Genomic DNA, 60,948 nt, shown 5'->3' with positions numbered 1-60,948 from the left:
GGTTACTTGATGAATCACATTTGTTTTTTGTTGCTTTATTATTATAAAATTCGCTTCTTCAGTAAGCTGGTGCTTTCACGTGTCCCTTTCCATAGCACGCTGATGAAGTGGGACGAAATAAATAACATATGTTGTGAATAGAAACGGGGGGGGAGGGGTTTGACAGATGGCAGGGGGAGGGGCAGAGCCCCCTAGTACTGTATATAAAATAACATGTCATGCCTGATTCATCATCACCGAGCCAAAACCGCTGAAGCTGTAAATATATCAAATTTTGTGAATAGTTTTTTTCACGACGTAAAGACTCACTAAGAAATGGTTTTTCCATATTCGACAACACCTAAGGGCGTCATAAGAGTGGGGATCAACGTTGAAATCATGCCGAGCCGAAACAGCTGAAGCTATAAATATGACATTAGATCAATATTGCAATATAGACTCACTGAGAAGGGATATGTTTTCGGAACAATCGGATTTTTTAATCATTTGTGACACTACTACGTTAAAAAAATTAACTAACTAACCAATTCACTCACTCCCTTCCTCACTCACTAATCAATTTACTCGCTCGCTCAATCACTGACTCGATCACTCGCTCAATCACTCACTCGGTCACTACTGGGTCACTCACTCACCCGCTGAATCACTTACTCATTCGGTCACTCAGTCACTACTGGGTCATTCACTCACCCGCTCAATCACTTACTCACTGGGTCACTCACTCAATTACTTACTCACTTGGTCACTCAATCACTTACTCAGTCGGTCACTCGCTCAATTACTTACTCAGTCGGTCACTCGCTCAATTACTTACTCACTTGGTCACTCAATCACTGACTCGGTCACTCGCTCAATCACTTACTCACTCGATCACTCGCTCAATCACTTACTCACTCGGTCACTCACTTAATCACTCTGTCACTCGCTCAATCACTTACTCACTCGGTCACTCAATCACTGACTCGGTCACTCGCTCAATCACTGACTCAGTCACTACTGGGTCACTCACTCACCCGCTCAATCACTTACTCACTGGGTCACTCAATCACTGACTCAGTCACTCACTCAATCACTGACTCAGTCACTCAATCACTGACTCAGTCACTCAATCACTGACTCAGTCACTCAATCACTGACTCGGTCCTTCGCTCAATCACTTACTCGGTCACTCGCTCAATCACTTACTCACTCGGTCACTCAATCACTGACTCGATCACTCGCTCAATTACTTACTCACTTGGTCACTCAATCACTGACTCGGTCACTCGCTCAATCACTTACTCACTCGATCACTCGCTCAATCACTTACTCACTCGATCACTCGCTCAATCACTTACTCACTCGATCACTTACTCACTCAATCACTTACTCACTCGGTCACTCAGTCACTCACTGGGTCACTCACTCACTCAGTAACTCAATCGCTCACTCCCTCGCTAACTGACTTGCACTAAAACTGTTGTCGGTGAATTGTGGGTCGGTGAATTTTCCTAGTGGTGAATTGCATGGCGGTGAATTGTGGGTCGGTGAATTTTCCTAGAGGTGAACTGTTGGTCGGTGAATTTTCCGGCGGTGAACTGTTGGTCGGTGAATTTTCCGGCGGTGAATTGTTGTCGGTGAATTGCTGGCGGTGAATTTTCCGGACACGCTAAATTAGTAGAGTCCTATGATTATTTATTATCCGTGCCCGTTGCACTTTGACTTTAACTTGATTAATTTCATTCTTCGACTTACATAATTTTTGATTTCCTTGCAGTATATGTAATCTTTGACATATCAATAAATTTTGGTTTTGCCGGAGATGCCCTACCCCCTTGGGGGGGGGGGGGACGAAGTGCTTATGTTGCTTCTTGCGACAGAGCTTGGGTGTCTCGCGGTTTGTCCAGTTTCTCCAATGGAGCCCAGGCAGAAATGAGATCTAGCATGAACAGTCCCCAACGTTCCAAAAACCTTAGTCGGCAAATGAACTTCCCCAGAGTAACTTTCGTTACTTAAACTGTTACGTTTGGGGACATAAGATTTTATGGTGACTTTTAAGTATATGGCAATGCTTTTTTTTTTTAATGAGAGCCATAAAAATAGTCTGTTCCATTTCCTCAAACTTTTTCATAGTGACGACTTAACCGAAATTAGCGACAGGTAAACGAGGGTTTAATAACATTGTGGTCTATTAGAGCTGGAAGGGTCTGAAGAAAAATGACGACTTAACCGGAGTGACGACTTAACGAGGTTTTACTGTATTTTCAAAAAATATTTTCATTCACTTAAATGAACGATATTTTGGTAAAATTAATGAACAGCTCCGTGGTAGCAGTGTGATTGTGACATCAGCTTCCAGTTTGAATCTCTTAGATGTCGAAAAGAAACAAAAGCCATTCGAAACCGATACTAAATTATAATCCTGATCTAATTAGTACTCTTGTACATAAAATGAATGTGGTACAAAAAGAAAAAATTTAAAATATATTAATGACTTTTGAAGTTTTATTGAGAATAGTCACGTCAAAGTTCGTGTCCATTGGTTCATAACTTTTTAAAGCTATAAATGCTAAAAAACGTCTTCGAACTTAAGATATATTTTGCTGGTCTTAGTGTTGAAGTTATGAATTTCTGAATGTACCGTCACAAAACGTCCGCAACACCTGTTTTTGAGTGGACGCATCCAATCTAAAAACGGACAAACGTATCTGTTTGCTATAAAACATGGTATGGTCGTTGCGAAACTGAAATACCTGGTTGCTGTATATTTTGGTTATATTCTACATCCATATTTTTTGGGCATCTTTTTTCAGCCACCTCGTGTAGCCTTTGTGTCTGTATTTGTATAAATACCTATAAAGTCTAATGTTAAACTGCACCTCCCGATATAACGATAATCCCTCCACAACGAAATTTGTTTTTGGTCCGCAGAGTAATTGTTATATCGAGATTTCACAGTATCTGTATCCTATTTACAATCAATCAAGAACTTTCAGCTTTCTCAAGTTTTTGGTCTAGTCTTGACCTAGTGTTAAATTTAAATTTTTTTGGTGCACCTGGTATATTTCCCCACTATTTCTACCTTCCGGGAAACGATTTGGAATTGCGGTTAGAGGAAAGTAGAAAAATAACGAATAAAGAGAGAAAATGTAATATGATGTATTTTTTTTTACTTTCCATTTCCGACAGGGTATCAGTCATCGATCTGGAGACTGACCGTGATCTATTTCTTAGTTCGACGTAGTTCAAGGAGTTTAATAATGCTCTTCCAATAGAAGGGCGGGTTAAAACGAGTTACAAGGTGTGAGGTATATACGGGACATAGTGAGAGACACGCGTCCAAGCTACATTTTCATGTCTAAAAACACGACTGCCGGGTGAGAAAAAAAAATTGAACTTGAGTGTGTGTGTGTGAGAGAGAGAGAGAGAGGGTTCATTCTCTATTTGGATAGAGGCCCGCCCTTAAACACGAGACAACTAGTTTCTTAAAATCAGGCCAATATAAATAGTGGTCAAAGGGTTGCACTGCATATCAACTGAGCCAGACAGAGGACCTGATATGAAAACTGTAAGTATTTGCTGTTGGCTATCCTGACGTAGTTATGAGGGGGGGGGGGGGATTATATTTATATGCCTTATATTGCGTAATAATGTTTTATACCATTCGCTACAGGTGATTAACTGTTCCAAACTTAATTATAGGTCACACATTAATTTAATTTTAGGGTTCGAATTTTTAATGCTCTCTCTCATAAAACATACAGCATCACCTACTAATTATGTGAAAGTAAAAGGTAAGTTTAATGCCTCCGTTTTTTTATCAGCAATTCATGTGGATTAAGTCCGAATATAGTAGGTAAGATTCTTTTGGCCTGTCTTGAGTGTTTAAGATGCCACTAAAGCACGTGCTCAACAAAATGGAAGACTAAGGCTTAAATAGTATGTAGATCTGAAATCCAAAATTTATGAGGCATTAAGGTTATAAAGCCCAATTAAAAAGGTAAGACGTCATTGAAAGACACGATTTGCTACAGTACTTTGGTAATAAAATATTTAGTTATTTTGGTACAACTGTGTGAATAAATTTAAGGAAAAGGTGAGAGTAATATCTTGTGGTAAGCATTTAATATACGAGTGTTGAAAACTTGAAGATGAAGCACTTTTTCGCACATGGGAAGAATAAATAGCGGCAAACATGTGCGTGACTTCCGTATGTCACGTACATGTTTGCATGCTTGTCGCTATTTATATATAGTGAATATCGGTTAAAAACGTAATTCGTCCTTTGTATTTTCGGAATGCATGATATACATCATGCTCCTGTAGGGACTCCCATGTAGGGAAGATCAGTTCACCACGCCCCCCCCATAAAATCCAAAATGCATGCATATATTTTGTTTCTATAATTTACATACCATAAAAATAAATAAATTATTTATTATAATTAAGTTTAGTAATTATAATAAATAATCATTTATCATTAGTAATATATTAATAATAAATAATCATTTATCATTAGTAATATATTAATAATAAATAATCATTTATCATTAGTAATATATTAATAATAAATAAAATTTCACTGTACTAAATGTGTCATTCATGCAATGGAAATGAATGAAAAAGACCATGTGGAGACCTCCCCCCCCTCCCCCGCTGCAAAGTTTAACGGAACCCGGGGTCCGCGGACCACACAAGTTGAAAAACACTGATATACATGATAATAACTAATTGCCTGAATTATCGAATCGAATTCACCGAGTGAATCCACAATTCTCAAAGTGTGATTTTTTTTTCTTTTCTGCAATCTAGGCTTTATTTCTCTTGAGCAGTACAGTGGCTTTATGCTACTGTGCGCACCCAGCTCAGTACGGAGGTTACCAAGGAGGAGACCCAAGGAACGATTACCGATCTCCGGACGGTTACGCCTACGGAGGAGAAGGAAGGGGACACGGAGGCCCTGTGCACTATGGAGCCCCTTCCCATCAGTACAAGGCTCCGGTCAATTACGAACCAGCTCCGCAATCTTCTCCAGACAATAAAGTTGAAGAGAAAAACTTCAGCAAAGGACGAGCTTACGGGAGGCAAATGGAGTACACTATGAACGGACCAAATCAGACTGGAAAAATGAAGGTTAGTTAAGTGTATGATTTTTGAATAATATATTTTGCGGTGCGATCTGGAAAGCCATATTCAATCATCACAAGATCACGAATCATTTGTCAATTACTTCAGAAGTCATAAAATTTCTAAACTAAATTTGTGACGTGATTTCTGTTTAAAAATTCGAAAAAAAAATTATACATAGGAAGTTCGGATAATATGGAGTACCACTTCTTTATTATATACCACTTCGATTATTTCAATTTAAAACATGATAGAAACTTGAAACTTGCATTTCTATAAAATTTGAATTTTTGTCTTTGCATTGATAAGTGTATCGTATTTAAAAATAAATATTATGTAGGCCTATAGGAGAGAAAAAACATTTCAAAAAATCATTTTCGTTGGGTAATATGGAATAGTCGGAATAGAGAATAAGTGGTTCAAAATGAAGAAAACTAATTCGAATTGATCAACAAGATTTAATCAGTCGATGGCAATGAAAAATGAAAATTTCATCGTTTGTTTTTGTAGTTGATGATCGGTGGTGTGATAGTCAATTTACAAGAGTCACAAATGCAATCTTACTATTTTGCCCCAAAACAGTCAAGGTGGGTCCACGCAGAACAGGACACACATTATTTCTAGACCTTTTCTCTTCTATCTTACTAAACTTCTCATCTTGAAGAGATATTCTAGCCCAACTCAAATCATACTTATAATATTCCATATTACCCGACACACCACCTGTATAAAAATAACGTTCCATCTAACGGGAGAGAATCGCTAGCTAAAAATGAGCACGGAGCACAATGAAAAACACACTTGTGATATACGTACATTGTGCTTAGTTTCAAATTATTGGGTTCATTTCCAATATTTAGAAAAGACTTTTGAAAACTTATCTGAGTAAATTTGGAGTTCCTCAAGGAAGTGTTCTTGGATCCATACTTTTCTCACTTTTTATCGATAAACTCGATCAGGGCAAAGCGTCTTGATAAGGACCTTATTCTAGTGGGATCAGGGTATCGATGGGATTGTTAGCTAATTCGCAGATGGTGAAGCGATGACGTGAAGCTAATGGGGGTAGTCGGGAATCAAAGCGATAGGGAATCTTTGCTCCAGACCAACTTAAAGAGATAGGAGCATGGCGTTTAGTGTTGACAAGTGCATGGTCGCTAATTTTGATTCAAACAATCCACATTTCTCTGACGAGTTGAATGGTATCACTATCCCGGATGCAACTAAGGTCAACGATTTGGGAATTCTCATTGACGAGCGGCTTAGGTTTTCTGAACATTGAGACACCAGTATCGATTCGTAAGGGACAGTTCTAGGTTATGATGACACAGGGAACTTTTTTCTAATAGGGTTGTTAATAAATGGAATAGCTGAATAGCTTACCCCCCCGGGGGTAGTAAATTCTAACACAATTGACACGTTTAAAAAGAAATATGATAAACATGTTGGGATAAATCGAGGAGCTATCTACACAGTTGTATTTGTACTTGTATTTGTACTTAGAATAAGACACCGATAAATTTCTTTATAGGCATTGTATAATATCTTATCATGTATATAGATTGTTTCTAGTTTTTGTAATTGCATTTTTAATTGGGTTGATCTATTTTAGAAATATTTGTTATATGGGAATCTTTTTCTCAACCAACTTGTCGGATATTTGGCCTGTTGTTGCTTTGTATTAGTATTTGTATAAATTTATTTAAGTGGGGAAAAACAAATTTTCTCCTATAGCAGCCACGGTGATGATGACAACCGAGTGACACTCACTCTATAGCACCAAGTTTTCATCACTGTTTCATTTCGGGGCCATGCCTGAAGGTGGAGAAAACCTGGTATTCCATATTACCAGACTATTACATAATCATAGGCGAAGATAGACCTGAAAGTCTGGGGGGAGGGGGCACGATCATTATTGCTGGGGGAGCACGATGATGTCAATTTATAAATATGTTGCTGTCAAAATCACGAAGTTGGCCACTTCGCGAACTGGCCAGCCCAGTTGACCCGGCCAACGTCAGAAATTCGGGTTTCGGTCAAAAATTTCAGACATTGGCCGAATCAACTGGGCCGGCCAGTTCACGAAGGGGCCAACTTCGGGCTTTGGCAGTAGAAAAGCCAGAGACGTCCCACTTTAATATTCACAACGAACCTCTAACATATAGAGAACGTGTTGAGGACTTTGGCAGTAGCATATACACATATACATTAGATCAGTCGACTCCACCTATGACGCTGCCCCCCCCCCGTATCACCGCCCATGTCCATAATAACCGCACTTCCTGTAGGTCTTGTTCTTTATTGTTTTTATACCTAGAATAAAGAAATAGGGAACTAAAAATTGGTTGAGAGACGATATTTTAATCAGGAAAATCTAGTTAAAGGATAGTACAGGGCTGGACAAATCCCAGATGCCAAATCACCATGGCAACTAAAAAATTGGTACTCGTGCCCAATATTTTCTTTGTGTAGTTAATAAATTTCAGGCCTAGAGCAGCACAAACGTTTGAAATTTATAGCAGCATATCTACAAACATAAAAGGGGGGTCACTATGTAATGAAAAATTCAAAAGGAGCATTATTTTCGACCTTTTTCTTCGGGTAAAAAAAAAATTTTGGCACCTAAAATTTGTTCTGGCACCTAGATCTTTTTGTGATTTGTCCAGTTTTTGTGTAGATGTAATATTTATGTTATTCCTTCAACAATATCTTCCCGAAAGCACTCTTCGGCTGGTCGTGGAAACTACTACAGTACGAGCGATAAAAAGCCGCGCGTATTTCGCGAAACTACTATACCAGTCTTACGCATAGACGCAACTTGTTATCGCTTTTGATTGCTTCCAATCGACGACTACCCTTCCACTTGGTACTCATAGCCACCATATTGCCTTTCTTTGTCTTAACGACGTTCTTAATGGTGCTCGGTTTCATACTTATAAATATTTCTTTGCTTTCTTCTAAAGTCCTTTTTCCGCAGATTAGTTCGTCCTGGCCTTGAGTATGCCGTATGGTTTTGGAAGCCTACCTACTGAAAAGATAAGGATTTGTGGTCGAGGAGGTGCAGGAAAGAGCTACACACACAAGCTCTTGTTGGTACATATAGGGCGTGCAAATAGGGAGCCAGAAAAGAGTTGTCTGTTACATTTTCAAACTATGAATGTGCTGAAAGGAATAATTTGCAGCCGAAACTGAAATTTTTTATGCATACGTAGGGCGCAAATAAATGCGAATTGTCTAGATCATTTTGCTGGTGCGGTTTATACGCCGGAGACGTACTGAAAATGTCCCGAGGCGTCTCTGGGTATATACACGGGGCTTTAGTCATGAACAGATACTTAATTTTCACATGTATATGTTTTCATTAGAAGAACGTATGTGTCGGGGGGATATAACTGAGGTGTTCAAATTTTTCAAAGGAGACCATGAGTTATAATCACGCTATTATTATAGTGCTTCGACATGGGAACACAAGTTTTGATTGGTTAAGGACAATTCCATATTGGTTCCATGGAGTTTTTTTTTTCCTATCTGGGTTTGAATACTTAGAACAGTTTACCATCTGTTGTCGTGAACTGGACCCCAACTGCAACGTCCGAAAGAAATACAATACTCGTGTTGGGGAAAATCGAGAAGATTTATTCGTTATCTCTTTTTTTTTTTCATCTTCTTGTACTTCGAACTAACAGGCAGCCATAGCACCTCGTTTCGCAAGATGGGGGCCATTCAAGTATTACGTAAGCAGATTTTCAGCCATTTTTGACCCCCCCCCCCCTCCTCCTTGTCAGCAAAATTTCGTCAGCAGCTTAGAATATTTAATATCTTCAAAAAGGGTGGTTGATGACGTAAGCAACCTTCAAACCCCCCCCCCCTGTCATCAAAAGTCAGCAAATCCGAAACCCCCCCCCCCTCGATGCTGACGTAATACTTGAATTAACCCCTTGGGGTTGGGGCCTCTTTATTTGTATATCTTGGTGATATTCGTGGTTTTGAAATTACATTTCTTTTCGGAAATATTAGACCAAAACATCAAGCTACAATTTTTATCCACTATCTTCTATCTAGAAAACATAATTCAATTGCGCGTTTGAGCTATTAAAAATAAATATTCTATTGAGAGAGAAATGAATTACCCAATATTCATAGAAAATATACAATGTTTTATATACGTATATACAAGTTGTAAAATCAAGTACTTATTCACCTTTTGTCTTTTCAACCGATTGGTATAGAACCATATTTTCAATTAAAAAAGTAGTGAAATTATGTGACCATTTTAAACACGTCATTTATTTAACCCTTAGATATCCCGTCAAACTTGATCTGCTTATGTATATTGGTCATACCGAAACTATTTCGGGTTCTTAACACGCTTTTATTTCCAATGTGGCAGTTATGATGCGGATCAGGAAAATTTTAAAACCTCTTAACTAATGGCAGTATATTTACCGAGCTACAAGATTAAATTTTGATTCGGTCCCCTATCCAATTAAAAAATCCAACTTTTGCTAATCCAACTTCCAGTTAAAAAGTTGTTGCCCTATCATTCCTGAGCCAATAAAAATACGTACATGTTTTCAAGTGTAGTATTTGCCGAGAAGTTGCTCTTCAAAAATTACGGGGTCATCTCAGACTTTCGAAAAGTTTCAATAGACTGCAACTTTAAAGAATCTTTCCACTCCCCCCACTTTTCGTTTTTCTCAAGTTTTCCCACAGACGTACAATACTTGTTTGTTATCTTTGGTTCGTATATGTGTCCTTTAATACTGTCGAATCCCGATTTAACACCATTTTTTATTTCGCAGAATTCTGGCGCTATGAGTTTGGAATTATATCGAATCACAGTTAACCCCGTGCAATCCATATTTGTGGAAGATTTGTTCACAGAAAATTTCTGGCAATAAGCCAGTTTGGCACGACATCCGCGGCTAAATATGCTGTGCTTTCCCTCATTTCAGCGATTTTTTTTTTGAATTAATATGTGAAGTGCAGAAAGCCAATCAGCGCAGAACAATTTACCGAAAATTACTTTTGTATTGCAAGTGCCTCTTCATTGTTAACACTTTTAGTTGTCAAAACATTCAAGTGGCTATTTTTATATTGCAACAGCAAATAGCACCACTTATACTGACCACGAAAAGATTTTTTGAAAGATTCTGTTAACCCCTTTTTTTTTATGTTTATTGACTAACAACAGAGATCTTCAACCTTTTTCTAGTCGCGATCACTGGCTGTACCCATCATCAAAAGAAGAGCACACTTACGGCAAGTTTGATATACGTATGAGAATGCATGAAATCAGGATGATTTCAATCCTTGAATGCAATTTGCGCATGGTGTTTAATTCGAAAGTTGATCAAGTACTTACGCGCACTAAATCGGACACGATTATCGAGCACTCAACGTGCTTCGGGGAACACAATACTCGCGAGCAACGGGTTGAACATGCGTGACTTACAACGGTTAGCATTCTGAGAGCCTTCCATAAATCTCATCTTATATTGCACGTAGAAACATGTCTGGCTCAGTGGAGACTAGTGGGACATTACCCCAGAGCTTCTGAAATTTGGTATGAATAGTAACAATAGATTTTCATGTATGATTTTTTGCAACATAAAAGCATTTTTCAATATTTTGTTCAGGTGACTGAAACTCATGTGCAAATGGACCGTAAAATGGATGGACCTGAAGCAGAACAAGCGATGAAGAAGATCATGGGCTCCATGCAGGGCGATGCTAAATCTGATTTCTCTGATTTTGTCAAAAATATTGGATTTCCTGAATTTGGCAGATTCTAAGGATTCACAGAAAATACAAATTTCTAACTGAATTATTTATTTCTTTATTTATTTGTAAAGTACGAAGAGCAGAAAATGTGTGTAAATTCACAGTAAAAGAGCTTCTAATATATCTATTTTATGAAAAGTGTTTTTGAGAAATGACTCATTAATGCATTTTAACCTATAGTTTCTCTGCTAAAAAACATTTTCACTCATAACATCGATCTTGAAATATACGCAGATTGCTTTCAACTAGTATCAATATCATTTCAATGCGAATCCAATATATTCGGCGGTCCCAGGTAATTCGGACACATATATTCAACACGGGTCAAAATGTTTACTTACTACGACGCACACAAAAAATCCGAATACATATAAGACAGCCGCAGACCCAAGTACAGCTGCATGAAAATCCTTCCGTGTAATGGTTAGTGGACCTGTGGACTTAACACTCCAGGTGGAACATCAAGGAAAGAAAAACGTTCCAAAATTAATTTTACTATTTCAATAGCGAATGTTCATTATTTTATATCCTAGTCATATCAAGGTGTTCATGTGCGGCGAAGGGGTAGAGCTCTAACTTACTATGCGAAAAATACCAAGATCTGGGGTGTCCAAAAATGGATTTTGTTATTCTGTAATGTCGTTCACAGATGGGTTTTTATGTTCCCTCCTTTGGGTTTTTATGTTCACGTGTTAATATCGGTTTCCTCCGACTTAGCATATAAAATGACGGACGCAGAAGTGGGGGCGTTGCTCAGATGGTAGATCGCTCGCAGGATCGATACCTGGCGTCTCCAAAGAAATCTGTTTTACCGTTATTCACGTTATTATCGGTTTCGTCCGACTTAGCATATAAAATGACCGACATAGATGTTGGGGCGTTGCTGAAATGGTAGAGCGCTCGCTTAACATGCGAGAGGTGCCAGGATCGAAACCAGGCGTCTCTAAAGAAATCTGTTTTACCGTTATTCACGTGTCATTATCGGTTTCCTCCGACATAGCATATAAAATCACGGGCACAGAAGTGGGGGCGTAGCTCAGATGGTAGATCGCTCGCAGGATCGATACCTGGCGTCTCCAAAGAAATCTGTTTCACCGTTATTCACGTGTTATTATTTGTTCCGTTCGGCTTAGTATACAATATGATGGATACAGACATGGGGGCGTAGCATGCGAGAGGTACCAGGATTGATACCTGGCGTCTCCAAAAATTGCTTTTTAACGTGATTCACATGTTATTATTTGTTTCGTCCGGCTTAGCATATAAAATGACCGATGAAAATGTGTGGGCGTAACTCAGATGGTAGAGCACTCGCAGGATCGGTACCTGGCGTCTCCAAAAAATTCTTTTACCGTTATTCACGTGTTATTATCGATTTCGTCCGGCTTAGCATATAAAATGACGGGTACGGAAGTGGGGGCGTTGCTCAGATGGTAAATCGCTCGCTTAGCATGCGAGAGGTACCAGGATCGATACCTGGCGTCTCCAAAAAAATCCTTTACCGTTATTCACGTGTTATTATCGATTTCGTCCGGCTTACCATATAAAATCACGGGCACAGAAGTGGGGGCGTAGCTCAGATGGTAGATCGCTCGCAGGATCGATACCTGGCGTCTCCAAAGAAATCTGTTTCACCGTTATTCACGTGTTATTATTTGTTCCGTTCGGCTTAGTATACAATATGATGGATACAGACGTGGGGGCGTAGCATGCGAGAGGTACCATGATTGATACCTGGCGTCTCCAAAAATTGCTTTATAACGTCATTCACATGTTATTATTTGTTTCGTCCGGCTTAGCATATAAAATGACCGATGAAGATGTGGGGGCGTAGCCCAGATGGTACAGCGCTCGCAGGATCGATACCTGGCGTCTCCAAAGAAATCTGTTTTACCGTTATTCACGTGTTATTATCGGTTTCGTCCGACTTAGCATATAAAATGACGGGCACAGAAGTGGGGGCGTAGCTCAAATGGTAGAGCGCTCGCATAGCGTGCGAGAGGTACCAGGATTGATACCTGGCGTCTCCAAAAATTGCTTTTTAACGTCATTCACATGTTATTATTTGTTTCGTCCGGCTTAGCATATAAAATGACCGATGAAGATGTGGGGGCGTAGCTCAGATAGTACAGCGCTCGCAGGATCGATACCTGGCGTCTCCAAAGAAATCTGTTTTACCGTTATTCACGTGTTATTATCGGTTTCCTCCGACTTAGCATATAAAATCACGGACACTGAAGTGGGGGCGTTGCTCAGATGGTAGATCGCTCGCTTAGCGTGCGAGAGGTACCAGGATCGATACCTGGCGTCTCCAAAAAAATCTTTTACTGTTATTCACTTGTTATTATCGATTTCGTCCGGCTTAGCATATAAAATGACGGGCACAGAAGTGGGGGCGTAGCTCAAATGGTAGAGCGTTCGCTTAGCATGCGAGAGGTACCAGGATCGATACCTGGCGTCTCCAAAGAAATCTTTTACTGTTATTCACGTGTTAATATCGGTTTCCTCCGACTTAGCATATAAAATGACGGGCACGGACGTGGGGGCGTAGCTCAGATGGTAGAGCGCTCGCTGAGCATGCGAGAGGTACCAGGATCAATACCTGGCGTCTCCAAAAATATTTTTTATCGTTATTCACGTGTTATTATCGGTTTCGTCCGGCTTAGCATATAAAATGACGGGCACAGAAGTGGGGGCGTAGCTCAAATGGTAGAGCGCTCGCTTAGCATGCGAGAGGTGCCAGGATCGATACCTGGCGTCTCCAAAGAAATCTTTTACCGTTATTCACGTGTTAATATCGGTTTCCTCCGACTCAGCATATAAAATGACGGACACAGTAGTGGGGTCGTAGCTCAGATGGTAGAGCGCTCGCTTAGCATGCGAGAGGTACCAGGATCGATACTTGGCGTCTCCAAAAGTATTTTTTATCGTTATTCACGTGTTATTATCGGTTTCGTCCGGCTTAGCGTATAAAATGACAGGCACGGATGTGTGGGCGTAGCTCAGATGGTAGATCGCTCGCTCAGCATGCGAGAGGTACCAGGATCGATACCTGGCGTCTCCAAAGAATCCTTTTACCGTTATTCACGTGTTATTATCGGTTTCGTCCGGCTTAGCATATAAAATAACGGGCACAGAAGTGGGGGCGTAGCTCAGATGGTAGAGCGCTCGCTTAGCATGCGAGATGTACCAGGATCGATACCTGGCGTCTCCAACGGAACCTTTTACCGTTATTCACGTGTTATTATCGGTTTCCTCCGACTTAGCATATAAAATGACGGAGCAGATGTGGGGGGGCGTAGCTCAGATGGTAGAGCGCTCGCTTAGCATGCGAGAGGTATCAGGATCGATACCTGGCGTCTCAAAAAATTTTTTTTATCGTTATTCACGTGTTATTATCGGTTTCGTCCGGCTTAGCGTATAAAATGACCGGCACAGAAGTGGGGGCGTAGCTCAGATGGTAGTACGCTCGCTTAGCATACGAGAGGTACCTGGATCGATACCTGGCGTCTCCAAAAAAAGTTGTTTCAACGTTATTCACGTGTTATTATTTGTTCCGTTCGGCTTAGTATACAATATGACGGATACAGACGTGGGGGCGTAGCATGCGAGAGGTACCAGGATTGATACCTGGCGTCTCCAAAAATTGCTTGTTAACGTCATTCACATGTTATTATTTGTTTCGTCCGGCTTAGCATATAAAATGACCGATGAAGATGTGGGGGCGTAGCTCAGATGGTAGAGCGCTCGCAGGATCGATACCTGGCGTCTCCAAAGAAATCTGTTTTACCCTTATTCACGTGTTATTATCGGTTTCGTCCGACTTAGCATATAAAATGACGGACACAGATGTGGGGGCGTAGCTCAGATGGTAGAGCGCTCGCTTAGCATGCGAGAGGTGCCAGGATCGATACCTGGCGTCTTCAAAAATAGTTTTTGTTGTTTTATAGCAGTTCCCAAACTTTTTGTTCCATTACCCCCTTCTGCAAATTTTATTTTCTCTTATTCCCCCCCCCCCCCACAACTCATTTGAACCTATAGGATCCTATGTTATACCCGTAGCTTCTATCACCCTCCTGCACCATTCCATCGCCCACCAGAGGGGCTATATTGCTCACTTTGGGAAACACTGTTTTATAATGTCATTCGTGAATGGGTTTTTTTGTGTTCCATCCCCTTTATAATATATACATGACAGTTTACCCTCTTACAATATGATAATTTAACCTTGATAATTTAACAAAAGCATTTTATATATATTCCCGGGCCCCACTTTATATTATGAAAGTGACTAAGTGGGGCCCGGGAATATATATAAAATGCTTTCGTGTTGAATTATCAAAGTTTTTTGGATGACGCATAGATAAAAAAAAAAGTAATAGTAACTCAAGTAGTCAGTAGTAGTAAAAAAAAACAGGTTATTTTGTCCCAAAAAACAGTGGGGGAAGTAGTGGAAAATGCTGGCACCAGCACCGGCACTGGTAGTGGTCAAACTGACAAGAACTCTGTTGTGGGAAATGAGCCGTTGGAATCAACTCCGTCAAAAAATGTAAAACCCAATCCCTTAATGACATTTTGGAGAAAGTATCAATATTGTAGCAGATTCTTGGTAGAGAGTAAAAATATTTTTCAAAACTGGTTATATGAGTACAGCAGAAAATGGCAGTACTATATTGTGGATTGCATGGAGCCTACAAAAATGCTTGGAAGTGGCCAACAGGAAGGAGACACCTTTTTCTTCAAATGGTCCAATATCGCACAAGTGATCGAGCCTCCGAAATTATTGAAAAGAGTACTTTTTCCGTGAGAAGAATCGGAAATGGTTTTTGAACATATAAGACTGATACAAAGATTTCATTTCGATACTGCACTTATGTAAGACTTTTATTAACACTGATGTTTTTTAGTCTTTTTTCTTTACTGTTTTGTAAACATTTCTTTTTTTGACAAAGAAGTACCACTGTAAACTAAGAATAAAATATATTTTTGTAGATATGTACTTTTTCTTCAAAACCAGTGGGTTTCATTACTTCAAACATATTTCGCAGTGTTTTAAAATAGGAATATTTGAGTGGGACAAAGTTATCCTAACCCATGGGCTACTTTGGCCCAAAATAAAGAAGAATAAATTTCATAAAAATGTTATAGAAAGGAGATACTTGTTAGGGGTTATACTTGTTACAATTTCTTAGAGAAAGATTTGAACTATCTAAAAACTACGTTATAAATCTCAGTATTTACTACTTCTTAGCAAAAAACTAAGTATTGGAAGTATCTGAAAAACACATTTAAAAATTTTGAACTAAATTAATAGTTAAATAATATTTTTAATGATATCTCTACTAGAGTAGTGGTTCACAAAGTTTGGGGACGAGATTCCCAAACATGAAAACGTCCGAATAAGAAATTTATTTTTATTTTTCGCAACGTAAGTAAAAATATATCAAAACTAAAAAATGCCTCAACTCTCTCTCTCATCTGAACAACTACCTAATATACATGTATCATGAAATGAAGACCAGAAATGGTGATACGCAGTAAGTACCAAAAAAATAAAAATTTCAGCGTAAAAACGTAGTAAATACCAAGGTTGGAAACGATGTGAGGGTCCAACTATAAAACTCCAAGTAGTTGAAAAACGCGTCAGTAGAGATGTCATTTAACACGTTGGTCTAGGGCACCTGAAACTTGTTTTTCGCTTTCCTGTAAAATTTGCAATTTTACACTTACTGCGTTCACCATTTCTGGTCTTCAAATGTAATTTTGTCAAATTCTACCTGCACAATAACAAACAGATCAAGTTCATATTTATATAGGAGCATTCAGAAAGAGTCATCCGATTTCAGAATACAGTATTTTTATATACTTTTAAAAATTAGAAACACAGAAAGATGAGATAGGAGAATGTATAGGACAAATGTCTGCATTTTAGATTGTGAAAAATTATAATTAAATTAATAACGTTAATATGTCGTTTATAAAGCTCTTTTGATAAAGAAGTACAGTTATAGAAAAAATATTGGGAGGCTCAAGAATATCGGGAACAAAGAAGTTAAGGGGAGTTGAAAATATTTGTGGGGAGAGTACATCAGCAACTCGCTATAATAAGAAATACTACTGTAATTGAATAATAGTTTTGTATAAATGAAGCAAGTATATGGCTGTGCCACAACGATGAAAATATTATGAATATCCACAATAATATAACCACACAAACAAATCAAAAAAAGTATATATATATATATTCTTCCTACGAAGGAACCCAAGAATATTTTTGTACCGTGCTCTGCATTTGGTAATGATGACAGTGAGTTTGGTTATCAAGTTACGTAAGGCACACACAGCTTCAGCGGTGAATGGAGCGAAGGTAGATATCTTCAGCCGGGGTAGTGGGAAGTGTTTCGAAGTTGTGGGTGCTCGTCTTGATCTCTATGTAGAAAATTTTGATTTCTGAATCAATTCTGGGATTCTCAGACCCGTGCCACAAACTACCGTGTGTGCTGAGCTACCAGAGCACCTCCCAGCTCCGACGCCGCTGTCTTCAGCTGTAAATGGAGTGAAGGCAAGCATCTCCAGCTGCAAATGGACTGGAGGCAGGCGATCCAGGGTGGTGAGTCGGAAAAGCGACTTATTGTGTAGGTACATCGGATCATTCCGTATTTTACGAGACAGACAAATTTGTCTTATAATATTCGGCTCTTGCCAGGGGTGATCGCCACCCTTTCTGGATCCACGCTTGAGCATATTGATAATAACTGAAAATTCCGATAAAATGCTTCGTTCGTTTTAGCAGAGAAAAATGTCTTCTCAAATTGTTTTAATACAAAATACACACGGAAAACTGGTTATATGCTTTTATTTAGAGATGCTCTGATTACTTTTTTGAAAAGAAAAATTCATCTCCGCCTCATTGGGGACTGAACCCCGTGCTCTCGTATGCTTTACGAGTGCTCTACTACTAAGCTATAAAGGCAGAAAGAATATTTCTTCCTTGGAACATACATATGCTGAACGGCACTGAACAATGCATAGTGACAACAATCAGTTAAATGACATCGGGGCCACCAGATGGCAACATACATGTAGAGGAAAGACTTCTTCTCCACTTGTTGATACAAGATATACGGAAAACTGGCTACATGTAGAGATGCTGTTTGTTTGTGTTTTTCTTCTTTTTTTTTTTGGAAATGTAGCTGATATTTTGAGTCCATCGCAAGGTGTGTTGTTCAGCATATGTACGCTCCAAGGAAGGAACGTTGCATCTGTCTTCACAGCTTAGTGGTAGAGCATCCTCTTGGCATACGGGAGACTGAGATTCGACTCCCCGTAAAAGCACAGATGGATTTTCTTTCCTAATCAAACATCTCTACACATAGTCAGTTTACCGTATATCTCGTATTACACGTCGTTTCGTTATCACCCATAACTCTGGTTTATCGCCGTTGGGGCAATAATCTAATCATTGTTTTTGCCACTGAAGAGGTGACTTGCATAATATTTGGTTAGGGTATTCTAACACTTTAGCGTGCTAGTTCAGGATTGTGTTCAGTTGGTGTTGCCATCTATCGTATGCATTGATAGTGAATGAATTTGAAATTTCTTTCTTTTTTGTGGTGGATTCCATAGGATTGAATTTTGGGGGTTTTTTTGTGCAAGGACCAATTAAATCAAATGCGATAAAACAAATGACCAATTAAAAATAAGATAAAATTTGTTCTTTTTGTCATGTCAAGAAAGTAAAATTACGTATGATGAAAAAAATTTTGTGGTGGAGGAAAGTCTGTCGAGACTATGGTTAAACATCCTTGAAAGTGAACTCCACACAAATTTATGCGTCGAATTCGGAAAACCGCAGAAAACCAATTTTATCGACTACCGCTATGTGGTTGCGGAGATCTAACCTTGTTTTTCCCGATGGGAATTCATCATGAAACTCACATGACCGCACAGTACCAAAAGAATAAATAGACAGTGCAAGGTGGTAGCAAGCTTAAATCTTAGCTGTGTGAATAGTTGAAATTTTAGAAAAAGAGTATGACTGAACGATGCACACCAATCTGGAGATGTTCTGAACAATCAAGGGTCTTTGTCCTAAGTGGAAAATCGGGGACTGACATGTACTGTATGTACGGTGCAACATGCAGACGATCTGAAGACGCAGCACAGCGGAACAAAGGTGGCATGTGTAGGAAAATAACGTTGTCAAAGTTGCTCCGTCTTCGATGAAAAAAAATTTAAACATTATTGTATTTCACATTATATGAGTCATATCATTTTTGAGTCAGTTCCTCATCCAAACACAGTGGTTAATTTTTTTAAAATCTTGTTGAAATATCTCATTCTCTCGTTCTAATATATTAATATAGATTACAATGGTTATGTTGAACGGGGACTTCCTGATTTAACGAACGTGAGAAATGGAGACCTCAGTTGTGTCTCAGGTCCCATATTATTTTTTCACTCTTTATCAATAAATGCGATCAAGGTATTACTCTAATGTTATTTCCACCTTGTTGGGAAATTTACCTGCAGTGGCTTTTAAATTAGTGAAAATTGAAAATGAAAAATTAAAGTGGATAACAGTACAAACTTTATTCGAAGGTTTTTAAGAGCTGGCTGATGCGAAGATGAATTAAGAAAGAGAGAAAATTCAAATGTCCTTGCGGGGAATCGAATCCAGGTTCTCTCACTTGCCGGATGAGCGAACTAAATCATTAGACTACAAAGGCAACGAACATCTCAATCCTTTCTTAGAGCTCGTGTGCACTGAACGGGACCGTACATGGACGGTCGAACCTAATTCAGGCGAACGTTCACAATTGCTGACACTGCCACCAGATGGCAACTTATTCGAGAATGATGTCACTCTCCGCTATCCATACGAAGGTTATTAACAGCTGGCTGATGCAAAGATGAATTATAGTCTATTGCCTAGGGTGCTCACTGGTAAAAAAGAGGACGTGAGTTCGATTCCCCGGAAGGGCAGTTGAATTTTCTCTCGTTCTTAATTCGTCTTCGCATCAGCCTAGCAGTTGAAAACCTTTGTATGGATAGCGGGGAGTGACATCATCCTCGGATAAATCATCATCTGATAGCAGTGTCAGCTACACAATCAGACTGTTAGGTGCACTCACTTTGTCCCAGACTCTGCCACGAAGCTGGGCTGGAAGAGATCTCGGCAACGGGATAAGTCCGGTGGCAGAGCCCCTGGCGTTCATTCATTCAGTGTCAGCAATTGTGAGCTCTGGCCTGAATTAGGTCCGATCGTCCATGTACGGTTCCGTTCAGTGCACACGAGCTCTAAGGGAAGATTGAGATATTTGTTACTTTTGTGGTATAAGGCGCTCACCCCGCAAGTGAGAAGACGTGAGTTCGATTCCCCGCAAGGACAGTTGAAAATGTTTCGACTCTTTCCTAAATTCATCTCCGCATCAGCCAGCTGTTAACAACCTTCGTGCGAAGAAAGACGTCATCCTTGGACAAACTTTATTGCACAAAAATTGCAGGGACAGATCTCTGCTGCTTTTCTGTATAACTTTCATTTCGATTAATGCATTTGTCATAATTTCGCTTGAGTTTGACTATGCTCTTTATGCTCTTCTCAGAAAAAGTTGCCGTCAATATCAGTGCAGGACAAAAGAAGAGGAATGTTGTATTTTTTCACAACAACGCTTGTCCTCACACTGCAGCAAGGACAGTCGGGAGATTGGTGGTATCAGAATGACGAAGAGCTGAAAACAAAATTGAGCGATTGGCTTACTGATTAACTACATATTCGTATTTTTCCGTAGTCACTCTAATCAGTAGGTGCTAAGCTTGGACTTTGTGGTGGATATTTCAGCTGCTCCCATTTGAACTTAGGGCTGTTCAAGTATTACGTCAGCAGATTTTTAGCCATTTTTGACCCCCCTTCCCCCCTTGTCAGCAAAATTTCGTCAGCTCTGCCCCCTACCTCCTAACGCATATTAGAATAAGAGACGTACGCGAGGGGAGGAAGACACGAGACTCCCTATGCCCCCCCCTAAAAATATTTTTTAATTAAAATTTCGCAAGAAAATACCTTCATATGTGTCAATATAATCAATTTCTGTTAATTTCAATGCTATTGGAAGGTTAAAAACTCAAAATTTCTCTCTAGGATATTCATCGCGACCCACTCTCTAAGTCATACATGGTAAACCCGAGACCCACGGTCCAAATGTGGCCCTCGGGGTTATCTGATGTGGTCCGCCACCTCAAACCTCATTTTATAAAAATGAATTAAGCGGAACATTTATAGATCGCTGAAGTCACCGGCTCTCAACCTTTTTTGACTCGCGGAGACCTTTTTAATAAAATATTTCTATGGCGGAGCCCCGTGGCCATATTTTTTATTTATTCGTCAAAGATACTGATTTATTTTTATGATTTAAAATATTTATAATTTTTTCTCTCCAAATTTACTGTTTGTTTTATTTTCCTCGAGCGGACGCGGAGCCCCTAGAGAGGGCATGCGGAGCCACGAGGGCTCCGCGGAGCACCGGTTGAGAACCGCTGGCTTAAGTGACCCGTGGCACAATTCCAGAGTATTTAAGCGGCCAGTGTCACATTTTCAATCACTCAAGTAGGCCCGTGTCACATTGACAGATCACTCAAATAGGCCCGTGTCACATTGACAGATCACTCAAGTAGGCCCGTATCACATTGACAGATCACTTGAATGACCCCCGGCACTGTTCCAGAACACTTAAGCGGTCCGTGACACATTTATAGACCCCCTAATGTGACGTACAGTTCAATGTGGCACAGTTTTAGAGCACTTAAGCGGCTCGCAGTGCAGCTCTACATCACTGAAGTTACCCGCGGCACATTCCCAGATTACTTTAGCGATACGTTACCCGCGGCACATTCCAGATCTGCGGCATAATTACGGATCACTTGAGTGACGTGCAATACAGTTTTAGAGCACTTAAGCGGCCCGCGACACATTTCTAGACCACTTGAAGGATCTGAGAGATAACATTTAGAGAGATCACTAAAAAAAGCTCTGTGGAGGACTTATCAATAGAGAGAATGTTAGTCCAGGTACCCACAAACAAGCGAAAAGTTAGTCTAGTTTTTGGTACACCCAGTAAGGTGAAATTAAGAATATTTCATATTTCTATAAAGGGTGGTTGATGACGTAAGCATCATTCAAACCCCTACCCCCTCGTCATCAAAAGTCAGCAAATCCCAAACCCCCATCGATGCTGACGTAATGCTTGAATGTTCCCGTAAGACCCGAGTCTACCACAGTGTGGAGACAAATTCCTCTTCTCTTGTTCTGAATCGACATGGCGAACGACAGCTTCTTCAAGGCCGAGTTGTGTTGAGTCGGCCGTGGCTTCTTTGAGGAAGGCATGGGAAAGCACATGCCACAACGTTGCGATAAATGCCTTAATCGAAATGGCTGTTGTGTGCGTGCGTAACTATAATAAAGTTTGCATATCAATTTTCATTTTTGTTCCAACTTCATCGGAAGATGAAAAAAAAAAATTTACAAAAGCCCTCACGTCATTCGAAATAGCTATTGAAGGTTGCCAATGCCAGACACATGAGAGACACATCATAGCTGAATACCTTGGTACTTTAATAAATTACTAGACAATACGTTCCATATATGGATATCTGTAAATATAATTGTAGTGAAATACAGTGTATATGTTACGGTAAATGTGATAAACGTGTGAGGTTATTATACATAGTAACCCGTTATTATGCATACTTACCAAATATTTTGTTAAGTTTGGTAAATTTCCCTAAATTTATCACTTTTACCGGCAATTATGCATAATACCCAAGCGCCGTTGGTAAATTTAATAAGTACTAAAAATATATCACTTTAACTGGTGATTATGCATAATACCCAAGCGTCGCGTCGTTGGTAAGCATGATAAATCGTATAATATGCCATACTATACATGATAATTCATACATGCATTGTATTATTATATCGGGGTACGATCGTAAAACTTTGTTATCATTATATCCGGGTACGATCGTGAAATTTGTTATCATTATATCGGGGTCCGACTATATTTATCACACATACTAGACTCATTTCTAATTTTTTTTTTCATAAATACGAATTCTAAATTCATCAATTACACAAGTGTATTATGCATAATCACAGATAAAGACGATAAACTGCAATTATTTATCAAATTTACCAACGACACCTGGTTATTATGCATATCCTTTGGTAAAAGTGATAATTTTTTTAGTATTTATCAAATTTACCGACGACGCTTGGGTGTTACGCATAATCTCGGGTAAAAGTGATAATTCTTTTAGTATTTATTAAATTTACCAACGACGCTTGTGTGGGTATTATGCATATTCGCCGGTGATAAATTTATCAAACTTACCAAAGCGATTGGTAAGTATGCATAATAACCAATTTATCGCATTTACCGTAACATATATAATAGATACATCCAAAATACCAGTTCAAAATAATTGGAATCACCGTGATAATTGACTCGTGTTAGATTCAGTTTTCCGAATTCATTCCACAGGAACCATTAACGAGCACCCAAAAGTAAAATAAGTTGACTCATGGTATATATATAGTCCATTTCACTTCGCATTATGTATTTCCAATCACAAACTTGTGGTTAATAACTCTCGGTAATCAAATTGCGATTGACTCACGCATAAACGTCGTGAAATCAATTCGGAAAAAAGAAAAAAAAGGATTTAATCGACTTGAAACAAAAACTTAATAGATCTTCTAAAAACCTAATCATTTCATCATGACTCGATCTATTGTTTTGGTCAAGACACCTAATGAATGTCTATTTCGTGCAGCGCTATATAACATTCGTGCTTTCGAAATAATATTAGCGAGTGACCTTTGTCGTAGATGTTATAAACATGCAACATTGTGCCAGTCGCATTGGTTTTTCATTGCTGTAATATAGAATTTTGTGGTTTCTTTTTGTTTTTCCTTTGACGGATATATTTGCCATTAACCCAATTACAATTTCATTAAAAAAACAGTTCGACAACGACACTATTATCGTTGTTCTATATACGTAGAGTCGAAGTGAAATGATGCCATTTTTCTCTCTATTACCTGCCATTCTCTCTCTCTCTCTCTCCTCCTTATTTCAAAAATGAGCGCACGATCTACGATGGAAAGAATCTCCATTTAAAATAATATCTTTAATGTTTCGAAACTCTTATAAAAAAAAAAGTTACTTATGTTGCATTTACTTGAAATGTTTGTGAGAGGGGAAAAAATTACATGAAACTGGGACACAACTCACTCCTCCGGAGAAAACTCTATTACAATAAATTAATATGATTCAACAAATGGAAAAATCTATCTCATATATATTTTTCATATAATTATCACATTGTACAATACAATCGTGAAGAATTGGAAATACAAGAAATTACTGTCATATGGAAATGACGTGAAGTCTTTTTCAACGTCGTAATCAACCGAATATATTACAAGAGTGATGTACAATTTTTGAGTAATGCCGTTAATGTCGTTATAACTGGACAAAGAGAATGCATTCCAGCTGAACATCGTATACAGAATTATAACTTTAAGCAGCTAAGATAAGATGTTCCGACTGGACATTTTAGATAAGACATTCTCCAACCTGGGCAGCGTCTAAGGTAAGACGTTCTGAATGGACCCATTAATGATAGCTTCTCATGAAAGCGTATATTTGACGAATCTGATCATTAAGGTTCAGGTCTTCATCGGAAGCTGCATCTTAAATCTCTACAGGGTAATCTAAATTCATGGGACAAACTTTAAGAGGTAATATAACATAACTAAAAAGAAGCATTTCTGGTTATAGAATGTTGTATTTTCCGACATGTTCGCCGTGATATGTACTATCAACCATTTGAGGGTGCAAGGGGGTTTAATGTGGTAGGCCTCCTCATAGTGCAAACTGGGAACGCAAGATTTGCAAGACATTATGCCGCTTCTCATTATTTGGCACAGCACAACCTTGATGGTCCTCATCCGAATAAAAACAAAATTCCAATCTAATCCGAAGGTGCATATGCACCAATAAAAAAACCATACTTTTTTTTAAACTAAAGAGTGGTTTTTATTTGTGCGTGAACCATCAAGTTCATGCTGTGCCAAACAGGCGCAGATCCAGGGAAATGTGGTGGGAGGCGATTTATTGCGTAGGTTCGTTTGATTCCTCTGTAGAATACGGGATACAGCAATCGTTTCCCATATTATTCAGCTGTCGGGAAGAATGATCGCCCGCATCGCCCCTCTCTGGATCTTTGCTGTGACAATAAGTACAATGACTTACAAGAAGTGCAAAGCCTACTACATTACAACACCCTGCACCCTCGAATGATCGATAGCGCATATCGCAACAAATACCTCAGAAAAATATGATACTCGTATTTTCTTTTGGTGGAGTGCTGTTGTGCGTATTCATTAAAAAAACCCTCGACCTCCTTTGCTATTGCGATTCGACCACACATTCTACAGCCAAAAATGCATGTATAGTTGTCTTTTATCACCTCTTAAAGTTTGTCCCGTGAATTTTAAATCAGCCTGTACAGTTTCAAGAGATTAAAGATCATATGCTTCGATAAAGTATATGTATATCCACGTTTAATAAGTCATTTTTAAATGGAAGGCGTGGAGAACTGTTCAAATTTGTAACAATTCTTGTCTTTCGGACAAACCTAAACAGGTTCTATATAATATTCACGATTTTGAGACCAGATTTTGTTAATTTTTTTATTTTATAAGTCTCCGCTACTTTCCAAGATCTACACTAGAAGAGATACTGAAGACTTTCAATAAACCGGCAACTAACAGCTTAAGAAAGTAGAAACGTGATGTGAAACGGGTCAGAGATAGTCTTAAAGAGTTGAAAAATTATTCAATTTTATTTTTTCTTCTTAATTTTTTTTTATATTTTTATCGAATCACGACATTGTTTTTTCCCTTCCCGATGTTAAATGAGAAAAAGAAAACAGTGAGGAACGGGTTATTTTCTGTTGAATTTCGAATTTCCCACATCGTGTAAGTAGTACGTGTATGAAATATATTCGCATGTGTCGACGCCCTTACAGTTGGAGATTTGATGTATTACGTATTCGCAATTTATTCATTGACCAATTACATATTTATCTGTTCCCGTTGACGATTGATTTGTTATATTGTATAGTTATTCATTAATATCTTTATTAATGGAAGAATAAAGACTTCTAATGGCTGGTGTAATTATGAGAAGATGTTGATGAAACGTCTGGAAGTTCAAATTTCATTGGATCATGGCTTCTTGGTTGGGAACTTTTCATCAACATCCGTACATCATCCATCACCATGTGATTCAAAATAAATGGATCGATACAAATCGAATGCTTCCGGAGATAGTCGCATCTGCAGCTTAAGAAAACATTGGTGTCGTATTTAGGGATTGGAGACATTGCGCCCTGATCTAGCTCCTCCTAGAGATAGATCTACTTTACGATGTGGTGATCTGGGGCGATACGCATGGATCGATCGTGCGTGCCGTATTATATATGTACAGGAAAGAAACATTATTTTCTCATATTTTTTTTTCTCTCAGGCTCTAAGGGAGGCGGACCGCGCCCTTTTGAATTTACACCGGGAGGAATTCCCTGACAACCCCGGAGACATTCTTATAACCACGTAGCAATGACAAAAACGTCTTTTACATAGTTTGTCGATTTCTGAAACGTTAGAAGGTGGATCACGTTTTCTAACGATCAGACCAATTCGATCAATATAATTCAGAGCACTAACTAAAAAAAAAATTGTGCATAACTGATATACAGGGTGCATAGGTAACAGGGCGTATGGTATTTTACTGGCGAACCATTGATCCTAGAGGCATACGGGTAAACCGTTTTATTCGAATTTTTAACGCTGTTTTTTCCAAACCTTCTTCCGTTTTTCGAATTCGAATACCTCAGTGAATATTGCACTTAGAACATCAGGAGAAACAGGGTAACAACTTTGCAATTAGGTTCTTAAGCACAGGGTGTCCGTATAAAAAGTTAACATTTTTATTTTAATAACTGTACAGCCCCTTACAACATGAATGACATATCTGAGTACTGCACGTTATTTGGATACTTTTTTAATTGGAAGTATGCGTCTAGTCTCAACGGTTCGCCAGTAAAATACCATACGCCCTGTTACCTATGCATCTTGTAGTATAGTGTGTCTTAACAAGTTCATGATCTTGGAGCCCTTGACATTTTTAGAGCCTCGGTCTTCACTTAGTTTCTATAAGAACGTCAATCATATCGATGTACACCCAGTGACCAAAAAATTAAGAACACTCCTCACTCAAACTTCGACTCGTCCTTGCAGCACTGACGTAATAGACCGGATTTGCGGATGAAAAGCTTTCTCCTGGTCAAAGGCACCAGTTATCGTTGCAATTTGCCTGTTCATGGGGGGGGGGGACAAGAGATTTGATTGACTTTGAACGTGGCATGATTGTGGGTGCCAGAAGAGGCGGTTCCAGTATCTCCGAAGCCGCTAACCTTCTTATCTACAGTATCTCAAGTCTTCAAAGAATGGTAGCTAAGCCAAAAAAACTTCAAGCGGAATAGTGGACGGAAATCGCTTGTGAATCAAACAGGTGCCAGGTGACTGACACACTGTGTGCAGCAACAGAAGAGCTACAACGCAACAAATTGCTGTGCAATACAACCCAGGATCATCGAAAGCATATCCGTACGCTCTACTAGACAGATCTTAAAACGAATTCGTTTTAATAGCTGGCGACCAACAAGAGTCCCTTTGATTTCGCTGCACAACCAAAGAAAAACGGCTTTTGTGCACCGAAGTTGGACACTTGATGAATGGAATAGGGTTGTCTAATCTGACGAGTCGAGATTTCTTCCCCATGACGTTAATGGCAGGATCCGTGTGTGGCGCGAGCAGCTAGAAGCCATGGGTCCGGCATGCCACATGACATTTCTTCAAGCGGGTGGCGGTGGAATCACGGTTTAGGGGGAGCATTTTCCTGGTATACTCTTGGTCCCTCATTTCTATTGGAAACATCCGTCAATGCCAGCACCTACCTCCACATCGTTGCTGACCACGTGCACCGGTTTATGGCTATAATGTTTCCTGATGATGATGGTTATATTTCCAGCAGGACGATGCACCCTCCCACGGAGCTGGAATTATTTCAGATTGGTTTGAGGAACATGATTCAGAGTTTAAATTGCTTCAATGCCCCCCCCAGTCACCCGATCTCAACCCAATTCAGCATTTGTGGGACGAGGTTGGAAGGACGGTTAAAAGCTTCGAAACACCACCTTCTAATCTGAGGGAATTAAGAGCTGTCATTTCGTTAGCATGGGACAATATTCCTCCTCAATGGTTTCAGCAACTTGTAGAGTTCATGCCTAGAAGAATGTCTGCTGTCATCAAAGGGAGAGGAGGTCCCACACGATATTATTGGTGAGTAATACGGTTGAGGTGACTCAACGGTACATGTAGTCTATCCATAATGTACGTGTGGCGAACTCTTGTATAATGCGTCACGGTGTTACTGAGTTGCACGGTGTTAATTTTTTGGCTGCTGGGTGTAAGTCATACAACTGCTACCAAGGCCGTAGCGAGAGGGGGGAACTTGAGGGTCTGGTTCCCCCCCCCCGAAATGTGAGAAAATGACTGAAAAGGGGAAAAGATGGCCAAATCTATTGTTCTATCACTTTGGTTTCTCCCCCGAACGAAATTTCTGGCTACGCGCCTGTGCTTACCTGAAAACACGGTGATGTTATTTAATGAGTAACGTAAGTGGCTGACCGTGTATATTTGATTAAGAAAAATATTTTCGAGTCAAGTTCATTGAAGAAGTTTTTTTTATAAATGAAAGTAATTTTCTCGTCTGTTGTTTGAAATCATTTACTGGGCCTAAATTAGTTCTTTGTCACAAACATTTTAGCAACTAAAAAATTGAGAGAAAAGGCTGTCTTATTTTCTCCCTGTATTACACACAACAAGTATTACTTCAATCAAAAGGCATTGGTGGAAGCAAGTTGATGCAGATGGATTGGGGCCGGGTGATACGTTCTGGAATCGTGTATCGTAATCAGTAGCGATTACGGTGATAATGTCTGATATTTTTATTCATATCACACATGCCTTGAATGTTAATCCGAAAATATGCATAAGAAGTGATTTACACTTATTACACTGCGCACACAACACTTATTTTGTTCTCAAAGATATTTCAATGAGCTTAGGATGATTTTGGGGCGCTGATTCCAATTCTGTATTGGTTTTGTCTAGGGCTGGGAATCGATTAAAAATACCAACTTGTTAATCAAAAAATTTTAATCAATTAATAGACTTGTAATCGAATATTTTTGTGACCATATAATATTAATAGATGCTATAAATATATATATATATATATATATATATATATATATATATATATATATATATATATATATATATATATATATATATATATATACGTACATTTCATTCATTTCACTCACTTATTCGGTAGGTGTAAACAAATATATAAATAATTTAAAAGAAATTGAGGCTGTCTGCTTCAAGCAATTTAATATGTTGGACATAATTGCCATAACCTGTAATTCCTTCACTTGGACCTTGTCGTTTTTTTAAAAAAATCGATTATTTTTAGTTATTTCGAAACTACCCTAGAAACTCCTTTCGAATGGTACTTGTGAGGAGATCAACTAATATGCTTCCAAAAATACAAAAAACTAATGTTCACAAGGGAGACAATGAATTTTGGTCGTCTTCTGAAACTCCCATCAAACTCAATTTGAAACAGAAATCATCAGTTTTCGGTGAATCTAATTTGATCAAAATATTGATTCAAACATTTTTAAATATGGTCACTTATCCAAAATGTTCTTTATAAAACATGATTTATAAAGTAATCGGTGTTTTTCAAAAAAATCAAGTCAATTCGCAAACTTTTAATAAAAACTGTAATCGAATTTTAATCGAATTGATCGACTCGATTAACTCATTTAAAATTTTTAACTGAGATTAGCAATTGATTGATTAGTCGACCCGATTAATCGATTAATCACACCAGCCCTAGTTTTGTCAGATTGGCTCTAGTTTTTGAGAAAAAGTGAAAATTAAATTTCAGTGGTAAAATACCATAAGAAGCCTACAAATCACATTGAAACTAAGTTGTAAATAAATACAGTAAAGTAATTGGTAGAGATATTTCAGTGATTTTAGAGTCATTTTGAGGAGTTGATTTTAAATCTGGCAGTGGTTTTGCCGAATTAGCTCTAGTTTTTGAGATAATGTAAACTCTCAACCATGTGATTTTTGTGCTTCTTACGTAGTACAATTGGAATTTAATTTTCACTTTATCGCAGCAACTAGACCCAATCTGACGAAACCAGTGACAGATTCGAAATCACCAGCCTTATTATATCCTAAAACCATCAAAATCTCCTTAAGAACATGATTTTTTTTTTTTGAGAAGTGTTATCAATAATTCGTGAGTCAGTTTCTTCAATAATTTATTTGAAGGGTTTTTTTTTCTGAACCAAAAATTTCTGATATTCATTTTGTGGCGAATAATAAAAAGGGTTTTCTTATTGTTTCCTGTAATTTTCAACCAATGTCACATCATTATCGGCTCATTCATCATCTGTATCAACTTACCCCAGGGCGTTGCCAGTTTGTACAGTTTGACTGACGTGACTAAATAATTGCTCGTGAACTTATACGTTTCATTTTTGGAAATAAAATATACTTTTAATAAGGCTAAAAACTTAAACTACTGCGTGTGTGTATATATATATATATTTGACTTATTGGAAACAACAGAAAAATAGAAAAATTGCTAATAAAAAAATTAATTTTTCCAGGTCTATGTCTTAGTTGTTATGTAAATGTGATCCACTAGACCAGTGGTTCTCAAACTTTTCTTTCGCAGCTCCCTTGCCCTAGTGGGCATGTATCCATGGTTCCCTCCAGAACAGTCTAACAAAGAGCTACTTCATGGTAATACATAGGCATACATTAATAAAGACAGACGCTAAAGACACTAGAGGAATTTTTCAAGACACTAGCAAAAAATATGGACATAAATTCGTGTTATGTGAAACGGAAGTTTCATGGGGTCTTGAAGAATTTAGTGCACCGTTTTCTCAACCTATGGTACACGGACCAGAGGTGGTCCTGCGGCATAGTTGAGAATTTAATTATACTAAAATTAAAGGTTATTCAAGTAGCAAATTTAACGGCTGGCTCACCTGGGGCGAGTCCTGGGCTGCCGACTTCTAAAGGGCCCAGCAAAATCCCAGCTTTACGAATTTTTCTATAATTTAAGGGTCCAATATTTTTTTCTGCGCCCGTAGCCTCAACCGACCTTGATCCACCTCCGTATATGTTTCGAATATATCATGATATTCACATGGGTTCAAATCAAACATTAGACCCATATTATGTAATATAGTGGTTTGTCGAACTATTCAGACATTTCAGTGATTCTTGGGTTCAGAAAGGTTAAGAAACTCTGATTTAGTGGATTGTTTGTTTTTTAGAATGAGAAACTTATGTGCCTGATCTATGCCGAATATGTACCTTCCTAAATAATACCGATCTATACCTTCATACCGAAATACTGCATCTCGTGGCATAGTATTAATTTGCAAGGATCTTCGATTGCCTGAGCCCAGGAGTCCTTTGAAAACACTAATTGAAAAACAATACTATAATTTTAAGTAACTAATATACAGGGAAGACATGGATAATTTCACAAATCATCTCACTTCTTTCATCTCCGACGAAGCCAGTACAACACAGATAGATAACCGATTATCACCTAGATGAACCACATAACCTAATGAAGAAATGGTTTTCTCGTTCAGAAAAAAGAAAGAAATTAAATTGTTCAAAAGTGGTGTTATACAACAATGAGATACACCATGTGATATAAGACACCATTCAAGTACTGATTGAATTCAATTATTATGTTTTTACTTGAGAAAAAATGTACTGTTGTGTCTCTCAAGAAGAACAAAGAAACCAGGAAGAATGCAAGTAGAACGAATAATACAGTATGTGCATTATGCCAGACTTTAAAAACGTCAAATTTTATCAGTTACAATCAAATCGATTCCATAGGAAAGGGCGATTCACGTCACGTGTATTCATGAAATTCTCACGAAATCATTTTGCACTTGTACTTCACAGCATAATCGTATAGGTCTCGGTTCTTATCGCATTCACCTGCGTAAAACAGATAATAATAATAATGAGAAAAAAAATAGAAAGTAAAAGTGATTTTGCAGATATAAGGCAACACCCGAAAATCTGACCGACATTTTCCCATGTATATTCAAGTTCTGTATTCAGAGTGTCCTCAATCGGAAGACCAGAAATCAGATCGTAACGAAAATAAGAAGAAAAAAAACATGAATGGATAAAAATGAAAGTGAAAAAAAAACCACCGTAATGAAAGAGTAAATAAACTACTGCTGAAGAAAAGGCCAATCATGATGGAATAGTCACAAACGACAGTGTTTCGGATAGAGTTGGGGTGGAGTCGATTACAGAGGCAAAAAAGTATTGCCCCAAGGGCAACGTTTGCTCCAGGATCCCGCCCAACACAAGAGAATAACTTGCCAGACAAGAACCGTCTTTTAAGACTTTATCTAAGGCTACTATAAAAACCTCGGGCTTTTTGCGAATGGTATCATAAGCTTTTCGATTTTTCAACAGTCGTCTTACTGTTTCCCGATAAACGTTGGACAAAAAACATGAAGTTGGTAAGTCTTCTTGGTTTTCTCGTTTTTGCATTTGATTTTGGGGTTCACAATACATATACAGAAAAGTCAAGAAAAACTGTGATTCATGTGCAATCGAAAAACGTTGTTAAAAGTGATATTCATGCAATAAGTGAGATGTTGCGTGTGTAACTCATGCAGATGGGTATTTGATATAGTACCGTACCACCATTGTTGTCGCTTCCTCAGTGAAGACTGAGCAAGCAACTCTATATTTATTATCAGTTATCACAATTTAATGTAAGATCAGTGAATGTGTGTAAAGTTTAAGGTAAGTGGGTATGATTATTTTGTGGAATTCTCAAAAATACAAAGTATTTCAGTTTGGCTTGGAAAAATGAGAGGTGAGTAAAAGGAACGTGATCTCAGTAGAATCTGTGCCATGAATGACTAGCGGATCCCTATTTTACATCTAAAATAAGAGAAAGTTTTGAAAGCTCCAAAATGCTTTTGATTATTATCTCTTAAATAACTTTAGATAGAAAACTTATGATATATCAGTGTAACTGTGTGTGCTGACACATTTCTACCACAAATTTCCCACCATTTTATTCAGTATCTACCATCAATTTTCCTTTTATTTTAGATTGTAGGAACATTGCTTTTGGCCTGCGTGGCTTTCGCAAAGGAATCTACTGAGATGGCCGTATCTGGATCGGTACACCGTGCCAGTTATGCTGCTGCCCCAGCTGTCCATTACGCCAGCGCTGTCGCCCACGCTCCAGTGTACGCTCATGCCCCAGCTGTCGCATCCAGTGCATCCCATGCCGCCGGTTATGGTGCTCAAGGGCATCATGCCGCTGGACACGCTGCTCACGGAGGAAGCCATTACGGAAGCCACGGAAACTACGGTGACAGCGCCTATGGTGCCCATGGTGCCCACGATACCGGTGCTTACGGAAAACACGATTCCTATGGATCCAGCGCTGCCAGCCACGGACATTACAAGAATGTTGGAGCTTATGCTTCCAACAAGGGTGCCGGATATGAAAAGGCCTACGCATACGACAAACAAGCCGGTAGGTTGGAAATCGCTCTGGCATTTGTTATAATATTTTCCTTCAGGAAGTTTTTATTTGAAACAAATTAAGCTTAAGATGACTGTGATTCCGATCATTGCCCGAATGATTCTTATTAGAAAAAAATCGAATATTTTTTTTGGATTTATTACTGCCCATTGTGTCATGGAATATACGATTTTTAGTACAGCTCAAACATATTTCGCACATATTGTTTCTTAGCATTGTTGGTTCAGTTGAGACGTTTTGTTATTCATGCTGTTATACAATACAAATATTTCTTATAAACGTTTTCAAGATACCTCACCACTGAATTTATTATTCTAATTATTAACTATTATTATATACTACTATTACTTATTATTCTATAAAATGATTTGGTTTGTTGAAAGCCATCATAGAGCTCGAATATCCAGTGCGACGGTAGTTGCTGAGACTGCTCTTGCGTAGGGTGACCAGATGGGGTACCTGCATATTGGTACCTCCTATCGGTACCCCCTTTTCAATCTAAAAATGTTAATGACTCTTTAATTTCATTCCAAGATAGTATGGGGCTACAATGTTTCAAAATGTGTTCGGTGTCCTTTGGTTACATATGATACTAGCATGGCAATATCCCATATTCTAATAAATTCCTAGCATAATATCTAACGTAGCTAAAAGTTAAAATGAAAAAATATTGGAAATAATTATATTTCATTGGGAAGCAAAAAACCGGGACAAACAGGCCTTTTCCGGGACAGAGCAAGAAATAACGAAAAACCGGGACACCTGGCCACCCTACTCTTGTGTATCATTTTGGCTGCTGAATGACAAGGATCACGCAATCTTAATGTTTTATAATTGAAATTCAATTCAACCACTTTCACTACTGTAATTCAAATACATAGTTTACGGACTAGAAAATCATTTATCAGTTCCAATACTAATCCTATTCGTGATTCTTTATTACTAACAGGTTACCATGGCGTAACATCCGACAAGGCTGCTCATGGATCCCACTACGGTGCCCACGACAAGTATGGTCACCACAGTGCCGGAGCATACGGAAAGAAGGCCCATGATGCCCATGGAAGTTACGACAAATATGGTGGACATGGTTATGGAGCTCACGGATATGCCAGTGGTGCTCACGGTTCTCATGGAAGCGCTCACGGAGCAGCTTATCATGCCGCCGCAGCTCCCGTCTACGCTGCACCAGTCGTTGCCAGCCATCAAGGATACGGTGCTCACGCTGCTGTCAGCCATCATGGTTATGCAGCTCCAGCTGTCGCAGCCCATCACGGATATGGCGCCCCAGTTGTAGCCAGCCATCACGGTTACGGTGCTCCAGTCGTTGCCCATCACGGTTACAGCGCACCAGCTGTTGCAAGCCATCATGGTGGATACGTTTATTAGACACGTATTCCATTTACTGTAAAGTAAGTGATTTTTTAACAGTATGGAACATTCTAAAAATGTGTTTTGTGTGTATATAGTTACTGCCGAAGCCCGAAATTGGTGAATTCGTGACGGAGCCGGCCACTTCGCGAACGGGCCAATTTCGTTAAATATTGACCCAGCCAATGAACGAAATTCGGAAATTAGCCGGCCAGTTCGTGAAGTGGCCAAAGTCTGATAACAAAAGACATGATTCGGGATCATCGTCAAGTTGGCGTATTTTTTCGTGATAATTATGTCCACGTTAGTTATGGAAACCCATCAAACCACAGTCACTGCAGTAATCTTTTTTTTTCTCAAAAAATTTGGCAGAAAAACTTATATATAATTATTTTTATTGTTTTTTCTCTCAAATTTCACTTTTTTTCGTCACATGGAGCTAATCCAATACAGCCGCTATGTATAGACATGTACCACACGTTGGCGATTGAAAAAAAATGGATTTGGCTCCCACCGGGCCGTCTTACATCAGCACATCGAGGTTTGGCCAGGGATCTCCGGCCACTTCGCGAAATGGCCGGCCAAAGACCGAATCATTTTTGCAATTCGACTTTGGTCAAAACTTGGCCAATTCGTGAGAAGTGGCCTTCCCCTTCGCCAATTGGCCTCACTTCGGGTTTTGGCACAGTAACATACATATCCTTTCTTCTCAATCTAAAATTTGAATTTAACCCTTTGCGGTCCAAAGGTTTTTTCGGCCCTTCATTGGTACAGTTCGCGTTTTATAACGCCTCCCCGGGAATGGGGAAGACTTCAGGATGTTTGTCCCTTTCTGAATTCTGTATAGCTTATTAGTTTTGCTGAGAATTCACAGGAGCCTTCCGATCATCGTAAGAGGCAGTTACAACAATGAAGTATCGTTGTTTCCTGGTGCGGTCCGAAAGACCGCAAAACGTAAAAGCGCTTTATACCTCTGAATTGGTTACACACACACCTCTTACAAGCGTTCATTTCGATCAAATTGATCAAAAAAGAAACGCATTAAAGTCTGAAGATTTAAAAAGTAAATGTATAAATTAACTGATTCATTCATGAATTATTAATATCTTTATTCATATCTTTTTTAGGTGATTCAGGGAAGCAGCTTCAACATTCTGGAAATGTTTGAATGCTTATGGGACAGAAAATGAAAAATGGAGGGAACGCTCAGTCTAAAAATATATTTGTTTGCATAAAACTCATGTTATTTCTAGTACTGATGCTATACTTATGTCATCTTATTTTTCATAATTGTGCGCTGCTACGATTATTCTCGGTGTCATACACAACTGTATAATTTATTTACAAAGAAAAAAAATGCCAAATAAAAGAATACTGCAAACCATTTTTCTAGCTTTCTGTAGTTCTTAAATGAAAATCAACAAGTAATGTAAATAGCGACGATGTCTTAAAATCTTCTAGTTTATTTGTTCTATTAATTAATTTCATTTTTCAACTTCCAGCAGAAACTAAATACAATTATGAAATGTCTGCGAAACCGAAGTTGTTATTTAGTGATCGTTTATTTAAATTATTTATTTTATTTGTGCATGATTCAAGGGAAATTTGTATCTACTACCTTTTTTAAAGGAGAGGTCCCTGACTATAAAGGTTAGGTCTATCTATTAAAGTGGACATGTCGAATCTATTACCTTTGAATTGGCAAGCATTGAAATATCCAGAGGAGAAAAAATTCTGAGGGGTTATATACTTCATTAAAAAAATGAGGGGATACTCTCTGGAATCTGGATGATATTACATAACAAAAAAATATATCAATATTTGAAAAAATATGGGATGCTTCCCTTCAGGGCACACACTGTATTTATATGATTTACATAGATTTGAACAGCATAAAAATGTCATTTATTGTTTGCCAACTTGCTTTTCTATCATTGTTGAAGAATACATAGCAAAATGTCTTCCCCCACACACACATGCAGCAGCGTCGGAGCCGGGACTGTTGTGGGTGCTCTAGGAAATTTATAGAACGGGTCCGAGTACCTCTAGAATTGATTCAGAAATCAAAATTTCCTACACGAAACTCAAGACGAGCACCCACAGGTTCGAAACACTTCCGACGCCCATGCACACATGGTATTTCCCTCCAAAATGTAAGGGCTAAAAATCGTTCTTGCTTGTCATGTCAAGAAATAGAACACGCGTGCCTTTGAGCCATTCTGCTGGAAGTTGTATGGACAGCTCACGCGTAAAAATCGAATGTTTAGGAATTGTTTAGAATCATCCATGCCGAAACGAACTCAAAATATGCAATACATTTATTTGAAAAATATAAAAAAAACTCATGTTGCTTGAGAGCAACACGGCTAAAAAACAGCTGCAGCACACCTGATTCCGGGATTACGCTATAAAAGTTTGATAGATCTTTTACAAAACTGGAAAAAAACAACCAATAAGCCTATTTGTAACCGATGCGCTTATCGGTTGCATTTGTTCAAGTTTTATAGAGTAACTTTTTTATAAAACTTTTACAGTGTAATTCCCGTATAATTTCGAAATGAATGAAATAGTGAATATAACCTGGGAAACAAAGAAAAATTTTAATATATGTCAAGTCATAGTCAAAATGTCAATCATAGAATATAGTCTAAATATGAAATGATACCAAGAAAGAGGTAAACTCATACTAGCATCCTGTAAAACCAGGATTACACTATTAAAGTATAATAAAAGATCTTTTACAAAATTTGAAAACAACCGATATACCTATTGGTTACGTAAGCGCATCGGTTACATTCGAGCGAATGTAACTAACAGGCCTATTGGTTGTTTTTTAAAGTTGTGTGAAAGATCTTTTATCAAACTTTTATAGTGTAATCACAGCCATAGGCCGGGATTACTCTATGAAAGTTTTAGAAAAGTACAAAGTATAAGCGCATCGATTACATTCGCTGGAAAATAACCGATGTGCTTATCGGTTGTATTACTTAAGTTTTATGTAAATGAACTTTTCCAAAACTTTTATTGTGTAATCCCAGCCTAAGGCTGTTACATTCCTGTGAATGTAACCTATACACTTATTGGGTTCATTTCTGAAGTTTTATAAAATAATTTTTACCAAACGTTTATAGTGTAATCCCGGCCTTGGAGCGGAGATTCTCGGTGACTTATTTTGGGAATAAACTTGAATAGAAACTTAAAAAATGCTACCAATAAGCGTATCGCTTACATTCGAGCGAATGTAACCAATATGCTTGTTAGTTGTTTGCTTGTTTTTTCAAGTTTTGTAAAAGATATTTTATCAAACTTTTGTAGTATAATTCCGACTTTAAGACTGTGATTCCTAACAGTATATCGTGGCACTTCTAGGGTGTGACCATAATTATTTGATACCGAGCTGGGGTGCCGTGAGACATTTGAAATTTTAATCTCATTCCAAGAGTGTAAGAACTTAAAGCGTTCGAGAATCACTACATTAGTCGAAGAATATCCATCTACCGTTGGTTCTGTTCAATTGTAATTACAGTACAACAGAACCTCCGGGCTAATCGTAGGGAAGGTCATCACGGATAACCGATAAACACGGTTAAACCACCGGGAGATGAAAAAAGTAATTTAAGTAACAAAATTGCGAAAATAAAGGTATTTATGTATTTTACCTTTTTAAAATGACTATTCAATGTATACTGTATACATGTATATATATTCATATTACCTGCGAGAAAATCTAATAAGAAAAATTACACTTCTTTGCACAGCTAAGTAGCCACGCTACACTAATATACTGGGCTTCACTGATGGCAGAAATAGTAATACCTCAATTTTCCGGGCTAATGGTGGAAATGGTGATTATGGACAGTGGCGTATTTACGGGAGGGGAGGGGCTTAGCAGAGAGACTATAGCCCGGGGCGGCAAATTTGGGGAATGATTGGCCAAGATAATTAGTAGAATGGGAGCAGGGCCGCAACTAGAGGGGAGCAGGCGGGTCTCGTGCCCCGGGCGCTAGACCAGAGGGGACACAAATTTTATTCTCAAACCTCTCCTTCAACATTAAACGGGGGCGCCAAAATGAGCGCACTTGCCCCGGGTGACCAAACATCTAGTTGCGGCCCTGAATGGGAGAAGGACGGAAAAATTTTTATAACCTTCAATATATTTACCTCTGCCCAGAGAGCTAGGGGCTAGGTCAGGGAGTGACTAAGAAAGTGACCCAGAGAGTTTGCAAGCACGTGAGTGAGCAAAAGAATGAATTACAGCATGAGCAAGAAAGTGAATGACCAAAGGGAATGATCTGCAGATCGAGGGACCAGGACGGTGAGTGATCTAGAGCAGTGTTTCTCAACCGCCGGGCCGCGGCCCAGTACCGGGCCCTGATATCATTCATACCGGGCCGCGAGTGATTAGCCGTTTCATTTTTCCTCATTCATTTTCCGTTGGTCATGTGTTTGATCGAGCCTTCGACTCGCAAAAATGAATGAAACCGGGCCGCAAGCTTGGAAAGGTTGAGAACCACTGATCTAGAGCGTGTGCAAGCTTGTGAATGGCCAAAACAGTGACCTAGAGACCCCATTGATGTTCGTGAAATCAAGTCTTCTCCATGACCAAAGCGGTAGTATCGTGTTCTTCATTCATTTCGGTTGAATAAGCAATGGGTATTGAGACACGTATTTGTTGAAGTTGTGTAAAAATACACCCTTCAAACTTCGCTTAGAGCGGTCAATACACAGTCGCCAATCATTTGAGAAATATTCAGATAGACCCATTTTTATTTGAAGTCCTCTAACATCTTGACAAAACACAAGATCGTTTTCATGAGAGAAGAGAGATAACAAAAATCCTTTTCCTAGTACGATGGAATGTAATTTCTGTTCCACTATCACGTAGATTCTTATTAAATCTAGAAGCAATTAATTCAGATGCTCTTTTTGAGAGTCTCAGATCCCTCATAAGGTTACTTATCTCGTTTTGATTGAAACGTTGAGGACTTGATGATGCTCCCTCATAATCACTATCGCTCACTTGGTCCGTATCACAAGGAAAATCAGAAAGATGAAATTGATCTTCAGAGATCTCTAGAAACTGATTGGACGATGGAATAGGAATTTTGTCCGAGTGCAGAACAGTTCGTCTTGCAGAGGCTAAATCAGGATATGTCCACTTACTGCGGTTATTTCTGTTTATGCCAGTAATATTCGCAATACAAAAATAACAGTCATCAAAGTGGTTTATGGTTTCCCTCTAAGTCATTGCGACACCAAATTTTAGACCCCTTCTCTTCCCATTAGTCCACTGTCGTAGATGTTCTGTGCAAGTTTTACACACTATGTGTGTGGAGCTCAAACATCATCTTGGTCACCTAGCCTAACGCCAAAGTACCCAAGGTAAGCTGCTTGTCAGAATCAGAAATGGCTTTTCTGTTCTCTTCAGTGCCGTCTTAACGCATGGGCTCCCCCGGGCACGGCCCGGGAGCCTCACAAAAATGAGAACTGGTTCAATTTTTTAGGAATTTGCTACGTAGAGCCTCAGAAAAATCACTTGGCCCGGAGGCCCATGATGCTCTTGAGACGGCCCTGGTTCTCTTTTAGGGGGTACTCACCACGTATGTAGCAAAATACATCAGGATGGTTATTGCAACTTTTTCGACTGGATGTCATTCTTTCTTTTCATCAGCTCTCAAAGCAAAGAACTTTACAAGTTATGTAGTTGTTGGCGATTTGCGAAATGAGAATCCTAGAACAGATTTTAAAAAAATGCTTAAAACTTTATTTCGATCCAGATTGTCTACGACCATGCTTTGCGAAAGCCGAACAACACACACTTAACTTGGAAACTTGGACTACATGTTTGAAATGAATAAGCTTTTACTGCCGACCAAAACCATCGATAAAATATGAACCAAACCATAGGTTTCCAACTGGTGTTTCGCGAAACCTCAGGGTTCTGTGAGAGTTTTTTTTTAAGTATCCGCGAAAAATCAAATGTCACGGAACCCTTTAACCCTTTCACTTACAAGCTATTGGCAAGAAATTAAGATCATTTCTATTTGACGAATCGGCGATAAATATTGTAACCTTGTCCTAACCTAACCGCAGAGAACGGAAAAGGTGAAGGAGAAAAAAATAGAAGGAAATGAGAAAAGAAAACAAATGAAAAGAGAAAAGAAAACAAATGAAAAGAGAAAAGAAAACAAATGAAAAGAGAAAAGAAAACAAATGAAAAGAGAAAAGAAAACAAATGAAAAGAGAAAAGAAAACAAATGAAAAGAGAAAAGAAAACAAATGAAAAGAGAAAAGAAAACAAATGAAAAGAGAAAAGAAAACAAATGAAAAGAGAAAAGAAAACAAATGAAAAGAGAAAAGAAAACAAATGAAAAGAGAAAAGAAAACAAATGAAAAGAAAACAGTATAGTAGATAATAGATATGTATAGATAGAGAGGATAGAGAGTAGGTACGAAGTAGAGTTTTCTTTTCACTCTTATCCTATCTGTTCTCTTTCGCTCTTATATGTATACAGGCTATCCCAAATTGTTTGCACAGCGGATATCGCTGTAACCGTTGACTTCCGAAACATACCGTAAAATGGTACAACTTTGTGCCACTTTTTGAGGTTTTAAAGAGTATCTCCTTCAATTATGCACTAATTTGTCTGAATTTTTTACCTACATATCTCACCTAGTAAATGATGTGTCGGATAAAAATCAAAGTTTGATAAGTGGGGGGGGGGGAGAGAATTTTTTTCATGCGGCATAATCTTGTACCCCTGAGGGCCACCCTTTTTTTCGCTCTTTAAAAATGCATTATAAACTCTGGTGCATTCTTATCACTGCTTTTATCGTTTCTACGTAGCCTATCTGCTTTAGTAAAAACCCTTCAAACATTATTTTCCCAGTTTTTGTTTTGTTTTCTTTACGTTTTTTTTATAAATTTAAGAATGAAAAATGAAAACAAGTTTAATTAAAACTATTTTATTAAGGAACTATTGGTAGGTTTGATACACATCTACCTTTAACAATTTTAAACCCCCTTATGAAGAACACTCACGGCTTCATGTGAACTAGGTACATGCTATTGCCAGCAAGTTTTGGTGGATGAGGATCTCTCAGCTTCCTCTCTCTTTTGAGCATGAATGAGATTGAATTTTGATGAATGTGTGCCATACCTCTTTTGCGTCTCACGTCTAGAAATTTTCTTCTCCATGATCTCCGTCAACACCTTCTGCAGGAGTTCATCTGTGTACTGTCGATACGGACGTCCACCAACGTTTCTTCATTTCTTACGTGACATATCTGCTACAAGAAAACGAAAAAAAGATAAAAATATGAAAATTGAGAAAAAATTGGTAACACAAAGTTCAGATTATTGATAACAAGTGATACTACGGGTAAACAAAAAAAAACATTTAGAAACACCCAATGCACCAATTTGTAGTAGATAACATAGAAATAAACACATGTAACTTACCAGATCTCTTAGGAAATTCTAAATGGTCCAACCAAAAGAGACTACAATTTTTCATGAACACCAAAAACTTTCTGATAAACACGTGGGATAACTGAAAAGGTTATTCTTACCCAACATTACCTCTACATACGTGTACCTTCCTACCAGTATTTTTCCGAACTTCTGATTTCGCAACCATTCACCACTAGAATGAGTTGACGTTTGGCACAAAGTTTTCTGCACGTGCAGTTATTTAGAACCTCAAAATTTCTTTCAGAGGTCGTGTACATGAAAAAATAAAGAAATTAACTTTTTATACAGTCCCCATGGAAAACCGAATAAGAAAGTTGCTGCTCTGTCTCTCCTGATGTCAACAAAAAAATTTCATATTTCTAAGTGCGATACTAACTGAGATATTCGAATTTGAAAAATGGGGAAAAGTTGGGGAAAAAACAGCGTTAAATGCGGGCAAAACGGTTTTTCCACATTAAGTGTTCTTTTTTCCCAACTTTCCTCCGTTTTTCGAATTCGAGTATATCTCAGTGAATCTCATTCCAATTAGACAAGTGGAATTTTTTTTGTTGGCCTCAGAAGAGACAGGGCAACAACTTCCTAATTGGATTTTGAGGCACATGGGGACTTATAAAGTGACCATACGCCCCGTATTTCCCGGGGAACAGTCCGGTTTTTCTTTTTTTCTGGCCGTTTCGATTTTTTTGCAAAAATGCCCCGGTTTTTCTCGTTTTTTAAACAAAGTTTACTTGAATTTGTAATTTTGATCAAAAATGTAGACACAGGTAGTTTTCGTAACACATATTGACAACACTTGAATTGCCATAAGGGAGTTGAAAGATTTTGAAATAATTTTCTCAAACATACATAAACCATATACAGAGTAGAATGCTTAATAACATTTTTTTTGTCAGAAGCCCGCTGCTTTTTTCATTTCACGTGCAGCTGTGAATAAGTTAATTCATTTAATAGATTTTACTCAGCATCTTGTGCGTTGAGAGTAACATTGATTTTTTACATAGAACGCAGACATGGCCTCCTCCTCCTCCTCACCAGAACGTATCCCGCCACTCTGTCTCAACCAAGAGATATAAGCAGATGGTCAAAGACCTGTAGACGTGGCCTGTGTGTGAATTTCACCAAAAACCTTTCTTTTATTATATATTTTGCAGAATAAACACATTCAGAGCACAAAGTGAAACTGTAAACCAATATATGATAATGTTCTAGTGGTCTTTTTCCCTTTATTTGGGGAAAAAGGTTGAATGGGGGAATGGAAAAAATAAATTTGAATCGATTAATGAGAAGAAAAATATTCAGAATTCTCTTATCATCACAAACGAACTTATTCTGAAAATCTGTGGTTAAAACCCCGGAAAGCTATTGAAGAAAAAAAAATGTTTATCGAGAGCTTGTTACACTGATTATAATGAATTAATGTAAAGAGCAAAGCATATTGGGAAATTTTCCACGAGTGGTCAACCATCACTGTATTTGAGTGAGGGCATTGAAAATTTTGATACTCCACACGCCAGGTCGCACCCAACACTGCTGTTTTTACTTATCACTTAACATCATGTAATAAATGTGAAAAGCAAAAAACAATTGTCATCCTCTAGAGAATTATGTGCTCTGGCTTAAAACTGACTATCTTTTCACTGTGGTTATTACTGACTATCATACTGAGTTGTGAAGTTGGTTAGTGTAATGTGTTTGAATTTATTAATATTGAATTTTTAAGCCAGAAGCACTGGTTCCACCTTTTTGCTACAGACGCCATAAATGTTGTTTATCTGGAATTTATGTCGTGAAAAAAATGTTTTTGTACTGTTTTGGAACTTTTTATCCACTAGGAATCGAACCGCTTGCTTAACTTACACGAACTTCACGGGACACCCTGTATATTACAGAAACATTCAAAAAAATTTTTTGGTGCCATGAAACAGTCAAACGAACATCAAAGACTCCACAGAACAGCCTCACATCCATCAAGGTTTCCAAGAGAACCTCTGCGTTGAAAACCAGCTGTGACCTCTCAATCAAATATAGCTCCTCTATATATATAATGTGAACTTTACACCAACATTCTTTCTAAGCCTGCGGCGTACGACTGAAAACGCTTCTACGCGCAGAGTTTCTACCGCACAAAAGAAATTCATTACATGCAGTAGCATGTTGTTTTGTCATTCACGCAGATGTCAAATTCTTGCGCGCAGAGAAACAACAAGTCCGCACATTTTTGGAATCGCCAATTGTCTACTTTAGCTGAAGAGTGCCATCCAGACACAACGCCCGCACCATCGGGCAAATATCTACTGAACTGTTCTGAGAAGCCATAGATAAATCATAAATTGGGCAAGAAGCCGCAGCTGGAAAAAAATTGAGATCTACTTTAGGATCAACGGTTCGCCAGTAATTTGCGCCCAAGGGACTCAAGTAATCACCTTGCATATGATAGCGCACTTTCCCGGATTGCAAGAGGACCGGGTTTCGATTTTTCGTACAGTAACCAAACTTTTCTTTCTGAGTTCACCTCAGCATAATATCCAGAAAAAAAGGTGTCTTTCCTCGATATTGAGCACTATGAGATTCATGTGTAAAAATTTGAGACTGAAATGTTCGATTTATTATTTAAGAAAAACGTTTGTACACATACTTTCGAGACAGGCTATATGTGATTTTACAGTGTTTTAATGTCTTTTTGTTGTTGACTAACCATATACCATACCGACTACACAGGGTGTCCTGTAAGTGCTAGCACGGTCTTTATCTCATCAACCGTCCGTCGTAGAGGTATGATTCAATTTCAAAAATGTTCACAACAGACGCTAAAAATTAACCTGTATCAGTTTTGAGGGTGAAAATGTAGTGCGTAACAAAATAAAAAATTTAAATTCTTATGCGGTCCCCCTGTGCTCCAACTTTCTTTCCATTAGAAAGTTGTTGCCCTGTCTCTCCTGATGCCAACAAAAAAATTCCATTTCTTTAAGTGCAACATTCTCAGAGATAATCGAATTCGAAAAACGTAGGAAATTTGGGAAAGAATAGCGTTAAATGAGGAAAAAAATCGTTTTACGCGCATTTAACGCTGTTCTTTCCCAAATTAACTGCACATACACACATTTTTCGAATTCGAATATTTCTGCCAATATAGCACCTAGAAACATGGAATTTTTTTTACTGGCAACAGGAGAGACTGGGCAACAACTTTTTAATTGAAGGTTAAAACAGAGGGGACCGTTTAAAAATTTAGATTTTATAATTTTGTTACACTGTATTTTTAGTTTCAAAACTGGTGCAGGGCAATTTTCGAATGCCTGTTGAGTATTTTTTAAACTGGAATCATACCTCTACGACGGACGATTGATGAGATAAAGGCCGTGCTAGCACTCACAGGACACACTGTATACTATTAAGATGAATATGCACTCATTGGCGTACACAAAGGAGGGGGTTCAGGGCCGTAACTAGGCCAGGGCAACCGGGGCACTGCCCCAGGGCCCCCAAAAATATTTAAACTTATTTTGCATAATTACCTTTTCAAGAACCCCGAAGGAAAAGTGACCCAGAGGCCCGAAAAGGCACGCTACGGCCCTGGGGGGTGTTCTAACCCCCCCCCCCCCCAAGCAGAGATTATAGCGTTATTTTGCCAGGGAAAAACGTAAACACCCCCCCCCCCCCGATAAGATTCTGCATGCACCTATGTATGTACTTAATATACCAACTGTAGTGATCTGGAGCTATACCTCGGCAGACCAAGTCTTAACCGTATGCACTGAAACTATTCAAGTCCAAAGTATTCTTTTTTATTGCATTTTTTCTCAACTTAATCATTGATTTTACATGAAATGGCTCAAAATCTTTCAGAAAGAGGTATCTGGAAAACGCAATTCTGAATTAATTCGTTAAACAAGGCACAAAAACTGAGAAAAATCTTCACTAGAGCTGAAACATTTGTGAGCTGAGACATCCGTCTATTCCTTTAAGTGGCATAGTAGAAATCACTAAACCCCTATAAAGTGCCATCTTTTTTAATGTGAAGTAGGCTTTCTTCAGATTTTTAGGTGTAAAGTGAGGGGTATGAGGGAAAAGTGTTCCATTGAGAAAAATTGTTTTTACAAAATATCTAGACTTGTCAATGTTGAAATAAGGGGGCCTTTAAGGAACTGAAATATTTCGTCAGTGCTGCTTAAGGGCATAGGCGGAGATAGACTTGGAAGTTTGGGGAGGGGGCCAGCAAGATGTCAGTTCATATATACATTAGATCAGTCTACTCCACCTTTGACGCTGGGGGACCCCCATCTCCCCGTATCTCCACCCATGCTTAAGGGTCAATTTTCTATACCTACAAGTTGATCATTGATCATTTTTGTCGCACCACTGTCATTTTCTGCACACGAGGGCTAATTAGAAAGCGTCCTATAATTTTTCGCCGATTCCAAACGGCAGCGATCAACATTTTGCTGTTTTATACTAACCGAGAGGTTGGTGCGCTAACCCCTCAGTGTGAGACTCCCTGTGGTAGCAATCTTTTTCTGTGGTCATGGCACCGTTTCTATTGCACCTCCACGTCAGAAAAGTTTATGAAAAAGGTGCATCAAGTGTTGAACTCTCAACACTTCTAAACATCCTTTGGTACTTGACACGAGTATCTTACCATCCTAGGCTACTACGCCTATAAGTTACCATCTACCCGCGGCACGCTGTGGTATCAGTAGCCGCCCGAGAACACTTTTCAAAAATTGAAGAAATATTCTATTCTATTTCTGAATCAAAGAAATTCTCTATAACTTTTAAGCAATCTTTTTCTTATCATATGGTCTAGTAGGCTACCAAACCTATATTTAGTATGGAATAGATACTCTTAAAATAATAATTATGTGAGAAAGAGATATATGCCTTTCTATTCAATGCGTTTCTGTTCAGTTTCCACTTTTGGGCATAGTTGCTGGACGTACCATATGTAAGAAATTCAGGATTGTCCCCATGAGGGGCATGAATTGTATAATACAATTACATTGTATATCCATGAACTCTTGGGGAGGGGGCAAACTTGTGAGTCTTCAGGTTCCAATGTCTATGCCTAACATGGTATAGATAAGAGGTTCTACTATATATGTAAGATTTCTATATAAGAGGTTCTACCATAAGCAATCTGCATTATGATAATCAGATTTATGACTCAAAAATAAAAACAATTTAGAACTCTAAAGAGTGACAAGCTCAACAAAAAATGAAAATATGAAGACCATTTTTGCAAAAATGGAGAAAATTGCTCGTGTTATTTAAAACGGGACACATAGTTTGTGTGTTGGAATTCGTAGTGGTATATGCACATGGAAAATAATCTTGATTCTGGCATGGCTTGAAAGATTGGACACCGTTGATCTATAATATCAAAAATTATTAAAGATCAATCCTAAAAATCCAAACAGTAATTTCAAGTTCCCTCCCGTGAGAGAAAAAAAACAATACACTCTAATTGAAACAAAACATTGTTTAATAGAGGTAAAAACTTCAAATTGTTGCAAATGAAATTATACATTGATACGTTCAAAACAGGTAAAATGACATCCTGGAAAATACAACTCCAATATTCATAATCTGATTATATGATATGATATTAATTCATGAAATAAAGCATTATGAATTCCTTAGTCTTTGGTATTAACAATTTCACCAAGGCACCAATGCAAAATAAATTTGAACTCAGTCCCAACTGAAAAGAAAATTTTTGAAATTAAATTTGTTATGGAAGCACACAAAACAAATTAAGTGTAATTATAACCAATATAATGCACAGAATTTATCAACCAGCATTGAACTCTATGAGAAACAATCATCAATAACAGAGATAAACAGTTTTACATAGCAATGTTCTAGAAAAACCTGGGGAACACACCCATACTGTAGGTTCCTTGCATTGGAAAAAGATCTGTAAGTGTTAATAGTTTGACAATACTGATATAATGTGTGTTCATTAAATGTTATACTTTCAGTAATTCCTTTTTAATTTATTATATACCTGGCTGCTCTATCACTCAGGAAATGCGTGTGCAGGAAACAGAAAAGCTGTATTATATAGATGCATTTTAAGGCAGGACCTCACAAATCGCTAAAAAATGTAGGCCCCTGAACAATGTTAGATCCAAATAATTTTTTCACCATAGAAAAAGAGGTCTAAAATTGTGTTTCTTTTGACTTTCCAGGGCACAGTGAACCTCTTTCAGATATGCAGATATAAATTCCAAACATTTTGTGCTGTTCTCAGACTCTAATTTAGTAACTATGCTAAGAAAATTTTAGGCGCCACTATCAATTTTTAGTCGCCATGGCAACCTGGTACCTGAGATTTTTCAAGCCGTTTTAAATGGCTAGATTTTTCTTCTCTTTCACCAGTACCACCAGGTAAAAGTGGTAACTGCACAAAGTATGGCTATGTCTATCACCATTTATAATCTTTATGGACTCATAGTTCAGATTAGTAAAATAACAATCACCCCCCTGGAGTGAATTGTTAGAAAGTGAGGCTTTTACTGGTTACAATGAAATATGTTACCAATGTTCTTTCATGAATAAGAAAACAACAATGTGACAATTTTTATACAAAGTTTGACATTTTTAAAGTACAAATTATTTTAAAGTTGCCTCTCATTAAAGTAATCATCTATACAGGGTGCATAATGAAGTCCTTATACACCCTTAAAGTTTTGAACAAATGATTTTAGAGCAGGATACCCTGATTTAAATTGGCGTGATTTAAATCAATCACGATCGTGATTAAAATCATAATTTAAATCACTTGATTTTTAAAAAATCATTAATTTAAATCACAAAATTAAAATTTCATTTCTCCTTTATTTAACTTCAATGTTGTTGAAGCAAAAGTAACCTAGTACGGTATGCATGTTATTGAAATGCTGTAAAGTTGTCGATTAAAAGAAATATAGAAGACTGGTGTTACCTGCGGCTTCTCTCGCCTGGATTTGGTAATCTGCAAATTACTTGGTGATGATTCCCCCATATAACATTTGAACACCTCATGACCCTCTTGGGGAATGAACTTTCAGAAATTCTGTCTTGGTGGGTGTCTACACTATAAAATGTAATACTGACGAAATTTCATATGTATTGCTTCAGCGATTTTGGGACAGTGATGATTGCTCCATATAACCTTTGAACCCCCCCTTCCCTTATGGGGTTGAATTTTGGAAAATCTCTTCCCAGTGGGTCTCTACATTAAAATACAAAAATACTGACTATTTATAGCTTCAGTGGTTTCGGATCTGTGTGATTTCTTATTGCAGGAGTAGCTGGACCTTGGATGCAAAGCCCCATGTGCAGCCCCCAAAGGCAACCCAAGAAGCTGACAGGGCTCTAGTCTAGCAGACCCTCGAGATAAACTTGATTTTTTTTTAAAGAAAGCTGCACGCCATTGTTTAGCATGCAAACGTTTTGTCACCATACGTCCAGCAAATTTTTCTGCTTTTTGGTCTAGAATTATTCCGCTGCTCTTGATAATGCAGGATAATTTAATCCTCAAAACAGCATTTATTGGTGAGTCACTATCACTTACACTAAATAAAAAAAAAATTAGATTTTTTTAAATTTAAATCAATTTTTTTTTATTACATTTAACACAGCTTATTAATTAAAACAAATCTTGTTAATTATTAAGAATGCACATTTCCATATCACCTAATCTCTAAAATTCAATTCAGCATTAATGAATAAACTACAAATTAACAATAAACAAATCAACTACAATCAATTATTTTTTTTCAATCATGATTTTTTCACACCGTTTCAAAGACCCACTTTCAATTAGAAAAAATAATCGAAATAGCATGCCCATTTTATAATTCACCATTCCTTCATATTTAATTCATTTATTTTACTCTGGACTGTATATGTACTGAGATACAAACTTTAATTTTTATACGCTCCTCCAACTTCCAACTAGAAAGTTGTTTTGTTGCCCTGTCTCTGCTAAGAACAAAAAAATAAATAAAAAATAAATCTATGTATCTAAGTGCAATATTCCCCAAGATATTGCTCAATGAATGTTGAGAGGAGGGTGCATCTCAGAATTTAGAAAAGTGCCAATAAACTGCAACTTTAAAGAATCTTTTGAATTTTTTTAGCTTTTTTTCTCAAATTTCTCTCTTGATATATACTGCTGTTTCCCTAATTTTCAGCTAATTTTGCATTTGAATGTCTCAGCTAATATTACACTTAGAATAATGGGTTTTTTTTGGGGACTCAAGAGACAGGGCAACAACTTTGTAAATGAAAATTAGATGGGGGCACACAAAAAATTGAATTTTGTATCTCATTACATATACAGCCCCTGGAAATGATACGTCTAAAATAGGAATGTTATTTGGATATCTTTTCTAATAGAAAGTATGTATCTACAACTAGCAGTTCAAAAGTCGAAGGGATGAATAAAGACTTTACAATACACCTTGTATGAAGAATTCTACTTGGACTTTTTGTTGGAATATATTTATATTTTACATTTTTATGAAACAAAGTAGAAAAATTACAGTGTGAAAAGTTTTCTATATCAAATTCTAATAACCCATGAATTCATTTTCAATAATAATTACGTGTTGTTGTATTAATACCTTTGCAAATTTTTGATACTGTCCAGCCGGTAATATTTTTGTTCATTAACCCATAATAATAAGTGTTATGAATGGCGAAATTGTTGATAGACACTTGAAAGCCAAGTTAAATGTAAGACATTGCCAGTGCAATTTTATTTGCCATGGTTATTTAATGATCTAACTGCCACATAAAGATACAGTATTTCTGAGGAAACTATTTTTCATCAGTCGTTTTTCTGGGGGCAGCTTATTTATTGAAAATTATGGTAATTAATTTACTCAACTTCTAAATTCTATGCTCATCTTCAACTCTAAAATGACACAAAATTTAATCCTTGAATTTTATTATGCATTTTGTCATAAATATATAAATTCCAAAATATTTATTACTATAAGGTGTCTGCTACTACAAGCGCCAACATGTAACGTAACAAGTGGTGTGCGCAAGACTACTATAGCAGTCTTACACATACACATGACTTGTTATTGCTTGTAGTAGCTTCTAGTGGACAACCGGCCTAAGACTTGGTTGAACACAGCAGAAAATCCTTATCCAAAACAAAAGGGAATGACCCCTTCCAAATAAGAAAAACTGGGTACAAGTAAATATCTCTGTAAAGTTATGAAAGAGCTAAAATAAGGCATTTTAAAGCTAAAGACCTTGGCCTAGAAGTTGCACCAAACTGGTAATATTAGGGGGCAGACACTTTATAATTATGTCAATTTTTTAGTCTTGTTGCCAGTGGTTTTTTTATCTAAAAAAATTCCAAACCAGGAAAAATTCATGGTCATTCTTCTATTACTTAAGATGACATCTAAACACAAATTTGATTTTCATAACACACAAGAAGGACATTTACCTAACTTTAGATTACCACCTTCCCAGACTTTGGATATCTTTGGATATGAAGATGTAGTTCCAGATACAGGAGGTTTTACTTTACGAACAAAACTGGGTTTAACATTTTTATAGAGATAAAAAATAAGTAATTTCCTATAATTTGTGGTTTTTTTTTTTAGTAATATTAACAACATTTAATTTACTAGAGATAAGTTTTTACATGAACACCAAATATTTGTTTCTTACACACATAAATATCAATTTTAACCTGTAATTACATGATATTTAAATCAAAAAATAATATTTCAAAAAATTTGAGAGGTTGATACATAGAGAATAAAAGCCTAAACAGGAAACATCATACTCAAATTCGCCATGTTCACAACTATCCGGAATGGGATTTGTATGCTAGAAAAAGAAATGAAAATAATTAAGAATACATAGTTCTCTAATGAGAAAACATTTTTTGAAAGAGGTGATTGAAAAAAGAAAATAACTAAACTTGGAACTATGTTGGAAATACTAATGGCAAAATAAGTATGGCATACACGATGATTTTTCAATAGCTGGTTAGATTTTTGTGTGGCTGTCATTCAATGAATAAGATTCTCTTGAGCTATGGCACAACTAAATGATCAATACAGCACCCAGGATTAATCAACATGATAGGAACTGCAGGTTGGGTTGAATAGATAAGTCTGCAGCTGCTGAGCATGCCCTCACCAATGACCACAAATTCAAATGAACTGAAAAGTTTCATTTGACAAAGACTGTTTTTCCCACTATTATGCAAAGCTACAATAGAAATCTTCAAACATCCTAACTGCTATAACAAAAGAGAAGCAGCAATAAAGTTAAGTGAAACTTGGAACCCTGCGGTACCATCAGAAACAAGAGAGCAGATGAACTGGCCAAATCCTCCACTACTCTCGAGAAAATACCTAAAGTATGTAAACCACCATATTCGTTCTGGAAGCGTCTCTACTTCTAGGAAATCTAGAAAAGTTGGAACACAAAATATCTGAAATTCAATACTGCAAAATAGACTAAACACTTCTTTCCAACTGAAAAATATTGATTAAAGCGACTTTACTTTTCTTCTGGTTTCTATCTCACCCAATTTTTAACTGGACAAGGCAACTACAAATTCTTCCTGGCAGAGAGACTTCCACTCGTGCAGTTGTGGAAAGAGAAAGGAGGATCCCGAACATCTGATCTTTGAGTGTTCAAATGTGAGAACTCAGAGAACTGCAATTGCATGCAATCTGCAAAAGCTTCGATCCAATGGCCACCTGGAAAATCAAAATTAGCGTACTCAAAAGAGAGACTGTTTGCACTTCAAAGATTTGTACATACCATAAAGGACTGCCGCTTCCCTTTTCTGTCTTCCCCGCTGTTTCTATCATATGTAGATATTATTTAGTTTTCTTCTTTTTTTTTCACGTATTTATATTATGTTTTTTTAAGTATATGCTTACAACTTTTTTTTTACTCCTCCCACTATTTTTCTTTTCTTATAACCTTACCTTTTTTCAGTTTTTTTTTATTATTTTTCATATTACGGTGTTTGCTTTTCATATTATCATTGTTTCGATTCTTTTACACATTGTTATTATTTTACATTATTATTTAATTTCATATTGTAACATTACCAATTGGGCCCCCATGGAAATCGTCTTTATTCTAGTCATTGTTTTACCTTTGTCTCCGGGATCGACCGGTAGGATCGTGTCCGCCGATAGGTCTCCAATTTGTTATGTTTGGTTGCCAGATTCAATATTATAATGTTTACAATATTTCCTTTTCTCATGAAGTTATGTAAATCAGATACAAGCTAATACCGCACCTTCAATGTTGTGATTGGTTCTTCAGTGAGGCATTGTGGGAATGCTATTATATAAAAGCCAGCTAGAGATGTGCTGAGCCTCTACTTCCTCTCGACTTCCTTGCCTACGACCGATTCAATGAATTAATCAGTAAGGCGTCACGGCCTGTCATGGTGTGAGTCTAGATCGTCTCATAAATACAATGAAGTTACAATAGTAGAAGTGTGCCTTGGCACTTATCCCGTCTCATCGCACGTAAGGTTTCAACGTCGTCGTGATCCAGTGATCGGTTAGTGGCTAGACCGGCCATCCGTGGACTTTCATCTCCAGTTCCATGTGCAGTGGCTGAGCTTTCATCTCAACGTGTGTATTTACACCAAAATCGTCTGAAGCTGGTGCCGACGAGTCTTTGGTTGTGTGGCAGACAACTGGGAGTATCTACCGGACGATGTGATAGCACGTGAAAACCTGGACACGGCGGTGAGATCGATTCATATTTGTTTCATTGTGACAATGAAAGAAAAACCTAATTGTGATAAAACGTTAATTAATAGTTTAACATATAAAAGGCCTATGATAATTGTGATTACGCTGATTAATGGTTTAACAATATAATTGAATAAATGTTATAGTTCTATCTAAACTTTGTCTATTCCATTGTTGTCATCCACTCAATGTTTACTGGGGAAAAAATATTAAAGAACCGGGAGGTAACGATCATCAAGAACGTTACAATATTATTTTACATTATTATTTAATTTCATATTATTTTACATTATTATTTAATTTCATATTATTTTACATTAGTATTTAATTTCATATTATTTTACATTATTATTTAATTTCATATTATTTTTATTATTCTTATATATTTTTTATTACTATATTTTTCTTCAAAAACTATGATTTTTCTTTTGTATATTTTTCAAGATAAATATGTATGGTAGTCTCTCTTATCTGACATAAATGGGCAAGCAGAACGCCGGATAAGCAAAAATGTTGGATAATACGGAGGTGTTAAGAAAAAGCCTATTAAATGTCAATGTATGTTATTTTAAACATTACAAACCTAATATGTTTTACAACCAAAAAAAGAATAAATTAACTTACAGAATATTCTGAAGTTAAATACAGTACTTAAAAAGTTCAGTCCTGTGATGATTTAAAGAAATGTTTGCAGCATCATTATGTCTATTCCTGTAGCTTTTTCTTGTTGCTCAATGTATTTAATTGCAGTTTCTAGAGCCTTAACCCCTTTGCTTACAAGCAAATTGGCAATTCGGATGCTCTTTATTTGACGAATCAACAATCAATATAGAAACCGTGTCTTAACCTAACCGCACATTAGAAAAGGGGGGGGGGAAACACAAATAAAAGAATAAGACAGTATAAAAATGTGATAAGAATGAACGTACAATGTTAGATTTCTTTTCACCCTACCTGTTCTCTTTCACTCTTATAAGACAGATACATCATATGCAAGGAAAAAAATCACTATCAGGGTATACAAAAACCAAAAGAAAAAAAATTGTAAGGTTACAATAAAGCTTTGAGATGATCAGGAGAGAGAAAAGAAAACAGAGTAAACTTGTTTGAATTCATTCCACTGGCGTTTGCATGCAATATTATGTTCTTTGATCGTAAAGCGGTTAACTCTGTTATGTAAAATTCTGAGAAACTCAATAGATAAAGATTTGAAACCAATAAATAAAATACCAATAAAATAAAAACCAATCAAATAACTCTGCTATTGCCAGCAATTAGGAGGAGCATTCTGGATACACAGTAAATGGACAATACCGGAAAGTCAATCCATAAGTCCACTTACGCAAACAAGTCTAAAAACGGCAATTTTTCGTGATTCAGCCATTCAAGGCTGGCAATAAAAGTTTTGATTTTGTTTGTTTCAGTTAGCTTCATCTAATATCTCATCATGATCCCAACTCCTTTAGCATTAGAAAAACATTGCTATAATCCCCAAAGCAGAATGATTTACATTGTTCTGCAAGGAGCCCTCGGCTGACTGGAAATGTTTTGCAGTAAAAATGCCCATAACAGTGTTTTCTGCCCTTTTCTTGAAATTCTTCCAGATTGTTCTGCACAATATATATGTTGCAGATTTTCACATTTTCTGCTTTGGGTCCTATAATGCTCAAACTCTCAATAGCCTCTTAGCCTAAGAGGATCTTATTCATAAAGTTAACAAATGTCAATAGACTTATAAATGACAATGCATTGTAATTAGCATGAATAATAAGAAAAATAAATAGCTTCATATTCTTGAATATATTGATAATTGGATCAAAAAAGAAAAGACAAATAAAATACTCATGAAAGCTTGAAATAACAAAATTCCATTTATCTTCTTAAAGAAACTACATAACTCAAGATTCAAATACAAGATGACTCTCAATAGATTAAAAAAAGTCAACACATACAAAATCTGATTATCTGTGATTTGTGTGTGCGTGAATTTTTAATCAAATTCTGATAGTGAAACCCTGGTAAAATGATAAATCCCTTTTCAATGATATTTTTTTAAATTTTTGATTGGAATCACCTATAGTCTAATGCCCTGATTCCCAACGTGGGGTCCACGCCACATTGGGGAGGTAATGATTTTTAAGGGAGGGCAATTTCATTTTTTAGTGGGAGCAATCAAGGCTTAAGAAAATTCATATATTCAATGAAAAAATAATTTCTCAGAATTAATGAAAAATTCATACATTCAATGAAAAAATAATTTCTCAGAATTAATGAAAAAATAATTTCTCAGAATTAATGAAAAAATAATTTCTCAGAATTAATGAAAAATTCATATATTCAATGAAAAAATAATTTCTCAGAATTAATGAAAAATTCATATATTCAATGAAAAAATAATTTCTCAGAATTAATGAAAAATTCATATATTCAATGAAAAAATAATTTCTCAGAATTAATGAAAAATTCATATATTCAATGAAAAATTCATATATTCAATGAAAAATTCATATATTCAATGAAAAATTCATATATTCAATGAAAAAATAATTTCTCAGAATTAATGAAAAATTCATATATTCAATGAAAAATTCATATATTCAATGAAAAATTCATATATTCAATGAAAAATTCATATATTCAATGAAAAAATAATTTCTCAGAATTAATGAAAAATTCATATTCAGAGTTAAAACAATTTCAGAACAGATGAAAATTAATAAGTAAATAATTCAAGCATTAATGAAAACTCATACTTAATGAAAAATACTTTCAATATTAATGAAAATTCATATTTAATGAATAAATTATCTCAGTATATAAATAATATTCTCCAATATAATGTAGAGCTCCCTATTTAACTCGAAAACCTGGAATCCACTATGTGAACAGAGATACCAAAATATGACTTTTTGGCCATTGGGCTTCATGGAAAGTTTTTGGCCCGCGCTGTCTCAAAGGTTAAAAACCACTTTAATAGTCTTTTCGGCTTCCTCTACGTGGATACAAGATTTCTTTTTAAATAATTAGAACTATGGTAAAACCTCCATTAACAGACACTTGCTCCCGTTTAGCTGACACCTCCTGATAATGAACTTTTATTTTAAAAATTACGTCAACAGACCTCAATCCTCCATCCATAAACAGACAAACTTATCGATCCCGTGGATGTTTGTTATCGAGAGATTCACTGTATATGAACGTATCATTATAAGGGAGCTATCATTATAAATAGAGTATATCAGGCCCGTCATTTAGGGGGGGCAGGGGGGGCCGTTGCCTCCCCTGGCTTTTGAAAATACACTAGAAATGGTATATATATACAAATATATATACATACATTGAATACATGTGCTTTGCCCCCCCCCCCCCCCGAAAAAGTTGAAATGACAGCCCTGGAGTATATTAACATTATGAATCAGGACGAGAGAGTAATATCGGTAAGAAGATCGTTATATAAGATTATTGTACAGTAAAACCTCACTACAATGATACTCGATATAACGATAAATTCCTCTACAGCAATATTTTTTCTTGGTCCACAGTGTATTACTATATCAAAGTTTCACTGTATATTATTTTTAGTATAGAGATAGAGAGACTATTGCAGACTATTTGTATACCATAAAAACTATTATTGGTTAATACAGCTGTCATTTGATTTTCTTTTGATAACTAATTTTAATTATGATAAATGATGTAATCAATATTTTTGTTCTTTTCCCCCTTTTTATTATCACTAAGAGTTCACTCAATTATTTTTTAAATGTCTATTTAAAACTGGAAAACTACAATTTGATGAAGTAACTTCGATAACCAAATAATAAACTTTATATTATATAAATATATTATATTATTAATTATATTAAATGTAATAAAATTTTGAAATTCAAAACAGTATATGTAAAGGGTTGTATGACTGATATCTTTCTCTCAGGTTATCAAACTATGGCATCGCACTTGAAAACTGAAATGTCTTGAGATTAATTAGATTTATTGAAACATATGAGTGTAAGATACAAGAATGTAATAGAAATGCTACATGAAAATTAGAAAAGTGGAATAGATATGACTACAGAATGAAATTAAACTTATGTAATAATTGAACACTAATAATCAAGCTCAGCTGCGCTTCTTAACATTAGATAGCATATAACTTATTTAGCTGCTCTATCTGTGTTAGAATGATTTCTAAGATTACAAAATTTGAAAATATTCTTGCAATTGATGCATAACTTGTGGGAAACTAAAATAAAAAACAATGTGTTAAGGACAGTCTTTTGATAAGCCTTATTCTTCCAGTGTTTTTCCTGACTGCTGTCCATGTGATAGCATTGTATATATAGCTAGTATTTATATTCAGTTAAATATTAGCATCTAGCCTCATAAGAGCAATAATTGAAATTTAACAAAAATTTTGGGTCTTGAAGTCTTTTGTTATCATATAGGCATAATCTGTGTTTGTCAAATTGTGTTCAGTTAGTCATGTGCAGATGCTACATAGTGGCCTCATTTTGTTCAGATATTTTCCTTCATTTAAAATCAATTTTTTAAATTCAAAATTGAGAATGTAGAATAGAAAGTTCAACTTAAAAAAAAAAGTTTGAAAAGTCAAAATAGAACAATGTGTTGAATAAACATTATGATGTAAATAAATATTGATCGTGTAATATTATCTAATGAAAAATATTTATGTTGAGCTCTTACAATCATGCAATGCTTGTAATTGGACTATGTGTATTCAGTGTACCTTTAATATAATGCATTTTCTAAAGGAATGTGCTTTGGCAGATTCTGCAGGGTTTTGGACAAGCAATGTCCTAAATACAGTACCCGCTTCATGAGCATACATGAAAAATGAGATGTGAAGTAAAAATAACATTTATAAAATAAAAATTTGAGTGTTTATTTAAACAGTGAGTTACATGATATAATGAGTGATATTAATTTACCATCATATTTCCAGTAGAAAACCATTGATTTGATGAAAAAACAGTCAACTTAAAAAAAAACAAAAATCAAATGACACGCTTAGAAAGATTTTTTTATTTAGTTAAACAGGTTTGTATTCTGCTAGTACTTTATATGCTATAAAAAAAATGATATACAGTGTTGTGAAAGAAAAATCTATGTTTCCACATAACATTTTGAAACTTGGAGGTTTTGGACAGTTTTAGACAATTTGAAATACAGTTTTAGACAGTGGTTTTATTCATGGACAGTTTTAGACAATTTCGGACATTTTAACCCATGTTTCCTGTCCAAAACCCCAACCCTGACTAGGCTATGCATGCTAGTAAAAACATAATTTTAGTGTTATGTATTTGCACAACATTATATCAGAATTATGCATCTTTTAAGGAAAAAAGTTGATAATTTTTTCCCTGAAGGTGGTAAAAACTGCAGGAAAAATGTTTTTACCAAAACAGCAAAAACCATCAGCGGTAAATACCATGCCAACCCTGCTGGAAATAATGGTAAATAAAAGACTCAAATTTAATGTACTTACATTTGAATCTAATGGAATATAATTAAATCCTTTCATGCCACAATCTGCAAAATATGTATATTTTGGAATAGAAGTTTCCTCGTGAACAAACTATAAAATTAAAAAAATACACATTTCATATAAATATAATAGTCATGATCAATTATACGTTGGCAAATGAAAAAAATAGCACGCTATGAAATGAATCCGCAGATCACAAAAAATAAAACAATCAATGTACAAAGCAGAAGTAAAATTTTTAAATAAAGTAATTTAAAGGTTAATTTAATTAAAAATTGAAAGTAAGATACGGTTTTGTGGAATTCACACCTATGTTAGATTTAGACTTAAAGGTGGGTGGTTCCACAGAACCTAACACTGCGACAAGAGGTCTATTGTACTCTCGCCAAAAGAAAATAGGTCTTTAATAGAGACCTGTAGCTGAAGCAAAGTTCAGCAGAGATCTAATAGGAATGTCTTGAAGCTCCCATGGTTCAATCAAATGACGCGACCCAAGTGCCCAAACCTGTGTGCAGAGTACATTTCACATTCACAAAAAAAGTGAGTAGCTGTTTCTTCCTTATATAAACAACCTCCACAGGTTGAGTTACTACTAACTCATATGACATTAAGATGCCTTTTAAGAGTACAGTGGCCAGTAAGTAGACCAACAGCTCTACGAATACCATTTTTGCTGAGCTTCATCAGCTCCTTCTGCCTAAAACTAGGGCAGTCACAATTTATCTCTTTTGCCTGTCGCTGACCACCAATGTTCAGCCAAACTTGGTGCTGTTTTCTCCTGAATGAGTTGAAAACGGTATTTCTGATGAATTCCCGTGAAATGCCCAAACCTGGTTCCGGACCAATAAACAGAGTCCCAGAACCCCTTCTAGCCAGTTTGTCAGCCAATTCATTACCTGAGATACCTGAATAACCCGGTACCCAGCAAAGCTTGACTCTGTTGTTGTTGAATAAATTACAGAGTGCAGTGTAACACTCCCAGACCACATGAGAAGTGATTTCAGACTTCTGAAGAGCCATCAATGCAGCCTGACTATTAAAATAAAAATGCATCTTCTACTAAAATATCTATCTGTGCAAATTCTACAACACATGAGAATTGCAAAGATTTCAGCCTGAAAAACAGTGGTGTAG

General features: G+C 37.0%; 3 protein-coding genes and 4 non-coding genes across 11 annotated transcripts in view; 6 read left to right on the top strand and 1 right to left on the bottom strand.

The window, feature by feature from the left end:
• The first annotated feature begins 3,498 nt into the window (after positions 1 to 3,498).
• LOC149073040 (uncharacterized) lies at positions 3,499 to 10,962 on the top strand. Its single transcript, XM_089247001.1, has 3 exons — positions 3,499 to 3,547; positions 4,792 to 5,112; positions 10,743 to 10,962. The coding sequence occupies exons 1-3, from the start codon at positions 3,539 to 3,541 to the stop codon at positions 10,896 to 10,898; spliced, it is 486 nt and encodes a 161-aa protein (XP_089103127.1). The 5' UTR covers positions 3,499 to 3,538; the 3' UTR covers positions 10,899 to 10,962.
• Positions 10,963 to 13,278: 2,316 nt separating this feature from the next.
• On the top strand, positions 13,279 to 13,351 carry TRNAA-AGC (transfer RNA alanine (anticodon AGC)). Its single transcript has one exon. It is a non-coding gene; the product is annotated as a tRNA-Ala (tRNA).
• A 227-nt stretch (positions 13,352 to 13,578) lies between these two features.
• TRNAA-AGC (transfer RNA alanine (anticodon AGC)) lies at positions 13,579 to 13,651 on the top strand. The gene has a single exon. It is a non-coding gene; the product is annotated as a tRNA-Ala (tRNA).
• Positions 13,652 to 14,028: 377 nt separating this feature from the next.
• TRNAA-AGC (transfer RNA alanine (anticodon AGC)) lies at positions 14,029 to 14,101 on the top strand. Its single transcript has one exon. It is a non-coding gene; the product is annotated as a tRNA-Ala (tRNA).
• A 639-nt stretch (positions 14,102 to 14,740) lies between these two features.
• On the top strand, positions 14,741 to 14,813 carry TRNAA-AGC (transfer RNA alanine (anticodon AGC)). Its single transcript has one exon. It is a non-coding gene; the product is annotated as a tRNA-Ala (tRNA).
• Positions 14,814 to 32,414: 17,601 nt separating this feature from the next.
• LOC149073035 (uncharacterized) lies at positions 32,415 to 36,474 on the top strand. The gene is made up of 4 exons (XM_089246547.1): positions 32,415 to 32,673; positions 33,278 to 33,710; positions 34,669 to 35,131; positions 36,218 to 36,474. Exons 1-3 carry the CDS (start codon positions 32,665 to 32,667, stop codon positions 35,106 to 35,108), a joined length of 882 nt encoding a protein of 293 aa, XP_089102673.1. The 5' UTR covers positions 32,415 to 32,664; the 3' UTR covers positions 35,109 to 35,131; positions 36,218 to 36,474.
• Positions 36,475 to 48,025: 11,551 nt separating this feature from the next.
• nbs (nibrin) overlaps positions 48,026 to 60,948 on the bottom strand; it is a 39,450-nt gene continuing 26,527 nt past the window's right edge. For 2 of the 5 annotated variants that reach the window (XM_089246114.1, XM_089246112.1), the window contains 3 exons: positions 59,815 to 59,904; positions 52,361 to 52,404; positions 48,026 to 48,262 (listed from right to left, as the gene is read on the bottom strand). In XM_089246114.1, coding sequence (XP_089102240.1) covers positions 48,253 to 48,262; positions 52,361 to 52,404; positions 59,815 to 59,904 — 144 coding nt within the window. In that variant the 3' untranslated portion in view covers positions 48,026 to 48,252. Of the gene's footprint in view, positions 48,263 to 52,360; positions 52,405 to 52,449; positions 53,289 to 59,814; positions 59,905 to 60,948 lie in introns of those variants that run through there. The other 3 variants (XM_089246113.1, XM_089246110.1, XM_089246111.1) reach the window with 2 other exon arrangements.

Source organism: Pholcus phalangioides, unplaced genomic scaffold (assembly GCF_987345545.1).
Source record: "Pholcus phalangioides strain wild (caught in Gottingen) unplaced genomic scaffold, Ppha-v1.0 ptg000017l_1, whole genome shotgun sequence".
Classification (NCBI taxonomy): domain Eukaryota; kingdom Metazoa; phylum Arthropoda; class Arachnida; order Araneae; family Pholcidae; genus Pholcus; species Pholcus phalangioides.
The sequence above is the reverse complement of the archived record's forward strand: the minus strand, read 5'-3'. Positions and strand labels throughout refer to the sequence as shown.

What these genes read in the sequence shown, in the direction of transcription:
- LOC149073040 (XM_089247001.1), top strand. An exon ending in ATCAGACTGGAAAAATGAAG is followed by an intron (nt 5,113 to 10,742) that starts GTTAGTTAAGTG and finishes TATTTTGTTCAG; the next exon opens with GTGACTGAAACTCATGTGCA.
- LOC149073035 (XM_089246547.1), top strand. An exon ending in CGCATACGACAAACAAGCCG is followed by an intron (nt 33,711 to 34,668) that starts GTAGGTTGGAAA and finishes TATTACTAACAG; the next exon opens with GTTACCATGGCGTAACATCC.